Genomic DNA, 72,089 nt, shown 5'->3' with positions numbered 1-72,089 from the left:
CAATCCATGAGCATGGCAGATCTTTCCATCTTCTGAGGTCTTCTTCAATTTCTTTCCTCAGTGTCTTGAAGTTCTTATTGTACAGATCTTTTACTTGCTTGGTTAAAGTCACACCGAGGTACTTTATATTATTTGGGTCTATTATGAAGGGTGTCATTTCCCTAATTTCTTTCTCGGCTTGTTTCTCTTTTGTATAGAGGAAGGCAACTGATTTATTTGAGTTAATTTTATACCCAGCCACTTTGCTGAAGTTGTTTATCAGCTTTAGTAGTTCTCTGGTGGAACTTTTGGGATCACTTAAATATACTATCATATCATCTGCAAATAGTGATATTTTGACCTCTTCTTTTCCGATCTGTATCCCCTTGATCTCCTTTTGTTGTCTGATTGCTCTGGCTAGAACTTCAAGAACTATATTGAATAAGTAGGGAGAGAGTGGGCAGCCTTGTCTAGTCCCTGATTTTAGTGGGATTGCTTCAAGTTTCTCTCCATTTAGTTTAATGTTAGCAACTGGTTTGCTGTATATGGCTTTTACTATGTTTAGGTATGGGCCTTGAATTCCTATTCTTTCCAGGACTTTTATCATGAAGGGGTGTTGAATTTTGTCAAATGCTTTCTCAGCATCTAATGAAATGATCATGTGGTTTTGTTCTTTCAGTTTGTTTATATAATGGATCACGTTGATGGTTTTCCGTATATTAAACCATCCCTGCATGCCTGGGATGAAGCCTACTTGATCATGGTGGATGATTGTTTTGATGTGCTCTTGAATTCGGTTTGCCAGAATTTTATTGAGTATTTTTGCGTCGATATTCATAAGGGAAATTGGTCTGAAGTTCTCTTTCTTTGTTGTGTCTTTGTGTGGTTTAGGTATAAGAGTAATTGTGGCTTTGTAGAAGGTATTCGGTAGTGATCCATCTGTTTCAATTTTGTGGAATAGTTTGGATAATATTGGTATGAGGTCTTCTATGAAGGTTTGATAGAATTCTGCACTAAACCCATCTGGACCTGGGCTCTTTTTGGTTGGGAGACCTTTTTGACCCTAGTGGCCATCACAGTCTTGACTAAGACAGTTGCATGTTCTTTATAATAGTCTCCTGGAGTCAACATAAGTCTGGTATGATTTATAAATCTTTACGTTTTCATTCAGTATTTTCAAAGTAGTTCAAATGTTCTTCTCCAGAGTTAATTAGATTCAAGCTGAATCCTAAGAGACTTCATGAACTAAGATGCTATGATCTCAGAGCCCAGAGTGGGCAATCCCATAACTTCCCTGAGTCTAGTGCATAGCCAAAATATGGAACACATCAAGAAAAACTGTAGAAAGAAACTATATCACCTGGTTCTGATTTTGCATCATCCATTCCTCCTGTACTAGACTTTCATGGGAATCAGTGATTGGTTGCTATATTGACTTCCTGGGTTTGCTGAAATAAGTCTCCAGTAAATAGGTAGTGTGAAAGAATAGAAGCTTATTTTATTGCAATTTAAGAGTCAAAAAGTTAAAAATTCAGTTGTTGGCAAGGCCATGCTCCCTAAAGGAAGATTTCCCCCACTTCCTCCTAGCTGCTGGTGAGCTCTGGTGATTCTAGCTTGTGGGAGCATAAGTCTAGCTCCTTCCTCCATTTTCCTTCCCATGGTGCTCTTCTCTGTGTGCCTCTAAATCTAAATTATTTTTTCCAAAGGACAGCAGCCTACTTTCAGCTCAATATGACTTCATTTTTAACTTGATTATAAATGAAAGGCATCGTTTACATAGAAATTTCTGAGAGGAAATAAATTTGGAAAGAAATATTCATCCTAATATAATTGGAGTATAGACTGGGAAACTATATATTATTTGGTCTTGGTGGGAAGAATAAAGGCTCAGGGATGTACAAATAGAATCAGAGATCATTTAGGAATGATGGTGTTCATGGTCCAGGATAAGAAGAATTCAGAGGCTTTCCATAGCCTAAGCTTGCTTGATGTGAGGTGGTCAGCAGAGCCGCTGATTTAGAGGAACTAAGTCCACCCAGGATATAGAGATCCTTTGATCCTGTCCAGCAAGTCCTGGTCCTCCCCTGTAGGATGTCTATTACATCAGCCACTTAAGAAGTAAGATTAACTATGACTTTCTACAGATAGCCAAGAAGGAAATACTCCCAAATAAATGAAAAGATGAGTAAACAGGAAAGCAGACAGCTCTTAAGAATGGGCCTTGACTAAACCTCAGTGAAGCCCCTAACCAATGTTGGAAAACCTTTCACTGAAAAGGAGATGTTGTCTAGAAGCCAACAGTGACATTGAGGAACAACTTTTGGTAACATTAGGGTGGTGTTGCTCCCTCTCACTCCAAGGGTTATGAGCAAGTCCCTCTAACTTTTCAAATGAGAGTTTAACTTAGCTATTTCACAGAATGTTGCCCAGTATTCTGTGACTTGAAACTGCATATTCTTAAGGGTAGGGATAAGATCTTTCTCAGTTGTCTGGGGTAGGGGGTCTCCTGGTACTAGAATGGCATGCAATCCATGGGAAATATTTAGCAATTATTTATTGACTGCTTATAATATTCATCCTTAAACCAGAAGTTGAAACCCAGGAGCTGTATGTTCCAAAGTAAGGAAAAGGATGTAAATGATAGAACATCTACCACTCACTGATATTCTGTCGGCACCTACTGTGTGGAACATGGTGTGGAGAACATTGAGAGGTAGAATAATATGTGTCTTGTGGCCTAAGCTTTAGGTTAACCTACAATGATATAAATACATCAAATACTACCATTTACTATAATTACTATGTATAGGAATATAGTATATAACATGTATATAATATTTATATGTAAAAATAAACCAACTCTATGCTATAGATTGGATTCTGAATATCTCCCAAAGATCAATGTATTAAATGTTTGCAATAAGCCTGAAGGTCCTGGGAGGTGATGAAACCTTTAAGAGTTGATCTGCCCACCCCCACCATGGTGGCCTGTGCCACCCCATACCAGAACAAGATATTAAGAATTAAAACTCTGAAACCACAAGCCAGAAATAGGCCTTTTTTCTCCCATGGTTAGCTCAAGTACCCGCTTACAGTGATGTGAAGCTCACTCTCACATCCTATTGCCCTCCAAAGATTTGCATATCCTTGTGGCATATACAAGGGATAAAAATGTTACTGTAGAGGCCAGTGTAATGGCTCAATAGATAAAGACATTTGCCACCAAGGGTGATTACCTGCTATTCCAAAGTTTAATCTTTGGAACCCACACAGTAGAAGGAGAGTACTGACTCCCAAAGGTTGTCTTCTGAACTCCACATGAACACACACAGACACAAACAACTGCTAGATGATTGATAGATGATAGAGATAGATAGATAGATGATAGATAGATGATAGATAGATAGATAGATAGATAGATAGATAGATAGATAGATAGTGTTGATGAGGGTGTTATTATTGACTTGGTGATTAGAGAAGACTTTGGTGAGATGGATTCATTATATTGGAGAGCTAATGACCTTTTATATCCCAGGACAGCTTAGAATTCACTCAGACTTAGGAGTGAACTCTGGAACATGGCCAATCCTTTGAATTTTAGGACCTCTTAAACTGTTCTCATTTAGAGTCCAAGGTAACTTGCTTTAGGGACTGTTTACTCCAATAGGTTGAAAAAGTTACATAAAGTTAAAATATGTATCATACCCTCCCTTCCAAAAAAAAGAAAACCTGACAAGGCCACCCATTTATCCCAACCCAGGACTCATTGGTCACAGTGTAAACTTAGTCTCTAAGTAATAAAAAACTGTTTTGGTATGAATCGCTTCCATCCAATGTCTTCAGTAGCATCCAGAAAAAAAAATGGTGGCCTTCTCTAATTCAATTGCCTGTTTGGCTGTACATTCTGAAACCAATTCTCAAAGGGGATTCCCACAGAGAACTTCCAGGGACCACCCACCCTCCTTTAAACCCACAGGAGATCATGTAATATCTGGAACTCTCCCTGAAATGTTACAATTAAATCAGGATTTATACGGATCTGAATTCCACTTCCTAGACTGCTGGCAGAGTAAAGTCAGTGGAACCAGTAATATTGTGGTCCAGCTATTAACCACTGGACCTTCTATTCTTGAACATTTGCCCTTATACGTATCCTCTCTGTGGAGCGCTAACCATCTTCTCAATCCTAATAAGAGAAATAACACCAGCCGGGGAGAGGGAGAGACTACTTCTGGGACTGTTTCTGGATGATAGACTACCTCTGGCACTGAATGTGAACATAGTTTATAATGAATAAGGAGCAACCTGAACTTAATAATGAATTACAAGGTTCACTAGGTGTCAGGAAGATTCAGGAAGAGGTGGAGTTAGGTACAGGAATGGCATCATCAAGAATCACTTGCCTCTTCATCATTAAAACCCAAACTATCTGAATAATTTTCTTATCCTTATCATTAAGTAAATTAGAATAGACACAAACATGGGATTGGCTGCTTGGCCAGATCTGGATTATGTGATATCATCTGGCCCTTCTATGTTCCAAGACCAAGAAAAGAACAGTTTCATTAAGGGAAATGTGGATGTTAGTGCAGAAAAAATAAGGAAATGGCTTGCAGAAGGCAAGGAACACAGATGTCCACTGTGGTAAGTTCTGGAGCTCTGAACAGAGTCACTCTCCCATCTCCTTGAGGACTCCGTTATGGCTGTAACTGAAGCTCCCACAGCTCCATCTTGTTCAGTGTCATTGTGACCAAATTGAATATCGCACCTCAGTTCTGAGTTTCCATTAAGAAAAGCCAGTTTCACCAGTAAGGTTCTGGAAATGCTGACCCACCTCTAGGAAGCAAGGTAAGCACTGTTCTAGAAGGGGCTTCCACCATCACCACAAAAACCTTGAGTCCAGCATGAAGATGCCAGTCAAATCAGGCCTTTGATATACCATATTATAGGTCTTTGCTGGACCTGGCCTTACAACTTTCCTTGTCCAGTAAGCACACACTAAACCACCCTAATATCCTACTACCCCTTGCATGAGATGCTAAAATGATTATCTGCTCTCGGGCCTTTATTCTGGCTTCTCCAACAGAAGCAGGTTCTTCGTAGTTCCTCTTGGTACAATCCTAGTTTCCATCCAGAGCATGAAGTGGTTTGTTGTCATTGCTCTTGCTTTTTCCCAGGCAGTTAATTCAGCTGCAATTTGATGTCATCAAGTATGAAGGATGAGAAAGACATATATTATTAGAAATGCAAGTGATGGTTACAAAGGCCTTATTACCAAGGTTTTCTGGATGATTGTTCAAGTCAGAAAAACAGCATGCTCTGAAGACGGAAACGATCCCACGCATTGGAAAACAGAGACAAGGAACTGAAATCATAGAGCAGGGCAAAGCCAACTCAAACAGCAGGATGCAGTGTCTTGCTCACATGAGACTGACAGGCACTCTGGTGGGACAAGAGCCAGGGATGGCAATGCTGGAAATCCTCACCTATCTGTAACCTCTACTTCTCCAAGACAGTCTTTAACAAACAAAGCTGGCCCATAGGCTACATGAAGCCTGTGCATTCAGCAACAGTTAAGAATTTCTGGGGTTTGCTTCTCCTATTCCTATCTTCAGACCCCACACATCTTAGGAAAGATTTTGAAGATGCATCATGGAATTCTTTGAGCATCCTGAGCCTGCATGGAAAATTTCCTCAATTTGGCTGGCTTTTCAATTAATTATAGAAAAATAAGGTTTTTTTGGTTTTTTTTGTTTTTTGTTTTTTGTTTTTTTTGCAAAAGGTGCATTTCACAAGGTTTCCTAGCTCAATATTTAAGTCATACTGTCCCTAGATCTTTCCTCCCACAGGAAGGAACAGAGCAAAATGCATAACATAAGCAAATCTGCCCACGGACTAGTGACCAAGCAGGCTCAGACCTCAGAGTGACCTCGGAGATGCTCTTCTTAAAGGTCACTGTGTTCCAAAAGGTTGTCTCTACATGACCCCAATATAGGCAGTTTAAATACTGGAAACTCAGCCAGACCTCCTGGTTGTTTTATCTCAAGAAGCGTGGCCCTAAAGATAGGCTCCAGTCACTTGGTTCAGGAAAATTCCATTTGATTCAACAAGGACTGCATGTGAGGGGCGCCGTACTAGGCTGTTCTGTGAGAAGTGCAGAGGCATTTGTGTTCTGACCCCTACAAATGGCTCCTCATGTAATCATTTAGATCAAGAGAGGATGTGGGAGATGCAGGGAATAGCCAGTGAGACAGAGCTACAGAACCATGCACACCCACAAAAATCTAGCATGAATCTAGTGGATGAAGGGAGCAATCTGAACAGGGAGTGGGTTCTATTTTAACCAGAAAGTACATTGAATTGTTACTGAGGAAGGAACTGAGGAAAGAACTGTGAGTTGAAACTAGCTTTAGGCCCTGACTAACTTATGAAGCAGAAACCATGTTTTACAGAGCACGAATACTTCTATCCCACGGTAGCATAGGATAGGGTAGGGAAATGTAGGCAGGTTGGGAAGACCCTGAAAGAAAACAGCATCCATTCTAGAATGAATTGTATGCCCAAGCAAGATGTAGGGAGTACGGGGAGGGAGCTGTAGGGGTGGTATGGAGGAGGTGAAAGGAAATTAAAAAGAGGTTTGGGAAGATTCATGGAAAAACCCAAAAGAAAGCCAAGTGTTTGAATCCTGTGGGGGAAATGCAGCTGGATAGAAGAGGCAAGACTAATCCCAGGTAGGAGAATAGCTAATAAAGAAGTAGAGTAAGAAGCATAGATCTTCATGTTCCCATCACCATGTTGGCTCTGGTGGTCTGAATGAGAATGGCTCTTACAAGCTCATATATTGAATGCCTAGTCACCAGGTAATGGCAATGTTTGAGAAGGATTAGAAGGATTGGGGGGGGGGTGTTCTTGCTGGATTAGATATGGCCTTGTTGGAGGAAGTGTGCCACTAGGGTAAGCTTTGAGATTTCAAAAGGCAGTGCCAGGCTCAGGCTTTCTCTGTCTCTCTTCTTTCTTACAGGCCAAGATGTATCTCTCAGCTCCTTCTCTATGCCTGCCTACCACCATGGTCCTTCTCATGATGATAAACACAAAGCTCTGAAACTGTAGGCAAGCCCCCAGTTAAATACTTTCTTGTATAAGAGTTGCTTTGGTCATGGTGTCTCTCCAAAGCCAAAGAACAGCTATTAAAACAACATCCATTCTTCCCAATGTTGTTCTGACTCTGTGTCCCTTTTCTCATCCCACCCTGAGCAAGGAAAATGGCAACAAAGACTTAGAAACCAAGCCTCAAGTTCATCCTAAAGTCCAGATGAAGGGAGGAAATCGTGAAACCTGATCGCCTCTCTGAACAGTGTTTGTAGGATTTTCCCATGAGGTATCAGAGAAAATTGAATGCAATTGGTCACAGGGTCTTTGAGTTTTAAGTCCAGCCTAGCTCTAGGTTCCCACATTACTCTACTCCTGGCAAGTAAAATTGTCTGACCTCAACCAGTAGTCTCAGCCACATGCCAAACCCAGACACCAGCCTTGGTTTCTGGCATAGGGGAGCTTTGGGTCAGTTCTTGCTCTCTTGCTACCGGATGAAGATCTCCTGGTCCTCAGTAACCATTCTCTTTCCTGTTTCTTCATTAAGCCAGTCTGAAGGCCATGTTTCTTCAAGTCTTGTCTCTTCGTTTCCCCAAGAAACCTTCTTTAGAGCAGCAGCGGGTAGTCTCTTTCCTTGACTCCCTGAACCAGTATCTATCATATCATCTGAACGCCAGATTTCTGCTATTTTGACTTACTGATTTTTCCCCTAGTTTTGAAGGTGTCATTCTTGCCTGAAGTGATACTCTAGATCTTGGTGTCACTGTCCTTCCCTGACAGGGGTAAACCGGCCATTTGGTCTTTATGATAACCTCATGTCTTTGAAGTCCTATTTCTGACATATCTTCCCTTACTTCCTATTCATAAATGTGTGTGGTGTGTGTGTGTGTGTGTGTGTGTACGTGTACATACAAATACATACACACACCTGGGGTTCAACATATCATTTAGTTTTGCCCATTACACTGGCAAATCCCATTGTGATGGCACCAAGATTGTTCATCATCCGTTTTGACCACCATAGATCCAAGTCCCCTGACCTGGGTAGCAGACATAAATGCTGCATGTTCCATTGAGTCAAAATCTATTGTTACGACTGAGGAATATAATCTTTCTTGTGCATCCTCCAAAACCTTCCAGAACTTTCACTCAAAAAGTTGACTCTAGTTTGATTTCTTTCATATTGAAATGAGGTGAATTTGCCTTTGTTTCATGTTCTGGTTTTGATTTGATTTGGTTTGGTTTTCTCAAGACAAGTTTTCTCTGTAACAGCCCTTGCTGACCGGGAACTTAATTCGTACACCAGGCTGACTTTGAACTCACAGAGATCCACCTGTCTCTGCCTCTTCATTGCTAAGATTGAAAACAAGCATCATGCCTGGCTCTAAATTTCTTTAATCTTTGTAATTTGTGTAATGTCTTAAGAAGAAACAAGAACTCTTAGGGCCTCATAACTGTTTTTTGTCAGAAAGGAAATCTGAGAAGCATATAGGGAAGCAGGCTCAAGCCAAAAGCCAATGGCTCCATCATCATAAACATCAGCGCGTAGCTTATGCAACTCCCTCTCCTTGACTGTGAGATGGACCCAGACAGTTTCTTGAGATAACTAGAATATGAAACAGTGATGAGACATGAATTCTGAAGTTAGTTCACAAAAAGGCTATGGCCATAATTCATGCTGTTGCTTTCCCCATCGTTCACTGAAGATCATAAAAGCCAGATTCTACCATGGGAGATGCCCTGTAGACATGTCTACAGGGCAAAGAACTGAAGGTGGCCTGTGGCCACCAGTCATTGAAGGAAGGCAGCCCTGGCTGAACATACCATGAAGAACTGGGTGCTGCAAACAGCTTGGGGAAGCAGTTTGGAGTGGATCCTTGGGTGAGTCTTCAGCTCTGCCCAGCATCTAATTTGCACCTTATGGGAGATTTTAAGAGGCACCAAGTAATACAAACCCACAGATGAATAAGACAATCAAAATGTATGCTGTTTTAGGCACATTGCTTTCAAAATGATGGGTTAAATATCAATATATGTCAAATGCAAGCCTCAGGAAATTAGAGACAAAGAACTTAGCTGTAATTTAGATCAGTTTCTAATTCAATTCTAGAAGTTGCAGTTCTCTACTTAGAGTGAAAGAAAAGACACACTGATTTTATCAACATAAATCTAGTGTGAGCCCTTCTCTGTGCCCAGTATGACAGATGCCATGGGAGGAACCCAGAACAACTGAGGAACTTTGAAGAATTAACGAACAACCATAAGCAGAAAAATAGAAAGTATCTTAGCCTCACCCTCCTACCACTACTTTCCTGAACCCATGAAAATCTCTTATATGCTATAACAAAAAATAAATTTAAAATAAATATAAATAAAATAATTTGTATAGTTACTGGATTATTATAGGCATCAAGACAAAGGCCAAAAACAAACAAACAAATGATCAGGAAGGATCCTGTCTGGAAGTACATTTTTCTCAACTTCATTAACTCTTTATTTAGTCCTCAATATATAAAATCAAGAAAGTTCACATAAATATTAACTTTCTGGCTTGCCCATAAATATAGGAAGATATGGCCATTCTGAGCCCATATTCCCAAGTGTTCCCATCCTGACGGCTGCTTGGCATACAATAAGTTCCTTCTCCACTTCTTGCTCAGACACGAGCTGCTCAATCTGCTTGGTTCCCAGCCAATACCTTTCATAATTTTAACCCCAGAGCACAGAATCTCATTCTTGAGTCCAGACTCTGACCTTCTGCTAAATTGGCTTTTCTTGTTTACTTTTATCTTCAGAGGTGATTCTGTGGCCTCTCTTATCTTGGGCACTGGGCTCATTTAGGGATGCAACAGAGAGCAAGAGAAACTAAGCCAGATCCCCACCCCCACCCCAGGGTTCAAAGTAACCTGATAAGCTCATAAAGACCCGCTTGAGAAAATGTAGAAAACTGGTCAGTGTGATATTTTTAGTTCTTTCTAGAAACAGGAGTGTATAATGTTACCCCACACCAAGAAACCCCTCTTCTTTTTCTTTATACACTCTTCTTGTCCTTGCTCTTGGTTAAGTCACACATAAGGAATGACCGGTGAGTGCTGGGCTCACCAGTGGTCTGGCAGTGGTCCACTGTTTCAGGGATGGCTTGTCTCCTTTGCTTCTCTGAGATTCCCTGCAATTTTCCCCAGAAGAATTTAACACCCAAACTCTCAGGAGTCATGAGAAGTAGGAGAGAGAGGGTGGGGGGCTCAGTTTCTCCAAGAAGAGTCTGGATGGTGCAAGCTGAGCTCTCAGAGGATAACACATGCAGTCCTCATGCATGTATGACTAGCTCATGGTCTGGCTTTGGCCACTGAAAAATGGCTCTCGACCAATAGACTCTAGAGGAAACAGAGCTTGCAGCCTGGGAGGGTCTTGGCTAGGACCTCAGCCGTGACCTCAGGCCCTTTAGCTGCACCTGAGTACACATTTCTAAGGGAAAATGTGTTCTCCATGGAAGAATGGTTGCTCTGCCCCTGGGGGACGGGGGGGGGGTCTTATGAGATCACCCCAGCTGTTCTAAATTAGACAGGGAAGAGAGAGGGAGGGAGGGAGGGAAGGAGGGAGGGAGGGAGGGAGAGAGAGAGAGAGAGAGAGAGAGAGAGAGAGAGAGAGAGAGAGAGAGAATCCAACATAGGATTCCTTTTTTTTTTTTTTCATTGAGTCTATCCTTTGACCTTCTGCCTAATGGACTTTGCCTATACAATGTTTCCCTTCTACTCACCTAAAATGTTGCCACACTGAATTTGCTAAGCTGCCGACACATTTGTGAAAACACACAACCAAGCTAAGCTCACCCCTGCTAAACCAACTTCATACTGGAGCACAAAGGGAGCACCATTGGAAGTTTCCAAACCAATTCCTTGCCAGAGAAAGGAAGAAGAGTCCCCTGTTACCAAGGGAGGACCTGCCACGCCCCTACCCTCTGTCTCCCTCTTTACCCTCTTTGTCCTCCTATCTCTGACTATGAAACTTCAGTGAAGTCAGATCTCAAAATCCAAAATGAAGTAGAAAAGAGGCTTCTTGGCTTTCTTTGCATAACAATTCCACTTCAGCAGAGCTCAGAGTTCATGCACCAGGCGTCTCTATGGGGCTTGCTGGATAGTAAGATCAAAGTCTCCCTCCCCTTCCCTCTCCTTTCCCTCTTTTCTGCCCTCTCCTTCTCCCTCTCCTTGTCTCTCTCCCCATCTCCTGTACATTTTGTTCCTTTAGTTCACCACTGGAGGTAAAAATGAAGTAGTTTGACTCCAACTCTGATTGTACAATAAAATTCAATGATTTTAACGAGAAGAGAGAAAACAGGAAGATACCCAATCAACTTTGTTTATTTTTTTGGTCTTAAATTTTGTTTTCATTTTTAAAAGCCCTTTACTTATAAAGAAGTTTTTTTTTTGACATTTTGCTTAATGAAACCCCAGTGTGTGTGTGTGGTGGGGGGGAGACTAAAAATCCCACATGTATGTAACCATGTGACCCTCTGCTGAGGCCTGCCTGCTTATCTTGCCCTGTCACTTCATGATTAATGAAAAACAAAAACTTGGCCAGAGAAAATGCTCATCCAGCTTTAGATCTGAACACAAATCTCTGTGTGCCAATCGATGTCTGACTGAATAGGATGAAAGCTGTACTTGAGCGTCTAAAGCAGGATTTCGGTGCAGGGAATTAGTTTCCCAGGCAATGGAGTTGCTAAGAAGCGGAACAGTAGACAATGAGGCAAATCAGAGGCGACCAACAGCAGGACACAGCTGCAGGGACAAAGGCAAGATGAAGATATCAGAACCCAGTGGGTGGGTGGGGTCATCAGGCGGGAGCTGAAGCACAGACACCTGTCTAGAAGGCTCTTAAAGCCAGAAAGCAGCAGCTGCTACTGGAGACCATGTGAGGCCGGGAAAGTGAAGGAGAAATAACGTGACCGTGGCTGAACTTTGCTGGGGGCCATCGATCCAGGAGCCTGGGAAATGTTTGAAAGTGGTCAGTCCAGAAGATCACAGCAAAGAAGTGCAAGATACTGAGGAAGATCGAGTCCAACTCACACATGCTCGTCTTCCCTCTGTCTCCACAGTGTTCGGTCTGCCAGCGCTCTCATCCAGCCGTGGAAACAACAGGACGCGAGTTCTACAGGGATCAGCGGTCAGAGCTTCAAAGAAAGGTGTCATAGATTCCCCGGTCAAAGTCTCAGCCAAATTCATTTCTATCGCTAGGGCTGCCACTAGTTCTTGACCAATCGGAGAAGTCAGAAAATTCACTTAGCCCCAGGCAGAGCATCAGGCAGAGTAACCGAAAGTCAGGCAGTGCATAAACTGAAGCCTGGGGGAAACAAGAAGGTTGGCAGATGGGGTGCTGAGTCCCCTTTAGTATCATGGAAGAGGATGGGGATAAAGAGGGGTTGTGTGATATTCCTGTATCAACCTGAAGGCTCTTTTCAAAGTATTCTTCCTAAACAGACGCTCCTTGTGTCTACTTTACATTCCTCCGAGTTGGTACTTAACTTCTGTAGAGACAGCAGCCACTGAGGATTGCTCTGTTTGGGGAGGCCCAGGAAAGGGTCACACATTTGTTCTATTAAGAACCCACTCATGATGAAATCCAACACATCACAGTTAAATCCTCCATTTGGTAACGTTTCCATTGCAATTATAACTGTGTTACTGCTGGTGTTACCGAACACGTCTTTTGCTTCCCTTAAAGATCAGAAAGGGGGAGCACGTGAGGAAGAGGCAAAAGTATAATACAAACAGAAGAATGGAAAATTACCACTGGGAAGCATAATGGTTAAACAATGACTAAGGAGGCTGTGATATGCATCAACACAGATCTGCAAGTGTAAACAGTTTGGTGGAAAGGGGAATGATTGGGATGACCTTGACAAAGAGGGCGGCGAACTAAGCAAAAGCTGTTTCCCCTCCCTGGGAAAGGAGGAAGGCAGAAATCTGGATCTTTCTATGTTGGTCTGGGAAGCCTAGCTGGAGCAGGCAAGCTAAAGTACATGTCCAAATGGCCGGAGAATTCTGAGACAGAAAGCCAGGCAGGACTTAAGGTTTGTCACCTAAAATCCATGATTTGCTGTCTTAGGCTCAGTTTCCTCACTCGTAAAAGGAAATACCACAACAAATATTTGTGGAATATGTGCTATGGGCCAGACATTGTTTTGGATGCTAGGGATATTGTAGGGAAGAAGTGCCAACCTTCCAAAGGAGTTTGTATCCTGGTGAAATAGCACACAAGACACAGGTTAACAAATGAATACCATGATCTAGTGACCAGAAGGGCCAGAATGTAAAAGAAAGCTGTTATGAGAGTGTTAGTGTTTCACTGTGCAACGCGTTCCCCTCTCCCCATACCGTAGGCTTGTGTCTTGGAGCACTTGTTCCACATCTGGTGACACTGTTTTGGAAGATTGTAGAACATTTAGGTTAAGTGATTCTCAACCTTTCTAATGCTGCAGCCCTTTAAAACAATCCCTCACATTGTGGTTTCCCCTAACTATAAATGTATCTTTCTTCAAGAACTGTAGGTTTGCTACTGTTATGAAATAAAATGTGAATATTTTGGGAGATAGAGATTTGCCAAAGGGGTTGTATCCCACAGGTTGAGAACAGTCACTGCTTCCACCTTGGTAGGAGGAGTACAAGTTACTAGGGGCAGTCTGCCGAGCTTCGATAGTCAGCTTAACTTCCTGTCTAATCTCCATTTGCAAGCAGTCAAGGTAACATGACCAGCTGCCTCACACTCCTGCCACCATGCCTTCCTTTCAAGGATGGACCATATCCCCTTCAACCATGAGCCAAAATAACTCCTTCTTCAGCTAAGTTTCGTTGTGTCAGAGATGAAGTCACATCAGTGAGAAAAGCAACCAATACCAACAATGATGATGGAGGATGAATTGCTTCACAGGGAGGAAGGAAAGAACTTATAAAATGTATGTCTGGGGAGGTATTCCAGGAGAGTACCTGACAAGGACAAATGCCCTGAAACTCCCAAACTGGTTTTGTAGGCATAAAGCAGGGGCATAGCTTCTGGGATGTGGTAAGCAGTTCATTGGTGCCTGATCTCATTTTTTAAAAATATAAAGAAAGTATTTACACAGCATTTTTGGCTAAGAGTTCACCAGCAACAGACCTTTGTTGTTCAACCACCTTGAGATCACCTTTTGTTGGTAGAGCTAGGGCTTTTAGCTCTCACTTAGACATCAAATACAAGAGCACACAAAATAACCCAAGCCAGTAGCTCACCCAAGATGTCCGGCTGTATTTTAATCAGAGGATATTTTACACAAATGTTTACAAATGCCCTTATTTCAGTCTTGACAGGATGATAATGTACCATGGAAGTTGGCATTAGATACCATACCTTTACACCCCAAATTCGTAGGGTTGCTGGGAGGATCCCATGAAAGGCTGACTTTGGACACCTTCTGTGAACCATCACAGCACACTGAATCATTGCTGTTCGAAGAACATGAAATGAGTCTTCTGAGCTCACAGCCGTGGCTCTGGTGGGACTAGGCCCACCCACGTTTTGGATGACTAGGAAATCCAAGCCGGAGACCAATGCTTGCCCCAAGGAAGACACAAAACCAGTCAGAATCCCAGGGGGACTCTTCTGTTTTCAATATTCTTTGAGATGCAAGTTGATGGTATTTGTTTAGGTTGGCATTGAAAAGGAATCATTCTGTTGTGAATTCAAGTTGCTTAGAAAAAGTTGATGATGTCTACAAGAGGATGATTAAACTAGGCACTCATCATAGGAGGGAGAACAAGAGAGATTTCTCTGTCTTCTAAAGACTGTGCAATTAAAGCTATAGGCATGGTGTAACTTTAGTGTCAAGATTAGTGGAGCTTTGGGGTGCCTCAACTCAGATTCTCAGGGTCTAGATTCAATTGATGAATTTTGGACCAGAAAGAAATAAAGAGTTCTCTACAAGTGATTGAAAAGACCACATAAAGTTACAGAAAGGACCATACCCGTGTAGCCCAGTCACACTTCAGGCTATCACTGACCATAAAGGCAGAGAGGCACTGACCCTGAAATGCAATTTCTCATTACTATCATTACTGATTAGTGGCAGAAAGAAGATAGAAAGGGACTAATAAGGCTCATTTGAAATTCCTAGGTCACATTGAATCAGCTTGGCCACCCACATGCTTGTTATTGTGAGTTCAAAGACTAGTTCCATTGGTGCTGACAGCATAACAAGGGAGCACCCCTCCCATGTATAATTGTTTGCCTATAGGTCCCAGAGGGACATTGGAGCTATGAAGATATTTTTAAGTCTTCCAAGAGAAAATAAGCCTTGAAGTTACACTGTCTCTAAAGATGCATGTTCTTAGATTAAATGCCATGTCCCCTTTAAATAGGTCATGTCAAGAGGTTTCCGATAGCACAATCCTAAATTTTATCCTAACTTTAACTAAACATTGGTCACTGTTCATAAAATAAGAAGTCTCTAAAGCCCTTGACTATGCTAGCATGATCTCTGAAGATCAAATACAATTGAGGCGAGGTGTACTGGACAGAACACATGGTTATAATGTACCTGCCATGATTACATACCTTTGAAGGAAGTCACTGTCATTTAGCTCCTTCCTATGTCCCACTCTTCTATCATCCAACGGATGGGCAAGTGGCAGTTTTAGTAAATGTGAGATCTCTAAATAATTTTCTAATTAATGAAAAAGAATCATGATAAGAAGGAGGACCGAAGAGAAATAAGAGGGAGGTTGTGGAGAGAGAAAGGTTAGGTTAAAAGAAATGAGAAAGATACTTCATGATCTGTGTAAAATAGGAACCTAGAGATCTGAATGAGCTGTTATTTCTATTTTAACTTTCCTAGACATTTTCTTTTCTTTTTCTCCAGGTATGAATAGGAAAGAATAGAAGGGGAAAAGATGAAGGGAGGTGAAAAGAAGAGAAGAGAGGAAAAGAACTCTCCATAGTGGAACAAACAATTAAAAATGAGTGACTTCTTAATTCCTTGTCACCCTTCTGGGGACTGTCACTTTCTTTGCCTCTGTTATTGTCTACTGATCTTGTTCCAGTTATATTCTCAAGTACAAGAGGAACTTGTTATCCATCTCTTGGATTTTCAGCTATAGGACCCTTTGAAGCTCAAGACTGACAGCTTTTAACCGTTGGGTAGATGAACCGCAAGCTCCATAAACAGCCTCCTTTGGCTGCTAGTATTTAAGATGCTTGTACTATAACACAACTGTTGGCTTTGAGGACTGGACTGTGCTGGAGTCATTGTTTAGCAGGAAGAAGATAAGATTTTGGACAAGCATGGCTTCCTGAGATATCTAATCTCAATTGTCAACTTGGTTGGATTTAATCTTTATGGCATTAGCGAAGCAAAATGTTGGATATGTCTGTGAGAGCATTTCCATAGAAGCATAACTGAAGAACCACCCTGAATGTAGGTGGCATTACACCATGAACAAAGATAGAAAAAGGACAAAGTGAGCTGAGCTGAGATAAGCACCAACATTCACTTCTCTGCTTCTTGGTTTCAATAACAGTGTGACCATCTACTTCATGTTTAGGTCATGATGAATGTCATTCTCAAACTGTGAGCCCAAATAAACCCTTCCTTCTTTACATTGTGTTTGGTGTGTGTGTGTGTGTGTGTGTGTGTGTGTGTGTGTGTGTGTGTGTGTTTGGTTTTTTTGTTTTTTGTATTTTGGTTTGTTTTTTTTTTGTCACAGCAAAGAGAAACTAATATATGTATTCAAATTACCCTTCTTCTTGTGCCCTATCCTGAGATCATAGGGTCTTCCTTCTTTGATTGGGTTTACATATCAACATTATGCAAGGGCCCTCATCAAGTGTCTTCTAGCAAACCAGAGGCATCATTTCAAGAAGCACACATAACAAGACTGGGTCCTTAGTTAACTAACACAGATAATAAAGAATTTTTGAAAGGGTGGGTCACAGAAAGAAAGCTGTTCATTGAGTTAATATTGTCGGCTAATATCCTAGCTTAATTGTACAAAACATTTGCCTGTTATTTAAGAGTAAATCTAATGGTGCTCACTGCTTAATCAAAATTATTTCATTTTTAAAGTAATTATTTACCTTGGAAACTAAAGTATAAGTGTGGACAAAATATCCTGTAATTTGCGATTCAACTCTGGACTATGGTTTTGCAAAAAAGGAAAGATCACAATGAGTTGATGGATAATTGTCACACAAATAGACTTTGGGGTTCATGGACCTGTGGAGCCCTTCCTACTACTGGAGTGAAGCCTCACAAAATCAGTTTTACTTGGATGACTGAATGAGGATATAACTTCAAGACAAGTGCCTGTGTTGCACTGCTGAGAGCCACTCAGCTTGCATCAGGAATTGGGTGAAGTACTTAATCTTGTCATACCATGAGTGAATGATAGTACTTACTTCACAGATGTGCTGTGTTGTTTAAATAAAGTAACCAATGCAATGTGTTGGGATGAATGTCTAGCACATGGAACACGCTGAATCAAACTTAGACATCTATTTGATATTAAGGACTTAACTTTTAGCCAGGCTGTGGCTAAGAGAATGAATCTGGAGTTTTATAACATGGTCTATTTTCATCTAAAGTTTCTTGGAGGTGGTATATGGTCAAATTGATTTTATGACTCAAAGAGATTACCTGTGTCTTAGAATGAGTTAAGGAAACAATAGTACAATAAGAAACCATGGTATTGATCATGCTGGGTACTTATGGTCTGGTCATCTGGCAGTGTGATCTGATTACTTGACATGGTATTAAGATTCTTTCATTTTTATAAGAGGGTGAAGGCATCCAAGTTCCCAGTTACTGGGGAATGATGAGAGAACCAGGTGAAGGTTTTGGCTCACAGCTGGCACACATTTCTGGAATTGGTTTTATTGGGAAGAGTCTGGTAACTGGCATCAGTGGAATTCCAGGAAGGAAGTGGCCAGGAAGAAATGCCAGTGAATGGAAAGAACACCAGCTCTCTCCACTGTGTGCACAGGAGGTGAGCTGGCAATGAGAATGAATTGAGTGTTGGGTATATATCCTGTACTTGCTGGTTAAGCTGTATTGACTACCTACGCCTCTTCAGAGAAATCCTACTAGATACATCTATCGACCAAAAAATACACAAAAAAACCATTAGCCTCTATCCCACAGGGAGATTGCCTTGTGTGATGAAGGAAATTCAATTCTGCCATGGAAATCCTTGATCTCGACCACCCACTTCCCCTTCTCCTTTTTAATTTTCTGGTTCAGCAACCATCCATGTATCCATTACAATATGACAGTGAATGTCATATGCTCCTCACTTCTTAGACAGGGGAACAAAATCTCCTAGAGACTGAGAAATGAGCCCCAAATGTCAAAACTGCTGAGCATGAGCATTTTGGTGGGAAGTGATTGATATCTTCGATGCAGCATTCTGGTTTCTTCCACTAACCTTAACAGCCTCCGGTTCTTCCATTCAGTAACCAACAGTGAGATTGTGTCCAGAAATGTATAGGACTTTTTCTGCTTTCCCAAAGTCATTCCAAAAAGAGTTGAAATAGGGAAAATGGAGGGCTGCTGAATTCTGAAAGTTAAACTTTATTTGAAGCATAAGAGTTCTCACAAAAGAAAACTCTAGAAGTTTGCTCTGAAGGGACTTAGCCCCTTTGTTGGTATTTTTTCTGGGAAGCTGGTAATGAACCCATAAATGCTAATGAGGAATGCGCTGTGGCTCCCCAGCAGAGCTGAGTCAAACCAGCCTTGTTAGAGGACAGAATTACAGGGCTTGGGATGATCACACTCACTCCGCCACACTGGGCTGGGCACTGTATCAGGAAGGGTACTGTCTGCTTTGTCAGCGTAGCTTGCACCCTTTCCACCCCAGCCTTTCTGACCTAGATTATCTTCCCAGGAGGTTAGTTTAAAAGGCTTCTTTTCAAAGTCAAGCTAGAGCTATTAGCTCTCCATAGGCTTGGTCACTTGCTATGGTGCTGAGTATCAAGACCGTATTGTGCCAAGACTACCGTATTGTACCAGAGCTGTGAGAAGTGACTCCCCATAGGCTCCTTCCTGGTCCATACCCTAGTAGACGTCATCCTATGGATCTAAAGCATCTACATGAGCCACAGCCTGTGAATAGTGAGTCCATAACTTAGAACCCTGCTCAAGTACAAAGAAGGGGCTCTTGACAATTCGAGATGGGAATAAAGAATGTCAAAGACTCCTGTTCTCTGGAAACCCATAAGAAGTCATCATCAATCTTAGCTCAGAGAGGCAAAAGAAGGGAGGGCAGCAAGCACCTGAATGTAAGAGTAGCCATTGAAGCTACAAGGAGGGAACTTATGGAAGACATCCCCTACAGTTATTCTCCTTGATGGAAGCCCATCAGTAGAGCCCAGAGGTGCCCACTGGGACACCAAGTCAGACAAAAAGAGGTGAGTGGCTTGAGAAGTTGTACAAACTTGTTTCATAAGACATGGTATGAGAACCTTAGGAGTTAGGCCAGTACGATATACCGTTTCCTCAGCCAGATAGTTTCCACAGCCTTCTGCCTCCTCAGACATACCTATCCACACTGCTAATCGCATGCTGCCCTTCCGCACTTTTTGGTGGTCTCCATACCTGCCACTGGACAAAAGTGATTATTTATACCCTCTGTGTTGTAACTCAGCGACTTCCTCCATGGCCAGCAGGTCGATGCTGATTGACATCTTTGTTTGCTGGTGAAGATGAAGGGCCACTGGAAGCTTACTGGTACAGCACTTCTCTGTGCATGACCTGGGTTAAAACAACAACAACAACAACAACAACAACAACAACAACAACAACAACAACAGGGACTTCCTGTGTTTTGCACAGAATGGTTCTCTGTGCGATATGTTTGACAAGGGTGGTTCAGGTCATCTACTGATCTTGAGGCCCTTGGAAATCTATCTATGTAATTATCAGACAGTAACACCGATGATTCAAGCAAGCACTAAGGTGGATTCGTGATGCATTTATGGCTGAACTTAATATCTCCCACTGTTTTCTTGGTGTACGGTGAAATGGGGGAATATGAAGGCTTGGAGCACAAGACTGGATCTAAATCCCTAGAGATCTAGAACCACTTGCTTTGTTCATTGGCCAGTGTGAATTTTTCACACAGTATTCATAGTTGAATGTTCATCATAGAACACTATTCAGAAGCCTTTAATAGAATTGATCTACTACACTCCTCTCCCTGTAGCCACTCCAACAGCTGTTCATCAAGGAAAGGGTGGGGAGATGCAGGTAGTTAAAGAATCTTATACACTACTGGTCCTCCTATAAAAAAATATACATCTTGTTTAGATGTAATGCTCACAATCCTATGTTAGAGTTGACAACTTAGAGGTGAAGACATTGAGATGCAAGAAAGGTTGGTGGGGAAAAGAGTGGAAGGGAAAGAGGAAGTGAATGGAACAAAGATACATTTTAGACATGTATGAAAATAAATGAAACCCATTATGATATAAAATGATTATATGGTAATACAAATTTTAATGTAAGAAATTACTTCTCAAGATCAGCCATGCACAGTGAATCTCTCAAGGATCTCAGTCTTTTGGAAAAGTTTCTGTTCTCTAAATCTGCAATATGAGTCTCCAATACTTTCCTGACAGTCACCACATGATGGTCCTCTGAGTTCCTGCAGATTGGAGCAGGAATGATTCTGACGACCACCCAGAGTTAGATGATGAGGAACAGGTAGAAGCAGCCTTGGAGTCCAGGGTGTGTGCTATCACCAGCATCTTAGTCCACTCACCCTTGAGGTGCCCTGAGTGTATAGGCAGCAGGATGCCCAGATACAAGCATTAGCTACATCAGGAACAGAGCATGGAGTTTTGGGAGCTGTGCCTGCTGGGAGGGCTGGAAACTACCCAGAACTGCTTCTAAGAAACTCCCACACTGTTACCTTGTTCCCTCAAGCACCCTCATTCCTAGCAAAGTCACACTCTGTGGAAGTCTGGCAGTCAAAACAGGTTGGCAAAGAAGAGTCATTTTAACTATAGGCAAATGAAGTGCTCCACATATGTCTATCACACTGGATGGCAGATCTAGGCAGAGCATACGTAAAAGGTTTTCCCCACTGGAATTTGATCCCTTTGTCTCGCTCAACCCCTGGGAAATTGACTTTGGAATGACGTACCACTGAGTTAGTTTGCCAGTACAAAGATCAAAGTCAAAAACGTTAAAAGGATGAAGGAGTTAAAAGTGATGTAACTAACCTATCTTGTAGAGATGAGTTAGTAATATAAACAAACAAACAAACAAAGCTAAGCATATAGAAGAAGCCAGTTGAAGCTCTTCTGGTAGAAGAGAATACGTGTGAGCTAGTGTCTGAAGTGTGTATTTCCCATTGGGGTGTGTGTGTGTGTGTGTGTGTGTGTGTGTGTGTGTGTACATACATATGTGTTCTATGCATATATGTATGTGTGCATCCTAGCAAGAGGATGCTAGGGAAGGTTGCATTTGCCCAGTAAAAAGTTCTGACAAATGCAAGTGCAAGACCATTGACGTCAAGGGAGGGGTGTCCTCTAAAGGCCCCCTGGCCTCCTTCCACAGAGCTTTCTCCTAAGTTGTCTTCATTTCAGGCTTAGGTTCCATAAACACTGCAGTTATTTATTTTATCTGCGTTCGAAATGTTAAACAAATCCCAAAAGCAAAAGCTATGAGGGCGATGTGTAGCCACTCCAGAGAGGAGCTGTACCACAAGAATCTTCTGCATGGGCTTGGCCAGGCTGTTTCTCCCCAACATATGTGACTTCTGGGTCTCTGTGCAAGACCCCCAGCACGCCTGCCCTGCCTACAGAGCCCTGACAACCTCAGGCTCCCTAATCTCGTTCACTGTTGTCCAGAGTCTCCTCTGGCCCATTATGAGAAGAGCTTCCTCTTGCGATCTTCTCTCTTCCGGCAGAGAAATGGTTCACAGAGCAAACAACAGCAGCAGTACCAAGAGTGATGGATGACGTTCACTCAGTGTTCACTGGGACGGGGAGCCGCTGCACCCAGAGAGAAGACATTAACATGTGGCAGTCTTAGCGCCTGCGTGGTAGATGCTTCCGTCTTGTCCTTCTTACAAAGGAGAAGCCCGAGTCATGGAAAATTAAAGTACATGATTATAAGAGACAAAGCAGACTCTAGGAAAAAGGATCATTAATGGGCTTATAGGAAAAACTATGTAATCAGGAGGGAAAATATTTCAACACAGCATTTGTTTTAAAACTAAAAAAAAAATGGGGGGGGTGGGGACTAGAGAGGGTGTCAGAGTTTTTGCTGCTCTGGCAGAGAACCTGGGTTTAGTACCAAGCAGCCACATCATGACACTTACAACCACCTAGAATTCCAGGTTATAGGTTTGAATGCCATCTCCTGGCAGTCACAAGTACACACACACACACACACACACACACCTGGGCACACACACATGCATATACATTAATGTAAATAAATAAATATTTAAATATTTAAAAATTAACAAAATTGTAAAAAGTAAAAAAACAAAACAACAACAACAAAAACAAAACAAAACATGCTGAGATATTAAATGAAGGCAGCTCAGTGGATTTAGCTCTAATCCGTGTGGCGACAAGTCTCTCAGCTCAGGCCACACCGCCTCCCTGAGCAATCACTGGCGCCTGTGGTGTGCAATGTAGGGCTGCTGCCCTCTGTTCGCGTGATCTCTGTCATTCTTGGAGCCTGACATGGTGGGTGTTGTAACACTCATTGACATGAGAAACTAACCCAGGCAAATTTCTTCTGCTCGGCCATTGTTTATGTCTGCTTCTGTCTCCAGCAGACAACCCAAATTGAATCTGAAGCAGGACTTGAGCCCCAGTTCTCTGAGTCCTGTGCTTTCTCCATAAACTCAAAGCTATCCTAGTCACCTTGCATCCAGGCTCTCTCTCCAGCTGGGAGAGTAATTTAACTATGAGGAAAGCAGTAAAGACTCTGCCCCAGTGTGGTATAGAGGCCATAGAGATGCTGTACATGCAGGCAAATCTGTTCTGGAGAAGTATTCATCACAGCCTCAGCCAAACGTAACCTTGAGACATTCATGGCTCATCTGTCTACAAATCCCAACTCTTCCTCAGAGTCTCTGTAGATGCATAATAGACCCTTGGCTTTCAAAGTTGTCACCAGACTGCCCCAGAGCCACTTTATTCTTTAAGCCTCTCCATCCTACTCATTCCTAACACAGCACAGGGCACAGATGTGTGCAGTCACAAATAGACACAGCTCGCTCCCCAATCCCTGCCTCAGCTCTTCAAAAGAAAATGATGGCATTGGAAATGGGAGGCAATGAGGAGAGGGGTGGAGACTTTAGAATCAGGATCCAGGCCACGAGGAAGGGCAAGGGAGCTGCTGATGCTGACATTCCGAAATTCACATTTGGTTGTGTAACATTCCAGGGTGGCTGCGGGGAAGCTAGTCCAGGCAGCTACGTGAGCGTGCCGTGCTAATTTAAAGTGATCGCATCTGGACACATCTGGAGGGGATCCTAAGTCAAGGAAGTGGAGCCAGCCAGACTTGGTCTCTATCCATCCTGATTCTAAGAGTCTCAGCCACACATGTCTAGACAATATGGCTTCTTTGCCACTCCTCAGACTCAGTTCTTATGGACGTTCCCATTTCTCAAGAACATGGGTTTAGGGGTCAAACAGTGGTGGTTTCAAATCCATTTACTCAGTGTTTATTTATTGTTATTTATTCATGGACATATCTTCTCTCTCTCTCTCTAATTGAAATAGTCTTTTTTTTTCAGCAAATATATTCAGATTATGGTTTTTCCCAAGATCCTCCCCACCACCACTACCACCACCACCTCCTCCTCCTCCCCCTCCTCCTCCTCCTCCTCCTGTTCTTCTTCTTCTTCTTCTTCTTCTTCTTCTTCTTCTTCTTCTTCTTCTTCTTCTTCTTCTTCTTCTTCTTCTTCTTCTTCTTTTTGAATCTATACCCCTTCACCCAAACTCACACCCTTTCTTTTTCCTCTCTCATTAGAAAACAAACAGACATCTGGGAAATGATAATATAAAATAAAAATTACCTTAGTTTCAAATGTGATGATGGTGACTACATGAAAGGTCCGGTACCATCCTCACAAAATTGATGTCTTTTGCCCTCCTCCCTGGCTTTGTGTCCTTCCCTATGACCTCATCAGAAACCTGGGGGGAAGAGGGGACCTGGTATTACTAGTTAGACTTCGGAAATAGTTTCTGAGATTTCCTGGATGTGAGTCTAACAATGGGTTCTAGAGAGAGTCTAATGGCCAAGGTGACTGTGAGATGCCATGAAATAGTGATTTGGCAAAGAACTGGGAACCAGGAGGGTCTAGTCTAGTTGGGATGAGGGATCCTAGTTTCAAAGGCAGCCATAGAAAGGAAGCTCACTCATTGGTATCTATACCTCAGCACACTGAAGGTTCTGGTGCCATCCTCACCCATTGGGAAAGCAAAGGACGGGCTGAATTTGGAAAATATTTCAGATGGGACAGTGAACTGTAAACACCCTTTGAGACACTTTTCCTCACGACAGGGTTCCCCGGTCTACACAACACATTGTCCAGAGCTGACTTCCAGCACTAGCACCTCCCTGCCTCTGCGCATCCCATAATGGACACTCCTGCTTCCCAACTGGCTTGCCCATTAGACAGTTTCCCTCCAGCTTTATGTTTTCCTCAGCTCTTCTCCAATGTCACCCTTGTGAGACGCAATAACCATCTAGCCCTGCCTCTAGAGTCAAGACCTTGCCTTGTGCCAGTGATTTTCTACCAGGCCACAACTTCAGGTGTTGTCAGGAGAGGGCTTCCACCTCTCCTCCCAAGCCAGTCCCTACAGCCTAAGCACATAGTATGTCTTCTATTGACTTTCTTCCATTTCTCGGCACATTCCCTGTTTTAATCTGAGTCTTGCTTCACTCTCCTGGAGACATGTGAGCATTCTCTTAGTCTGTGTGCAATGTCTCTTCCTCCTGTAGCAGAAAGTGTGGCAAAGGGTGGTGAAAGTTGCAGTCCCATCAGCAGCAAGTACCTCATGTTACCTTCAGGAATCAGTGGTGTGTGATCCCTTTGAAGACCCTGGATCCCATGGAGGACAGACATTGAACATCTGGTGCTGAAATGTAGCTAAAAGTTGAAGGCTCGAAGTCATTTTTTCATTCTAACTATTGCCTGGAAGATGTGTTTGCAAGTGCCTTTGACTCTTCTTAGAGTCATTACCAACACCCCTACCCTTTTCAGTTGTAAAATCGAATTTCTTTCATCAAGAACTGGGCTCAGATCATCAATGCTTTTCATGTAGCTGGGAGAACTAGAAGCAACCTGAACTTTGCATCTGTTCTAGGGGTGACAGGACAGTAAATATAAAACCTTATTTGCATTGACATATTCCACATTTTGGCTACTTCGTGATCACCACATTTGCTCAAGAGCAATGAAATTCTTTCTCTCCATCAGCAAAGAACTCAAAAGGGAAAACATAAACAATCAAAACCTTGAGATTTAACAATAAGCAATGCTCTAGAAAACTACTATAGTTTGGATCTCGACTATGTCCCAAAGGCCAGGTCTTCATCCCCTTGTGTTACTGGGAGATGAACAAGATTCCTGTACTACCCACTCTGTATTCCTGCCACAAGGAACTGTGACGTCACAGATCCACAGACCCAAGTGAATGTGGACTGAGAACTGTTAACGAAAGCAAACCTTTCTTCCTTACAAGCTGATTCTCTCGAGTATTTTGTTACCGTAATGGAAACTTAATTAACACAATGACTTTTAGTGAGAATATCTTTTGCTAGACACATTCTTGAGAGATAACAAAAGTAGAGATACGGCTACACTGCTCACTGATGCGCTACTGGGCCTTTAATGCAAGGAACCTCGGCATCAACTCCTCCTCTCTTGGGCTCCATGTTCAAGCAGAGAGATGGCTACAGTGCTTCCCTTCTTTCTAGTCCTACCACCACCCTCTAGCTCAGAGCCCCTCCCACTGCCCCTCCCCTGGATTACTGGGATTCATCTTTTATTCATCTCCTTACTCCACCCATCTCAATCTACTCACAGTCTGAAGCCAAGGTTATCTGCTTGGCTTTAGTTCATAAATAATTTAGTAATATGTAGTTCATAAATAATTTTCATTTTGATTTATTCTCTCAACAAACAGACTCTAGTTGGGATACAGAGATCCCATTTTTCCTTGAAGTGCAATGTATTTCTGCTCCTTTCTATAAACATGAAGACATTTTGGCTACATAGACAGTTCTGTAATCAACACACTATTGGTCAAATCCCATCTCCCTGTGATCTATCTCTCTTTCCATAGAGACCTCCTTATTCTTCACCCTGTATTCTTTCTATCTTTTCTTCATTAATAGCCATCCTAAGAAGTCTAGCTTACAATAAATGTCATTAGAACTGACTGAACCAGCACCTTTTTCTGATAGGACCTTAATTTTCCTACACTCCATTCACATGGTAGACACCTGCTCCAGCAAGACCAGTAAGAACATTCCTTCTCCAAAACAAGAGGATTTCCCCAATATCTGTGCTGGAGCCATGCCAGAGCAAGCAGTGTCTTCTCAGAGATCTGCTAGGGAGAGCTGGAGAAAGAGGCCATGAGCTAGGCACCTGACCTCCAAAGTCCCTTGGACTTCTAGCTCCATTCCAGGCAATAACACACACACTCTCTCTCTCTCTCTCTCTCTCTCTCTCTCTCTCTCTCTCTCTCTCTCTCTTTTTCACATGTGCTCACGCTCTATGTATGTGTGTGTGTGGGTGTATGTGTGTCTGTGTCTGAGTGTATCCAAAGCCACTGAATTTACTAGCTGTGTGAAGAATTAATCCCCCAATTACTTTAATAAATAATTCCTTTTACTTTAACAAATATTTCCTATTTTGCTTATGTTAGAACTGAGCTTTTGCCTCTGATAAGGTAAAAGAAACTTTATGTGGACACACACCACACTGTGAAATGTGGACAGGGACACGCATGTGCTCCACCCTGCCTGATTTATGAGTGTGTAAATATTGCTCTTATGTACTTCCCTGTAAATCAATTGAGGGAACTTTATCTGAAGTACATTTGTATCTTTCCTGCTATCTCACATGTTATATGGCTTAAAATACTACTTACATGGCAGAGTGAATGAAAAGGTAAATATTAGAAAGAATAAGCTTCTCACCAGTATTATGAATCTTACTGGCCATCTCTATCCATATACTCCAGAAATAGAGGCAAATGTTCATTATACTTCCGTGGTCATTTCAGTCAGTAAAAGTAAAATAGGCTTGTGTTTCTGGATTCCACAGTTATCCAGTAGAAATGTTAGAAGTCTTCCATATGAATCAAGGCTCTCCAACCTCACAGGGACCGAGCTGAGTCTACTGGGGGGATGCTGTCGCTTGCCCTGTTGAGACTCAGTCTCCACTGGATTCTAGAATATAAATAACTGCTAAAGAGGCTTTAGAGATGAGGAGGCAGAGGATGGATTTCTTAAGGCTCTACTACAGTTAAATGACCATGAAGCTTCAGCCAAATGACCCACAGCAAACAGTCAGGTACTGAGAGTCGAGAGTCTTCCTGCCTGTTTGTCAGAAACTGGGGCAATATTGGAATAGCTTTCAGTCTTGTCCTGAAGACAATCTGTTTATCTAAGAGATGATTATGTATGGAATGCTTCTGTCATAGTTGTGCTTTTTAATTCCCTGTTTCTTCTCCCCTTATTTAGTATGAGTGTCAAGGCTTCCAAACAAGGGTTCTTTAGTACTTAAAGCTATTGGACCATGAGGCTTAAATTTGTGTCTGATTTGCTTGCCCAATCAACCAGCCCCTAGCCCCACCTACCTCAAACCACTGTTCTTCATTGTTCTTCGGAAAGAACTCAGCAGCCCAGTGAACAGCTGTTTCCAGTGGACTGGCCAAGTGGAAACTGGGAGAGAGCCCAGACTGCTCTCTTGTACGCACTCAGATGGTGGGCCTCTGGCAAATCCAACTGTTACTCGCTAGTTCATCGTCAGCTGGAGCACCCTCAGCTAGACCACTCTCACCTGGAGCACCTCAAGGGTCGCCCTATAAAACCATCCTCCACATCCATCCATGCTGTTCTGTTAGGCAATCAAGAAGCTTGTGCTACACCTAACCAGATCTACTCTCTCATTTAACGGCAGGGAAAAGGTATCTCTTGTTCTAGGCACGTACTATTCACACACACACACACACACACACACACACACACACACACACACACACACACACACACACCTTTCTCCTTTTCCTATAGGAATGTTTTTCCTATCTTTCAGCAAAGTTTGCAATCCCTGAAGTGATTTGAGAATGAACCTCCCCCACAAATGTGGAGTAAGAACTTGAATATATGAGCAGGATCCGGGCACACAGGGGCACTTGTTTGCACACTGCCTGTGCAAAACCATGGATGGAGAAACGAAGCAGAAGAAAACATTGTCTTAAATTTTTTTTCCTTTTACTTTGCCTTCCATTGCTATTTTTGACTTCTTCCCTCTGAATAGAAATATTCTTAAGTATTATTCTCCAAAGAAGGTAGAAAAAGAAGTGAGAGAAGACAAAAAGAACAAAGAAAGAAAAGGGAGGAAGTGGAGAGGTGGAGGGAAGGAAGGAAAAAGGGAGGAACAGCTCCAGGCAGACTCTACTTCTGCACATATAGTCATGCCCTGAACATCACTGAAATGACATAAGATTGAATGTATGCCAAATTCCAAGCTCACCACTGTCATTTCCAGTGTGCTCTTTCTTTTATGGCTGTACCCACCAGAGATTTTCAACCAGTGGGTCACAACTTCTTTAGAGGTCACATATCAGACATTTACATTACGATTCATAAGAGTAGCAAAATTACAGGTATAAAGAAGCACCACCATCCACTACTGTCCATGACTGTTGTACACCACTATCCACCACTGTCCACTACTATCCACTACTCTTGTACACCACTGTTGTCCAACACTGTCCACCACTGTCCACTACTGTCCACCACTGTTGTCCAACACTGTCCACCACTGTCGTCCACTACTGTCCACTATCATTGTCCACCATTGTCCATTACTGTTGTCCACTACTGTTGTCCACTATGGTCCACTACTGTCCATCACCATCCACCACTGTCCATTACTTTTGTCCACCACTGTCCACCACTGTTGTCCACCACTGTCCATCACTGTTGTCCAACACTGTCCATCACTGTTGTCCAACACTGTCCATCACTGTTGTCCACCACTGTCCACTTCTGTTGTCCACTACTGTTCACTCTCATTGTCCACCACTCTCCACTACTACACATATAGTCATGCCCTGAACATCACCACTAAGTGACATAAGGTTGAATGTATGCCAAATTCCAAGCTCACACTGCCATTTCCAGTGCGCCCTCTTCTTTTATGGCTGTACCCACCAGAGATTTTCAACCAGTGGGTCACAACTTCTTTGGGGGTTACATATCAGACATTTACATTATGATTCATAACAGTAGCAAAATTACAGGTATAAAGAAGCAACAAAATAATTTTATGGTTGGGGGTCACAGCATGAGGAAGGTTGAGAACCACTGCTACATACAGTGTACATGTACCCCAAAGGAAAACTTGTCCTCCCTTAAACCCTTAATGCCCCAATGTAATCAGTAACTAAATCTCTTCTCACCTGCCTCTTAGATGTCTCATGTAATTTTCTCAAGGGTAGGAGGTGAGGTGGGGGAGATCAAGTCCAAGACCTTGATCTCACTCAGTAACCACTCCACCACTGAATTATATCTTTAGCCCCTTTTCCTTTATTATCTTGAGGCAGGGTCCCATTAAGTCTCCCACTTAACCTTGAACCGTCAAGCCTCCTGCTCCAACTGCAGGACAGCTGAGATGACAGATCTATACCGCCAGATTTGGATCACCCTTTTTGTTACTCTGCAGATACTCATGTCTTCTTATGGGAATAAAGTCTCTAGATTCTGTTCTCCCAAAGTGAATGCTTTGAAAGCATAAATCTAGTGCTACCTATAGGCTGCTTAAGCTCATCACTACTCTTCAGGCCCTCTGGAATAAACTTTAACAACAACCTAACAGTCAGACCACTATGGGAATGGGTCCCTGTATGCATCAGAAACTCATTTTTTCTCTTCCAGACTCTTCCAAATGCTTCAACCTGCTGTGCTGTTTTGTCCTAGATATCTTAGGGCTTCACATAGGAAGTTTGTCTCCCCTGAGTATCCCATCTTCACTGTCTCCAAAACATCTCAGCTATAAGCATGACTTTGTCTGTACAGATCTGCCCAACCTCTGTGCGCCAGACTTGAGGGATGCTATTTTGTGGCATGTAACACTTCACACCTTCTTCATGAATATGAGATTTTGTTACATTATAAAATTTGTGTGTGTGCATGTGTGTGTGTGTGTGTGTGTGTGTGTGTGTGTGTCCTCCAAATTCAATACCATCTTTTATCTTTCCTTTTGTGTCTATTCATGGCTAGCCCGAAGTTTGCTACCCAGTAGGTTTGAAACTCAAAATAAATATTTGTTAAGAAAAGAGACAACCAGAGAGGCAGAAACTGAAAAGAAAAGGGCCACAAAAGAGAGTATGTGACATGCTATGCCTCGGGTATAAATAAATCAGAAAACATAAAAATCACCAGGTTATAGAGTTTCAATAATTAGCATAGAATTCCTATGCAATTCTGTGAAGAAAGGGCAATAGACTAGAGGAGATATTTAGTGCAGACCTACACTTGTGATCGAATACTGGCAGCCTGCAGTACAGCTGAAATGGGGGATAGCTAACTGCTTAGTTAACTGTAGGCACTTGAACTCAGTCATTGATTTTTCAAGTAGGAAGAGGCTTTGTCTTTGTGGCTTGGTGAAAGTGGAATTAATACTAAATGGAAACTGAAAGGACATAAAGTTAAGTATACCGTGAAGATCTTTCTAACAATAAATCTACCTCGATATGGACTGTGTCAAGACATAGGAGTCTGTTCTGCAGATTCCTACTCTCATGACCTTGAAGAAGTTACTTAACCTGTCTGAGCTTCAGTTCCATTGTTGCAAAATGGCTGTGAGAGTGGCACATCTGAATATAAATAGCCTGATGAAATGTGCTCAGTGTACAATAGGCACTAGATCCACACTGGCTTCTGTTAGTGACTGTTAGTGTTTTATTATTGAACCATTGGGAGCAAAGATAGAATATTGTGCACATAGTTCCCTTTCCGTCTTCTCTCTACTGTGATAGCTTTTTGTGTATCCAATTGCCATGTGGACTATTCCTTTTTTGAGGAAATGGTCCAAATCTATTCTACCTGATTATTTTGAGTTACTTATTTTTATTTTGTGTGTATGTGTGCCTGCGTGTATGTATGTCTATTACATGTGCGTCTAGTGCTGTGAAGGCCAGAGGGGGGCATTGAATCATCTGCAATCTGGATTGTAGTTAGTCTGAGCCACTATGTAGCTGCTGGGAACCGAATCTAGGTCCAGTGCAAGGTCTACCATAGTGTGGCTTTGTGTTTTACTTTAATAAACTCCTGAGACCTTGTACCTAAGGAAGTAATTTTTGGTCTATGTTGGATTAGAAGATGTGGTCTCTTTAAGCATCAGAAACTTGATTGGACAGCACATCTCAAAATTTGTGGTCCAGTGATTCAATGGTCCTGGTGTATTTAGATGATGCAGTCTGATTCACCATCCTTTCTTCCAGCTACAAAATCAACTGGAATGACTTCTATGTGAATTATTTATTTCCTCATAGTGATAGAATACCTAACTAATAAAGTCGTGAGAGCAGATGACACCATGATGGCAGATTTGTTCAGCTGAGATATCTCACCCCCTCACATTGGGCATAGAACCAAGCAGAGAACAGACAGGAAGTCCAGCTGTGCTATAAAACCTTAATCCCATCCTCAGTGACCCAGTTCTTCTAACCAAGCTCTGCCTCCTAAAGGTTCTATGATGTTCCGCTGAGGAACAAAGTGTTCAAATACATGAGCCTATGAAGTTGCTGGGAACCTATGAAGGATAGGTTCAAACCACAATCAAACCACAACAGGCAGTATAGCTAGTTGTTTGAGATGGAAAATAAAGGCCCATTGGTCTTTGATCACATGGAACTTGTGGTCCAGTAGTCCTATGACCCTGGTGCATTAAGGAGCTGTGTGCAATCCAAGCTACCTTGATAGACTTCAGAAGTCGATCTTTGTGTTGCTCCCATTTGCTGACCTTTAGCTTATTCTGTCCAGGAAAAAATGAATATGTAGGTTAAAAAGTACACCTGAGCCCTTCCTTTTCTTGCTTAACACGAATAACCTGTGTGTGTGTGTGTGTGTGTGTGTGTGTGTGTGTGTGTGTGTGTGTGTGTGTTCTTTAATCCCACAGGTTTATGCCTGCTTCTCAGAGCTGTGTCGGTGCGGGCATCGACAACTGGAGGTTCCACTGAGATTGGAGAAGAGAAGATTTCTGACGGGACATCCCGGAAGGCCTGCCGGCGAATGAGAAGGGACATATTGGGTGAGTAAATAGCGAAAAGGAAAATTTTCGTGCCATGGGACTGGGAGTTCTACTTCACAACTAGCAGATCAGTGAAATAGAATTGAAGACCCAGAAATGAACCCACACACCTATGGGCACTTGATTTTTGACAAAGGAGCCAAAACCATCCAATGGAAAAAAGATACCATTTTCAGCAAATGGTGCTGGTTCAACTGGAGGTCAACATGTAGAAGAATGCAGATCGATCCATGCTTATCACCCTGTACAAAGCTTAAGTCCAAGTGGATCAAGGACCTCCACATCAAACCAGATACACTCAAACTAATAGAAGAAAAAGTGGGGAAGCATCTCGAATACATGGGCACTGGAGAAAATTTCCTGAACAAAACACCAATGGCTTATGCTCTAAGATCAAGAATCAACAAATGGGATCTCATAAAACTGCGAAGCTTCTATAAGGCAAAAGACACTATCATTAGGACAAAACGGCAACCAACAGATTGGGAAAAGATCTTTACCAATCCTACAACTGATAGAGGACTTATTTCCAAAATATACAAAGAACTCGAGAAGTTAGACCACAGGGAGACAAATAACCCTATTAAAAAATGGGGTTCAGAGCTAAACAAGGAATTCACAGCTGAGGAATGCTGAATGGCTGAGAAACACCTAAAGAAATGTTCAACATCTTTAGTCATAAGGGAAATGCAAATCAAAACGACCTTGAGATTTCACCTCACACCAGTCAGAATGGCTAAGATCAAAAACTCAGGTGACAGCAGATGCTGGCAAGGATGTGGAGAAAGAAGAACACTCCTCCATTGTTGGTGGGATTGCAGACTGGTACAACCATTCTGGAAATCAGTCTGGAGGTTCCTCAGAAAATTGGACATTGAACTGCCTGAGGACCCAGCTATACTTCTCTTGGGCATATACCCAAAAGATGCCCCAACATATAACAAAGACACGTGCTCCACTATGTTCATCGCAGCCTTATTTATAATAGCCAGAAGCTGGAAAGAACCCAGATGCCCTTCAACAGAGGAATGGATACAGAAAATGTGGTACATCTACACAATGGACTACTACTCAGCTATCAAAAACAATGACTTTATGAAATTCATAGGCAAATGGATGGAACTGGAAAATATCATCCTGAGTGAGGTAACTCAATCACAGAAAAACACACATGGTATGCACTCATTGATAAGTGGATATTAGGCCAAATGCTTGAATTACCCTAGATGCACAGAACACATGAAACTCAAGAAGGATGACCAAAATGCAAATGCTTCATTCCTTCTTTAAAAGGGGAACAAGAATACCCTTGGGAGGAAATCGGGAGGCAAAGTGTAGAACAGAGGGGTTGGGGATTTAGCTCAGTGGTAGAGCGCTTGCCTAGCAAGCTCAAGGCCCTGGGTTCGGTCCTCAGCTCCGGGAGAAAAAAAAAGTGTAGAACAGAGGCAGAAGGAACACCCATTCAGAGCCTGCCCCACATGTGGCCCATACATATACAGCCACCAAACTAGATAAGATGAATGAAGCAAAGAAGTGCAAGCTGACAGGAACTGGATGTAGATCTCTCCTGAGAGACACAGCCAGAATACAGCAAATACATAGGCAAATGCCAGCAGCAAACCACTGAACTGAGAACGGGACCCCCATTGAAAGAATCAGAGAAAGGGCTGAAAGAGCTTGAAGGAGTTTGGGACCCCATACTACAACCAACCAGAGCTTCCAGGGACTAAGCCACTACCCAAAGACTATACATGGACTGACCCTGGGCTCCAACCACATAGGTAGCAATGAATAGCCTAGTAAGAGCACCAGTGGAAGGGGAAGCCCTTGGTCCTGCCAAGACTGAACCCCCAGTGAACGGGATTGTTGGGGGGAGGGCGGTAATGGGGGAAGGATGGGGAGGGGAACACCCATATCGAAGGGGAGGGGGAAGGATTAGGGGGATGTTGGCCCAGAAACTGGGAAAGGGAATAACAATTGAAATGTAAGTAAGAAATACCCAAGTAAATAAAGATGGAGAACAAAAAAAGTACACCTGATAGTCTTTGTTTGATGCTTTAAGTTCTACAACTTGAGGAGCCTCCCACACTAACTTTTTACCTTTTTCTTTTCCTTTTCTCTTTTATTTTGCTTTGTATGGATTACTTTTGAGTTTCACATTTTGTTTTTTACCCATCACTTTTCTTACCATTCATTTCTTTAAATTAGCACAATAAGATAAAGCAGGTTCATCTTGTATGGTGTGCTGTCCACTGCCACCAGCATGGTTCCTCTTCCAGGGTAGTAATACTCAGAGACGAAGGTCTTAGACTTGATAAGCTCATACTCACTGGAGTGTTACTGTTTTCAGTCTCTTCTGTGAACACAGCTCTACGTTAAGATAGATGGACATACATTTCAGAGCAAGTTAGTCATTGTTTCATAGTATTGTTTTTCTCTTCCACTCTCTTTGGAAAAGCAGATATATTCATTGAAAATTTAACCAAGAGGTTTATAGTGATAGATCTGTGGATAAAGTACTGGCTGGGCAGTCATGACTAAGTTTGGGACCGCAGTACCCACTCGCAAAGGCTTGGTGTGGTGGCATGCTCCTGTAACCCCTCTACTGGAAGGTGGAGACAATTGGGTCCCAGAGGCTCTCTAGAAAGCCATTTGAGTTCCAGGTTCAGTGAGAGACCCTGTCACCAAAAATGAGCTAGACAATGACAGAGGAAGATAACCAACATTAACCTCTGATCTCCAGAGGTACACACACAGGCAAGCATACCAACATGCTCATGTACACATACATGTGAATGCCCTCCCTACACATATAAGGTCAAACCAAGAGGTCACCTAGATGGAAGCACTCTTGACCCTGGGTTTTATGTCTATGAATATAAAGAAAAGCATTGGACAACATCAACATTATCCTTCAAATCTCCTAAACAACCATGTTTAATAAACGCACCCAATGAAGACATTTATCTTTCTCACTTATTTTGAGACTAGTACTCAGATGATTGATAGATTCCTTCTGAAAGGTAATTGTTGCCCTGAATGTTTCCTCATTCATCAATTAATATCTCTCCTCCCTTCCATCTTCTCTTGTCTTCTCTTTCCTTCTACTATTGCTTTTTCTTCTCCTCCTCCTTCTCTTCTTCCTCTTTTTCCTTTGAAGAGGATGGTGTTATTTGAAAATATCTAACCCAGAATTTCTATATTGGCATATTTTACTTGATTCACTGAGATCATTTTCAAATAAGCCTTCCAGGGGAATTCTTATTGCTCGGAACCCATGATGGCTCAGTTCACCTGGTGCTCTGGTACCACAGGGAGCGTGACTGTCCCCAACAAGAGCTATTTGTGTTTGGGGGCGGGGGAGGTTGTGCTTGAAGGATGAGTCAAGAACTTCACAGTCCTGTGGTGGATGTGTTTCTCTTCACTCACCTCAGTAACTCACAGAAATATACAGGAATCATGGGAAAAGAGCGAGTCGAAAAATATGAATACTTTTCCCCTGTTGTGAGAGCAATGGCCTGAGTTTTGTTTTGTATTACAGTGCAAGAAACTATGAGTAGCAGCACGGGCAAAATGGGACATGACTCTTTTCATCCCCTTCATTCCTGAAACCATTCAGAAGCAAAGGATTATTGTCATTAGCTTAGGTTCCAGAGCCAGTCAGCAGCTTTCTTCATTCTTTTTTCTGAAGACACCGAGCCTCTAATAACTCTCTTTAAAACTCTTGTCTTCACAGTAGACAAGAAACACAATTTGGAAAATCGTACTCACGATCTTAATGATGTTCCACCTCCCTCAATTCACGCTCTGGTAAAACCAGAACACTCTAGTGGCGCAGACAAGTGACGTCAGACATGTGACTCTCCTGGCCAATGGAAAGAGGATGCGCCGATTCCAAGACTAGTCGTTGTCAAGAGCCTCAGGTGCTAGGATGGCTTTCTTAGGATTCCCCCACTGCTCTGAGGACCTACTTGGTCCAATCCTAGGAAGAGTCTGAGAAACATGTGGAGCTACAAAGCTTCAGCCAAGCCCAGCATATTCAGCTAAACTTCAGAACCCTTCACATGTGCAAGCAAGGGCAGCTTGCAATAGCTCAGCTCTACAGATGTGTGGGAATCAATGCTTATTGTTATATGACACAGTGTGTGTGGTTGCTTACTCCACATCAAAAGGTAAATGATCACAGAGCTAAAACATAAAGCTCCTTAGACTCTCCTAAGAATACAATGCCTTTTATTTATAGAGCTTTCTAGAACTTTCTATATACTTTGCACAGCATGCACTGTTGAGCTTTCTTGGTAGATCTATGAAAAACCGGGGGTTGGGGGAGGGATATTATTGCTCTTTTACAACTGACAGCACTGAAGGTACAAAAGAGAGAGACCAGTTTGCCCATAGCAACAAAGCTAAAGGGAAATGGGAGATACATTGCCCTTATTGCTGGCTCAATAATACCTTCTTCAAACTAGAGGTGGTAGGTATGGGAACAGTGAACAGGAGATGTAAGTCATAAATCATAAGTTTGATAAATCTTCAGGTGACTGAAAATCACTGGCTATTTATTAGATGGACCAGATTTCTCTAAAAAAGAATTTGGGGCCAAGGGGCCATAAGTAACATTTGAAAAAAGAAGAATGCTATAAAGACAAGCCTCTGAGCTGTGTATTGTTACAAGGACAATACATGTGTCACATACTGGTGTTTGCAATATGTGTGCAAATCTGTTAGCAATCTCATAGGCATTATCTCATTCACCTTCATATAACACTATAAATAACATCATATGATAATACCGTATAATGTAACACAGCAAAACAGTGTTGCATGTGATGTGAAATAATTTAAGCCCTAGAAATGAAGCAATAACCCATAAAACTTCACGTAGAAAGGATGTGACGCTGCACTGAGGTCTAAATCTATTTGGTTCTTCCATTGGCATCTTCATCTTGGGTTGCAAATAAAAATCCATGGAGATGGAAGCCATCCCAAAAAAGCTGAGAGGCAGAAGCAAGTAACAGAGCAAAGACTGGCTGGAAACTGCCCAGTGTTCTAAAGACAATGAACTTCAGAGGGAACTAATTTTCTACCCAAGTATTGATGTTCAGTGAGACTATCAGAAAGTCTGTGGCCCACATACTGACCCTGCATTATGAGTCCTCAGAGAAAAACAAAAAGACAATCATTTACCTACTACCTCTTTCTTGCTATTCTTTGTATAACTCTCAGCATAAAACATCATCCAGAAGTGCTTTTTCCCCCTGTAGCAAAGCCACCGTTTGAACCATGCAATATGATAGAAAGAGCCCATGCCTCAAAGTTAACAACCCTGGCAGCGAAATCCAGCCTGGATTAAGAGATGCATTTCTTGAAACTCAGAGGACAATGGCATCTATCTTACAGGATCCTAGAGGAACTAAAAGAGATCTGAGGTACAAAGCTTGGTAAGTGTCTGGGCCATTGAAGTTGTCAATAATCGTGTTTCACTTCCTAAGCTACTTGCACAAGAAGCCAGCCTTCCTGGTAGGAAACTGTTGTAATTTGAATATGCAGTGTCCTCCATAGGCTCATAGGTTTAAACTGTTTGGGGCCCCATTGTAGAGTGTTTACTAAGAAGAGCTTTGCTAGAGGAAGTGGGGGCCACTGAGGGTGGGCCTTGAGACTTTTTAGCCTACCCCCACTTCCTATTTTCTCTCAGCTTCCTGAGGTGGATATAGTGAGACCAGGAAGCCTCTTGCTCCTGCCACCACCACACATTCTCTGTGTGCTACAGTGGCTTGCCTGCAGCCACAGACTGTATCTCTCTATAAGCCAAAATCTTTTCTCTCCTACTTGCCTTTGTCAGGGTTTTCTGTCAGAATGGTAAGACAGTAACTAGGACACAGTGGGAAAATAGGAAAGAGCAAGGCAGAGGTATGTGGGTTATAGGAAAGAGACTGCCATGAGTCAGTCTATCAGGACTATTAACCCTAGATCCTCACTACCACTCTGCGTCCTGACCACTGTGCATCCTACTGTGGCAATTACAGAGATGGGAACACCCCAGACACACAACAGGGATATACATTTATTTTCTCATGTAGACCTCAGTACTATGTACCTGTAGGCCTTGTCTGCGTACAAATGAGCTCCCTTGCTTCCCTGCTTCTTCTTCCAAATGAAAGTGAACTTCATGTGCCTTCCTCTTATGCAAGGAGAGTTGGGGTCTGTAGGTATGTGCTTAGTACAAGAATCAAAGGCCTTGTTGCTTAGGTATGACTTAAAGTCCCTCTGAGTCCCTGCAGCTTCTGATGCCCAGGGAGGGTTGGGGATAGAGGTGCTGTTCTGGTCACCAGACAACATCTGCAAAACTAGCAGACTGTCAATAGTTAATGAGAAAACCATCTACTTCCTTTGACCACTCATGTCTAAAGGACCCTTTCCGGCAGCTTCTTCCTACCAAGTGGATAATATGAATGAGATGTCTTCTATTTCCCCTCAGACAGCCAAAGAACCTGACAACCCCTCCTGCACTTAATGGTTTTCACATTTCTGCTACCTCTGGAGTAAGAAGGAGGGGAGTCAGGTAGGCATTGTAAGAAGATGTAGCAGCAGACAAGAACTTGCTCTCCTGTCTAACTCAGGGTCGTCTGTCCTTTGAGGCTGTGGGAAGAAAATAAAGACATGGAGACTCCAGGAATGAGAAGTGGTAGGAAACCCCTGGAGGCAGATGCAGGCCCTGGAACCATCAGAACCTGCATGGAGCTGTTACTCAAGTCCACACATGATTCTTGTTCTCGGCAGGATCTCCACATGCCCTGTGCTAGAGGAAGCCAGAAGGATGTCTCTCCTTGCTGTGTATGGGGAAGGCTATGGCATTTCTTGAAAAAGTATGGCAAATAGCTTTGCTCTTTCTTCCATGGAAGAGTGTGCTTCAGCCCATACACAGGAGCTAAAGTAGACTTCACAACAGTTCTAAAGCTGAGAATGGAGTTCAGTTAGTGGAGTGCTTGCCTAGGAAGCACGAAGCCCAGGCTGTGGGGCACATGCCTTAACCCCATCTCCAGGGCTGTATAGCCTCCAGGCTAGCCAGGGATACCATGAGATCCTGTATTCTCCTTAAAAATTGTTAAATAAAGACAATATGGTGTTGTAATGGCTGCTATTACTTGAGTATGTCCCCTGCATAACCCATATTAAGCAGTTCTTTCATATCCTTTATTTCATATCATCTCTCCCTCAACCCTTTGGTATGGTTCTCCATAATCTGACCTCAACTTTGCCTCCCAGGGTCATCTCCTACCATCCAGCGAGCTCATTCATGAATATGCTATAGGCCTTGGTCCATGCTGTTCACTCCACTACATTGTCTTCCAAACTAGCCACTCTCTTCTCCTTAAGACCTAGTGCAGCATGCAAAGGTATAGACATGCTGGGGACAGAGATGCTTGGCTACTACTTTAAGGGACTATCTTAAAGGTTCATCCATAATTTCTATGGCACGTTAATTAATTAATTAATCATTGCATTCTCTTTTTCTAGACTGTAACTCTTTGGTTGCATGAGATTCTTATGCATCACAAGTACCAGGCCTATGATGAGTGAATATTTATGAAAAAATAAGTGGAATTATACTGGCTACTCTTCTCGGGGACCTTGACCAAATCGGTTTAGAGAAATGGAAACACAGCACACTATTGAGTAGCTATAGGAAGACGCATAGAGGGAATGAGACTGGAATACACAGAGAATTCCAGACAACAACATCAAAAAAAAAAAAAAGCAAAAATAAAAGCACACACTGTTCAGATTCCCCGCTATAAAGTTCATCTTTTGTTTCCCATTTCCAAACTGTAGAGTAAATCGGTGTGCAGCTCATCCTTGCAAGATAGGGAAGGGTGAGTGCATACATTATTCTGACTTCATAAGCATGAAGTCTGCTTTCTCATTCATTCATTCAAGCTGTTAATTATGTCAACAGGAACTCCTGGGTCAGTTGATACCTTATGCTTCACTAGTAAGACTACTATTGCGCATGTTTTATCACTCAAGTTGTCTCAGCTTCGGCCATGTGGAGCTCTTTCAGTTGTTCCTGGCATTCTTTCAATACACTTCGAACACTTTATTAATTGAGCATTGGCTCATTTCCTGGCAGTATGAGATGCTCCCAGCTCCTCTTGTATATTACCCGAGAGAATCTGAGAATTGGCCTTCTCTTTAAGGGATTTCTCTAGCTCTTATTAGAAAATGTCCTTAAACAGTGAGATCTGGGGAGCAGCTGTGCTAAGTGATATTTAGAAGATGTGGCTTATAGACCCTTTCAGCACACTGAGTTAGAGAAGGTACATGTATAAGGTGTGGTAACCTGGTTCATCTGCCTAGCTATCTGGCCAAACACGAATCCATGCTGTTGGTACCAACTTTGATCTGAACCTCGTGGTTCATTCTAATCTTCCCTCTTGCTCTGTGTGCTAATCCTCTCTAGCAGTGTGGTCCTCAGAATTCATATCCATTACTGATTTGTTTCAGCTTGTTATACCAGTGCAGTGGCTTGAACATTTTACCACCCAGACTGTGGTACCACTCATGTACTTAGTGCTCCTTGCCTAGTCTTCCACAGTAGTTCCAAAGTTGCCTATGTCAGCTCTATGTCTTCCTCCTACCCTGTTCAGTGGGGTTACGTCACACATTTGTAATGCCCTTAGATTCCTTTCATTACTGTCTGCATTTCATCCCGGAATCTCTTGGTCTCCTAATTGGATTTCTTTAATTTGGGTGCATTAAGATTTCACTCTCAGGGCTCTAAAATTCCATGTGGTTTGGTAAATACATAGTGTCTTGAATCCACGAGTGACGTAGCTCAGAGAATGGCTTTACTGCCCTAAAATGTAACTCCCTGCACCTCATCTAGTCAACCTCTACTCCAACCCTTGGCAACCACTGATCTACTTTTTATCTCTAGGGTTTTATCTTTCCGGAATGTCATAGAAATGGAATCCCATGAGGCAACCGTGTAGCAGTAGCATGTTTCTCTTACTTAGCAATATGCATTTTTAGATTCACAGGCTAACTATGAATGATAACTCACTCTTTTCTGCAAATAGATAGTCTTCCATTATACAGAGGTTCTTAGCTGGTTTACCCAGTAGTTTGTTAAAAGACAGCTCTAGTAGTATTATAGATAAGGCTGCTAAAAGAAATGCTCATATTGGTTTCTGTGAGCATGTTTTCAGATCACTTGGATGAATACATACCAATACAAATACTGGTGTGTGTGTGTATGTGTGTGTGTGTGTATGTGTGTGTGTGTGTGTGTCTGTTGTATGTGTTTTTAATTTTTTGATAGAGTCTTACTATATAACAATGGCTAGCTTAGAACTTGCTCTGCAGAAAAAGCTGACCTCAAACTTACAGAATTCTTACTGCCTCTGCCTCTAAAGTTCTGAGATTTAAGGCAGTATCATACCACACATATATATATATATATATATATATATATATATATATATATATATATATATATATATGGCATATGAACTTAAAAACTCCATTCTGGAGTTACCTTTAGTATTCTGTCTTCCTACAGCCAGTGAATAAGAATTAGCATTGTACACTGTCCCCATTGATGACACCATGCTTCGGTCATTTTAAGTGCTGGTATCTTATTTACATTTGACATCTCCTTGATGGCAAATGATGTTGTCTTTTCATATACATGTTTTCCCTCTTCAGTTTTCCCCATAAATTGTTTGCTCAGGCCTTTTGATCCTGTTAAAAGTCGATTGCTTTCTTATTACTGACTCAAGATTTTATTCTAAACTGGGGTAAGGTGCATCAGCATATAAATCTTGTCTTCCAGTCTGTGGCTTATTTCTATTTTTCTCATTATTTTTCAAAAGATCATTTGATCTTAATTTAATTATTTATTGTCCTTAAATTTTGTGTCTTTTTTCATCCTAAGGTTAAATTTTGCCCTGTCTTTCCTTATAGAAGCACTATAGTTCTTTTTTTTTTTTTTGTTTCTTTTTTTTCGGAGCTGGGGACCGAACCCAGGGCCTTGTGCTTCCTAGGTAAGCGCTCTACCACTGAGCTAAATCCCCAGCCCAGCACTATAGTTCTTAACTTACTTAAACCCATGTCTACATTCAGACGTGGCTGGGATCCCAACAGTGTCCAGGGAGTTACAGCCTCACAGATCCACTCACTGCCAATCTATTGTGTGATGCTTATATCACCATGACAAAGACCAGTCACCAGACACCTGGGCCAAAGATATCCCCAAAGAAAGGTCCTCTGACCCCTACTGGGGCTTACCCACCCCTTTGTTTTCTTCCTTTTTCATCTATCAGCCCCTAAGCCCCTCCCCTCACATGCTCATCTCCCTTTCTCCACTGCTGCTTTGTCCTTCCTTTCCCCCTTCTGTTATTTATGCTACTTCCTGTTCTAATTTCCAAAGATGTCCGCTCTCTCTCATCCCTCCCTTTCCTAGCTTGTGGACCATCACCCATCATCCTTGCTCCTCTTTCCACAGTTGGTTGCTTTCTGTTTTACTGCCACACCCAAAGCAGTACCAATATTTACTGTCATGACCAACTCTGTTGTTCTCTCTCAACCCTCTCGGCAGCCTTTCAGCTGCTGGGCACTTAGGAGAAAATGTTCTTCCCACTCCATGTCAAGTCCCCCACTCCCACCCTGTGAACTTAAGTCTCATTAACATGGGTCTGATGTCCTCATCCAGTCTTCTTTAAGCCCCATTGCTCTAATCACCCAAGGAAGTGATTCTCAAGTTTTAAGGACCACGAAGGATCCATTATGTCATTGAATAGAGCCCAGGAATCTACTTACTTAAGGATTATCCTCCATCTGTTGGATAATGGATATAAACCAATTGCTGAGAAACACAGACCTGGGAACCATTGGAGGGAGAGCTGATGGAGTGTTCTTTTCACCTGACATGAAATAAGTTCGAGAGCCTAGATTTTAGTCTCAAGTCCATTCAACCAGGTAAAAGAACCAGATTATTTAATTAGACCTCTGATCCTCATATGGGAAACAAGGCTTATAATATCTACTTTGTACATTTCAAAGTTTCTAAGAAGTTATTCTGAAAGGATTTTGAAAAATATAAATCACTTGACATATGTAATGCTAACACAAAATTCTTAACTCACAACAGTTCTAAACATGCTTTGCTACATAGAAAATGCCTCTAAACCACTATGAATTCTAAGGAAAGGAAGGGAAGGGAAGGGAAGGGAAGGGAAGGGAAGGGAAGGGAAGGGAAGGGAAGGGAAGGGAAGGGAAGGGAAGGGAAGGGAAGGGAAAGGAACATGTCAGAACTGTGAATGTTGTCTAGCACCTACAGGAATCCTTCTCAACCCTTCATACATAGGATTCACTGGGGGAATTTTGGGAGAAAATATATTTGGCTCAGCAGACGTACAGACTGCACTTGAAACTGCGTTCCCATATCTCCAGGGGATGCTGATGTTGTAAGGAATGCACCATACTTGGAGTTTAGAAGAGGCTGATGGGCTTAAGGTGAGAAGTCAATAGAGGATAGAACAGGTTGACAGTAAAACAATAAGATTGTGGCTCAACTTACCTCTTAAGAGCAGGGAACAAGGCTCTCTCTAGAATCCCACTCTGGAAGGGATCACAGCACAGTTGTCCTAAGGCAGGATTTCCAGGAAACACAGAGCTAGAGACAGAGGTAAAGCACTTAAAGCTTTCCCACCATTTCCCACCAGGAAGCAACATTGACAGACAAGATTAGGTTTAGAACTTATGGGGCTCTATTTCATCTTTATGAACTTTTTCTCTCTTTTATGTGAAAAAAAAACTGATAATTATGTGATTTATCTTGAATGGTTACTGTGAAAATACATTATTTTAATCCATGCGCAATACTAGGTGAATAAAGGGCAACTAGAAAATATACAGTAGACATCAGCTAGCATCTGTGTTATGTCAGTGTCATCAAGGTCAGCATCATTTCCAGATGTTGATGATGGTGAGGATGAAGGCAGACCAGGTTCTTAAAGAACCCTCCCAGATAGCACAACCCCATTTATTCATTCTGTCAAAATTAGAAATATCTTTGCTCTGTTCATCTCTGGCCATGACTACAGAAAGGAACAGAAAAGAATCTTACATTTCTTAGAAGAAAACTATGAAGTCAGTATCAGAAGAAGTAACCAATGGATATGAAAGATAGAGGTCGGGAAAGCATTTTACATGGTAATAAGCACTTACTCTTCTTTCAAGAGCAGACCCATGCATTTTCTCTTGTTTACATCTTCCATGTTCACTCCCTGGCTTTGTGAGTTGAACCCAGACCTCAGACTTTTCAAGTTACATTCTCCACCCTTATGTCAAAGCAAGTAAGTGCAAGGAAATTTGTTTCAGAGACTGGCTCTGGGATGAGAATTCTTCCAATGCACTGAGCCAGCTGACCTGCTCAGGCCTGAGCTCATTCTTCTGGCTGTACATTCGCACATCTGTATCTCTGGGAAACACAGAAAAAGCTAAAGTGGAACAAGATACCAGGAGACTCCACAAGGATTGGGTCTTCTAGGAAGCTTTTCCTGCAATCTAATGGGAATAGTTCCTTTGGACAGAAGACAAGAAAGCTCTGAGGATTCTCCCTGAAGAACAATCTCTGACATGGTTCCAGTATTTAAGGAGAAGAATTAACTTTGAACAATACTTCACACTTGATGGAACTGCCAAGAGAATTAATAAGTACAATCCAGTTGGAAAATGCATTACATAGCATGCACTTGGGACTCCATTACACATGCCAGCCGAAAGCTGAACCTCTGTGAAATAAAGTGACAAATGCAAGTGGCAGACCTGTGATCTTAATGTTTTGGCTTTTCCTCATTTTAAATCCGACTATGCTCCCTCTGCCTTGTGGACCAAAAGTTCCTAGCATAACTGCCCCTATACATGGTAGGAGATTATTATTTTTGTGTGCATCTCCCAAGTGCTCATGGAGCACATGGTCTAAAGGTCTCACTTATCCTTGTAAGTTGCGCTTCTTTTTTAAAATCTCTTCATCTAGCTAAGAAGTCCCAGGGCAAAGATATTTTGCCTATATTCCTTTCCTTCCCTGGCAGAGATGGATGCTTATCTGTGGTTGATTGAAACTTTGATCCACTCATTCAGGCATACCAACACATGTCTTTCTGTGACATCTACGAAGGACATCCTGACAACTCAGAATGACTTGGCAGCTGTGGACCTTGGTCAGTGTCAACAGGGACAGAAGTCAGGTCATGAGCAAAGTTCTCTACACCCTATCATTAGATTCTTTTCCTTTCTTTTCTTTCTTTCTCTCCATTTTCTTTCCTTCCTTCCTTCTTTTCTTTTTTTGCTTATGTGTCCTTTGACTGGATATTGCAGCCACTTAATTTCTTTTCCATCAAATATACCCCTCTGTGTCTCCTACATCACCAGTAGAAGGGAAGAGAAGCGAGGCAGTGTAGGGCAACAGACATCCAAGCTGGGAGTGACTGGGATGCTGGGTGTTTACAGAGTGGATTGGGAGTGGTCTAAGTTCAGAGAGGTTCCTACTGAGGTTGTGTTGTAAGGGCCACAAAGCACAACATACCTGAGAACTCAGGGCCCAGGAACCTCAGGATAGAAACAGACCTAGTTTGGAGGGAGCTCCTGAGCTGAGAATTGGCAGCGTTAACTGAAGAGAAAGAAAACGAGATCCGAGAGAATGGCTTTTGGAAACAGCTAAGGATTGTTGGCATTGCTGTGGAAAATTAGGGAAAGGCCCAAAGAATGAAAAATTAGAGCACCAATTTCTCCAATTTTAACTTGGTTCCAGAAATCAAAATGTGTGAGCTTAACAGTAATAACTCATGCCTTGAATTTCTTTTCTAGACACTAAATGTGTGATTAGTTGATTTTAGTGGTAATTGTCAAAGTGTATTCATTGAGAAAAATTAAGTCATGCCAATGTTTGGGTTTTCAATTTATTTATTTTATTTCACATGTATTGGGGTTTTGCCTGCATGTATGTCTGTATCAGGGTGCCAGACCCCCTAGAACTGGAGTTACAAAAAGCTGTAAGCTGACATGTTGGTGCTGGGAATTGAACCCAGGTCTTCTGGAAGAGCAGCCAGTACTCTTAATCACTCTTATTCTCTCCAGCTCTCCAGTGTCTATATTTTAATAACTTACATGTTGATTGCAAGGATTTCATCAAAATGGAATAAGATGATGTTATCACAATTTAATATAGGCTTTTTGCTTTGCATTCCTATGTAAGTTCATATGCTACAGAGATGTCTGTTCACCCATTCTCACTCAGGATAGCAAATGCCCAAGATACTCGACATATAAAGACAAAGCGCTTATATTTGTTTCATAGTTTCAGAGGCTTCAGGTCTGTCACTTGGCACCCATGGCATGATGGGATATCATAGCAGAAATGATCGGCCAAGGAAATTATTCACCCAACAAGCAGGACACTAAAGATAAAAACATCATATAATAGGACCTCAAAATCTCTTTTAAAGGCAAACTCCCAATGACCTAATGAATTCCCAAAAGGCCCTACATCTTAAAGCATCTCCAACAGCACTGCTTTGGGGACAAGGCATTTAACATGTGGGCCTCCAAGGAGTACTCATAGTCCAGACAGCAACTATTATTTTGTGTATTTCATATATGTATATATATATATATACACACACACACACACACACACACACACATGTTTCTGTGTCTGAGTATATGTGTATACTTATTTTATCATATTATAATACACGGAATGGAGAAAATGAGCTAAAATTAAATATCTCATTATATATGTAATGAACCTTAATATTTGACCTGTTGTGCAAGTATATGTGTGTGCATGTATGTGCCTGTGTATGTGTTCAAGGACAGGTATGTGCAATTATTTACACATGCATGTGGAAACCATAGCACAAAGTCAAGTACCTTCCCCAATTGCTCTTTTTCTTATTTTCTTAGACAGCATCTCTCACTGGAGCTCATCAATTTAGCGCTACTGGCTGACCAGCAAGCAACAGGGATACCCCTGTCTCCACCTCCCAGAACTGGGATTATAGGTGTGTACTGCTAAGCCAAGCTTTTGGTGTGAATGCTGGAGATTCAAACTCAGGTTCTCATGCTTGAACAGAGAGCAATTTATTCATTAGCCCCAGCACAATTTTTAATGGAATGATAGGAGTTCATTTTGTCCATTAACATAGTCACAAGGATAAAGTATTTGGTATGACCCTACTAAATAAGGAGTATTGTGACACTGGTGAAAAAAAAACCAGAGAGTCATCTATAGAAAATATTTCCAAATAAAGCTCATTGGCACACTTTGGGGACTGATAGGAAGCTTACATTGTTCGATGGTAGTTTTAATTTCCCACAAAAGCAATAACAAAGGAAAGATACCGTGAAATCTTATGGATAGACCTAAGCTAAGTTTTGAAAACTATTGAATTGAAATAATTATCTCCCCAGTGCCACCGGATGAAAGTCTGACCGATGCTGGTTAATGAGTCCTAAATCCTTCAAGCCAACACAGACTGACAGATCCCAGCTTCACAACCTGGTTCAGCTCAATGCTCAGGGTCTCTCTGCTCTTGCTCAAATTCTTTCTAAAATACAAATAAATAAAATGTGGTCTATGCAACTGGCACTAAATGCCTAGAGTGGGGATTTTTCACATTCTATGCTTGAAGGTGACATTGAACAGGTAGTACAGAGGACTCTAGGGTCCTAGCTTGAGTTCTAAAAGTAGTTCTCAATAATTTCTGTAAAAACAACTCAGAACTTTTTGAGCTACTTGCTAAATAATAGCCCCAAACCTGACCTGCTTCTAGGAAGGAATTAGAGTCCTAAGCAACACTGAGGAAGTAAAATTACAAATTTGAAAAAAGTGACATTTTTTTTGTGCCAATGAAATCTCTGGGGTGTTGTTGGAGATGGGCCATTTCAATAGGGTGTTAACAAATCTGACATATTCACATAGAATTATTGGTGTAGTAATGAAAATAGAAAGAAACTAAAGCTCCCAGAGTCCTTAAGAAAGGGCCTGATCTGGGCTGGAGAGATGGCTCAGCCGTTAAAGGCTAGGCTCACAACCAAAAATATAAGAAAGGGCCTGATCACAGTGATAGTTAGTGGAGAATTCCTAATTGGCCAAAGTGTTGAGAAGTGTGAATGTTTTAAAGGCTGAGACCCAAAAATGGTGTAAATCACATCACCCTCTTCAAGGCTCGGGGAACATCTCAAAAGGAGCAGGAAAAATTTAGAGCCAAAGGCTGGAGAGGAATGGTCTGAAACTATCTTCTATTTTCTAGACGTGGTCTGGCCATTGCACCCATGAACTCAGAGCAATTGTGGTTGCCTTCACAAGACTTACACAAAATGGGACATGTCAACATCCAAGAGTGAATGAGGGAAGGAACTCATGAAGCCCCATCTCTCCCTAAGGAGCTCTTGGCACTTAATGATGACTAGGTAAGGGAATGATGTTGAATCTTCCTGAAACTGGAGCCAACACAGAATGCTAAAACCTAATCATCTGAGCCCAATACCAACTATACTCCTAGAATCACACCAAAGTCAAGGGCCACTAAATATCCCTGTGGCAGTTTGAATAGGATTGGCCCCCATAGACCCATGTGCTTGAATGTGTGGCTCATAAGGAGTAGCACTATTAGGAGATGTGGCCTTGTCAGAGAAGGTCATCACTGTGGAGGAGGGGCTTTGACATCGCATATATGCTCAACCTATACTCAGTGTGGATACAGTCTCTTTCTGCTGACTTTGAATCAAGATATAGAAACCTCAGCACTTTCTCAAACACCAAGTATCTCTGTATTGTTTCCTACCATGATGATGATGGACTAAAGCTCTAAGACTGTTAGACTGTAAGCTCAGGTTAAATGTTTTCCTTTATAAGAATTGCTGTGGTGATGGTGTCTCTTCACAGCAATAGACATAAGACAGTCCCATTTTGCTTAAATTAAGTTTGTGTCCTATGAATCTTCATGGTTCCATCTTTCTACTATTAAATCCTGAAGGCTAGGAGTCAATCAGAGATGAAGGCCTCCTCAGAATAGCCTTAGATTCCCTCAGTGCTCCCTATCCATTGCTCCAGATCATCCATCGTCATCAGGACATGACAATGTCTTCTGAATCATTCTCCTGCCTCTCTGAACATTGCTAACTAAACTATCTCAAAAAGATGAAGCTGCTCACTGTTTCCTATGTGCTTTGAATAGATGAATAGTTAAGATCAACCATGCTGGGTACTCTGATGTGTGTTACATGTTAACTCTGTAGCTAAGGAGATTGTACAGAGAAAAACCATAGAAATTTAAGATACTATGCAAAATAAATACAGGTCCTGTAGATTTTCACATATAATCTTGAGTCAGGAAGGGCATGTACATAAGGGCCAATTTTTTTTAAAATCTTAATGTTGACCATTCTTTTGATGTTAACTGGGTAAGAGTTTTGAATGGAAAGGAGCACTGTGACCAATGAGGATTAGAGCAAGAAAGCATGCTAAACAGAATGTGGCACGTTTTCACAAGCAAAGGCTCTGTAATCAAGGGGCTTTTCCTTGATCAAACCCAAGTCTTATTAATTCAAAGTTTCCTACATCTCTTGGCATAGAAAAAAATACTGTGTACACTGGAGTCCAAATGGATGGCAACACACTTAAGGATGCTGAGGACATGATTAGCTGTCTCCAAAACGGAGCTAGCGTGCTCCAGGAAAAAAGAGTTGGAGAGGTCAACTGACACCAACCACATCATCCCCAAAGCCTCTGCAGACTGCTCTGAGAGCATTGGGGGGTGGGGGGTATAGTTTGGAACCTCCTGGAACATGTGCTGGATCAGTAGGGTGTGTTGTGTTTTATTTCCCCAATTAAAGCAAATTCTAACCTTGAAAGAACACAGGGTACAGCCTCTGTGGTTCAGAAATAATGAACTTGGAGGATTGGGGAGTTTTTCTGTAGCCCAGATGTTCTATGAGGCCTACTTCCCTGAGCTGGATGAATCTGTAGGACCCATCATTTCTTTGTTGTTTATAAGCACTTTGGCTTTGATCAGAGAAGCAGCTGGCATCCTTCCCTGTAAAGAGGATAACTGACCCAAGAGACCAGCAGAGTGGCTGTCCCTCTTTTGTGACTTTGTGTTCCCACTAAAACTACTTGGTCATAAAACTACGGGAATGAATATGACCTGGTACAACTTTTAGTAGATGATGATGATGGTGATGATGATGATGATGATGATGACGACGACGACGACGACGACGACAGCAATGTTTTAAAATTAAGTGTACCTATGGGTATGGCTCAATGGTAGAATATGTATCTTGTCTGGTCAATTCCCTGGGTCAATCCTAGTAAATCTATGTGCCCCCCCATCTACATCAGGAAGAGATAATCCAAACCATATTGAGATTTTTCAGGCCATTTGTCTACACAATGATAAAGTTTTTTGATCAGCCTTGAAACTCTCCTTGATTCCAGAGAGGATTTCTTGTTTGCTCACTATGTGTACTACTCAATGTAGCATCAAATAAAGTTTATGAAATATCTCATTATTTAACCAAATTCCCCAATATATATTCAAACTTCCCATAATATGCATATAAATTATAATTTGCTTACGTTCGCCCCTTTTCTTCACGCTTTCCTCTCATCCCAACAGCCATACTAAGTTGGCTAAGTATGATTGTGCCATTCTTAAGAAAAAGTTTTTCCCATGGTGTCAATGATAGGCTAGATAAAGTGAATAGAGAAGGTAATACAGGATAGGAGAATTGATTTAATAAATGTTGTAGTAGATCAGCGACTATCCAGAGAAAATATGGTCATTTTCTTATTTTATATCATAGGTCATAAAGAGAAAAATGCACAGCTATTAATACATGAAATTATTTGATGGAGAGTAGAGAAAGGGCTTAACAATAAATTGTCTGACAAAAATATAATTTAAAATGTTAATAGAGAGTGAAGAATATGTTCAAAGTATACTAAATAAGTGCATGAAATGTGCATGTCCTTATGTGGCCACATAAAATAAAATACAATACAATAAAATAAAAGTCCTATATCTGGGGATATGAGTTTTTGCCTAGAATGCAAGTTCAATTCTCAGTATAAAAAAATTTTAAAAAAAACACATGAATCAATTGTTATAAAATACTAAATTATGCACAAAAATATGAAGTGAGTCATACACTGGGGGGGGGAACGTACTTTAAAAATTACAAGATACTGAAAAACTAGCCAAGTTGGTAAAGTACTGGCCTCATAAGTACATGGACCCAAGTTCAACCTCCGGAATGCATGTAAAATAATAATGTAGAAGCATAATCCCAAGGTTGAGGAAGCGGCAGACAGGCAGATTCCTGGGCCGTTGCCGGCCGAGTTGCCTAGTCCACCCGGTAAGTACGAGGCTAGTGAGAGACCCTGTCTCAAATGAAAAGCAGACTGATCCTGAAGAACAATATTTGAGGTTAACCTCTGGCTTCCACATGTGTGTGCATGCGTGTGTGCATGTGTGCATGCACGTGTGCATGTGTGTACACACACTAAACAAATGGTAAGAAAGAATTAACAGTTTAAATGTAAAAAAAAATCTTCTAAGTTATTAAGACAACTGTAGAATAATACTCAGGTGAAAAACATACACTTTCAGCCAATAAGAAATGAACTTAGAGCTACTAATAAAAATGTGGTTAAGCTCAGGATGATTATCTTGCGTGGTTGTCAGTGGATATTAGTATACACTCATTTGAAAAATGTTTCAATAAAGTATAAGTTCACTTGACCCAGCCAAGCTATGTGTGGTGGAACCACAGATACCAATAAGGAGGAGGTCCCTGGCCAGGAGCAAGGTTAAGCAGAGTCCCAAAGCCTGCTGGCTATCCAAGTGCTTCACCACACACCCTGCATGACATGGTTGCTAGCCTGTAATATTAGCATTTGCAAACCCAGGGGGCTGACCTGGTATTTTTGCAGCTGGAGATCAGGATTAGACTGATTGAAATTTGGCTTGTAGGAGCAGGGAGGAACCCAAGAGACCTCCTGCTCTGACCTTCTCCTTTGATAGATGATCAGAGGGGTGGGGTGTGAGGGATGACCTATCCAATGACATAACCCAATCAGAGCAGAGTGAGGGTTTCAAGTCTTACCTCCTACCCCAGGCTCCTGCCATCTTTCAACCCTGTGTGTTCCATTCCAGCTAATCAACCTTCCGGATGACGTGTTTTGTGGTCCATCATCTGGCTTTCATTAATAACTTGCTAGTCTGGAGCTTTGTAATGGTTTGTCATAATGTCCACGACTGTCTGTGGCCCGAGTCACTTTGAGTGCAGCGTAATAGGAAGAACACTGACCTGCAGTGGCCTGGGGGTACCACTGCAGAGCAGTTTAAACTTGAACGATCTAAAGATCACCTGTTTATCTGTAGAAAAGAAGTTTACAGTAAAAAGTCTGACTATCTCCCTTGAAACCTCTCCATGTATTTTTCTGAATGTCCTGCTATTTCCCTGTGTTGCAGAATTAACAAATGAGACGCAGCAGTACACGCTGGAGGCTGAGGCAGGAAGGTTGTTCCAACCTTTCTTGAACAACCAAGATAGACCAAAATCACAAAACCACAGAAATCATATGTGTAAATTCAAAGAACTGAAAGACTTGCAAGGAAACGCCTAGGTACCAAGATGGCTGCTGTACACAGGTAGAGGTGGAGGCGAACTTGACGAATGATACTGTTAATTTCTATAGTAACCCCTAACATGCTGTGGCGTTAGATGATATATTTGACTATATCCCAGAGCAGTCATGAAATAAGGAAATGACATAGCTCAGACCAACCTTGCTCAATAGAACATAATAGGAACCACATTCGCAGTTCTCTGTGTTCCAGTAGCCACATAAAGAAGTAAGAGAAACAGTTGAAATTAATTTTAATAATACATTTTATTTCATCCAGTGGAAATGAGATATTATTTTAGTGTGGAACCAATATTTTAAAATTAACAAGATATTTTATATTCTTCCTTCCTTATACCCCTGTAAGCCTGGTGTGTATTTTATTAAATGAGCACAATTCAGTTTAAACGCTGAAATCTTTAGCAAGGCTTGATTTTCCAGCTCATAAAACTTACAGTTGAAACACTCTCGAGTTATTTCATACCTACTTCATCCAGAAACTGAAGTGCGTGTATGTCAGTTTTTAAACTGAATTAAAAATTCAGCTCTCAGTTGCATAGCTCATATTTCAAGTGCCCAACAACCACATGTGGCTACCATATTGGACAGCATTGGTCAGATAATTTGGCCACCCACTTCTACCCTTACAAGCATGTTTGGCTCATCAGACAAAACAAGAGAATATCATACTGTTTAGAGAAAGGCCATCAGAACATGAGAAATAATAATCAAATATGACTTATTTTTATAAAGAGTTTTCATGCAGATGGCATGGCAGCAACTAGAAAGGAGTAAGAGTCACACCGTTTTGGAAAGACTAAAGAGAAACAAACACTGACCATCTCCCTGTTCCAAGCGAAAGCTGTTGTCATATCTTCAGAATAATGTGGACATAAACATAGTTGACAAATAAAACATTTCTGAAGCCCAAAACCTCATATTGAAGAAGGGTTCCTTTCTCACAACATCCTTCTGCTTCAAATTTTCCTACATCGGTGGCTGTTCCAAGACCATACCCCCTGATGACATCACCCCTACCCAAAAGAAAAAAAAAAACTATGAAAACATTAACTATGCCCACCTTTCACCTATCTCAAAAAATGAATAAATAAAAGTCAAGGACGGTTGCCAGGGTTATGATAGTCTGTAAAGTTCATCTATTTTGGTTAAATGATAATTTCTGAAATGATGTAATTTGCATTTCCACATGTTTTCCCACATTCTTGTCTTCCCAGCTCTGTTGGCCTCTAAGAAAGGACAGCCAGGAGAGATGTCTACCACCTAACATTCTTTAGCTGACCACTTCCTGCTTGGCCCAGCACTCAACTAACACTTGCAGAAAGAAAAAAGAAAAGCTTTTCCACCACCACCCCCTTTTGCCCATATCAGGGAGCTCAGAACTGCCTGTAACTCTAAATCCAGGGGTCCTGAGGCCTTCTTTTAATCTCTTCAGGCACCCACACACATGTGGTACATGCAAACACACAGAGAGAGACATAAAGATACACACACACACACACACACACACACACACACACACACACACACACACACACACAAAGGATCATAAAATAAATCTCTAAAAACAACAAAACTTCAAATGCTAAAAATGTAGTTGGATGGTGAAAAAAGGTGCACATCTAAATCCTTAAAGGGATGAGACAAACTAGAGAGATAAGAAGTAAAATGTAAATACAATACAAGGAAAGAGTGGGTTTTCAGAACATATGCCCCAGTGGTAGTTTGAATATGCCTAGCCCATGGGAAGTGGCACTATTAGGGGTCTGGCTTTGTTAAAATAGGTGTGGCCTTGCGGGACGTGTATCACTGTGTCGGTGGGCTTTGGGGTCTCCTAGTGCACAAGCTCTACCCAGTGTAGAAGACTGTCTCCTTCTAGCTGCCTTTAGATTAAGATGTAGAAATCTGAGGCTCCTCCAGCACCATGTCTGCCTGCACGCTGCCATACTTCCCACCATGATGATAACGGACTAAACCTCTGAAACTGTAAGCCAGCCCCAATTAAATGTTTGCCTTTATAAGAGTTGCCTTGGTCATGGTGTCTCTTCCCAGCAATGGAAGCCCTAACAAGATAACCCTACCAAGGAAGGCAGAGGGCTTGGCATCTGTTCTCTTAAGAGCCCAAGGTCAAAGAAAGATGACCCTTTTGTCCCTTTAGATCCCTGGAGGCAGGGGAAGGAATCTTGCATGTCTATGCTTAGCCCTCAGGACAGCAGAGCTAGAGTCAAACAATACTCAGTAAATCAAAATCAGTCATCAACCTCTGGGTCCAAAATATTTCATCCTGTGATGCCTGCATTTAGAGCTGAGTTACTAGGGTGTTATTTACAAGCACGGAGTCATTTGCATGTCAGAAGGCCTCATGATAGATTTGCAACAACTCCTGTTTAACCTCCATTCTTGGCATCTGACTATAGCTCTGTCACATACTCCACAGAAGAGCTACCTCTGGCTGCCTGTAGTCTTTACCTCTAAAATCCCATCGTCATATCCAGTGCCCCAAGAACTCTGCCTGACATAGGGAAAGGGTTGTTGGTGAACATCTGCCAGAAGAGAACACCACCTCCTTCCTTTCTTCCTTCCTTCCTTCCTTCCTTCCTTCCTTCCTTCCTTCCTTCCTCCCTCCCTCCCTTCCTTCCTTCCTTCCTTCCCTTCTTCCTTCCTGTGAACAAATACACTCCACAACGTGCTTATGATGGTCAAAGGACGACTTGCAAGAGTCAGCAGAGGCTTTCAACCAGGTAGGTCCTGGGATTGAACTTGAGTCATCAAATGTATCAACAAGTGCTTTCACCTACTGAACCATCTCAATGACTCCTTGAAACATTTTAAGTTTGCAATTGGAATGTATGTTTATGAATATACAGTGATATACATATGTATAGTCAAATTACAACAAAGGATCAAATTAAGACAATTGTCAATATCATCTCAAACATTTGTCATTCATTTGTGTTAAAAGCATCCAAAATTCTGCTCATTTGGAATACATCATTTACTTACCATGTGTAGTTAGACTCTGTGAAGATTAGTGCTGTTTTTTTTTTTCATTCAATCGCATGGTTCTCTCCATCCCCCATGCCCAGCACACACAGTATTCCCAGCCTTTGGTAATCACTATTCTGGTATTTACTTTTACACAGAGGTGAGAACATGCAGTATGTCTCTTTCTATGCCTGACTTATTCCAGCTAACATAACATCCTCCTGCTCATCTGAGTATTGTTTTCGATGACCGAATGCCATTCTACTTTAAGGTGGCATGCTATTCCATTGTATATACACACGGCATGTCCCTCACTAATTCATCTGCGTTTGAATACCTAGTAGATTCCAAATCTCCGATTTTGTGAATTGTGCTGTAAAAAATATGGGAGGGATGCTATTTCTTTGACATACTAAGAAAGCAAACATTTTTTTAATTACATTTCAAAGACACCAAGGCGGGGTTGGGGGGGGGGGAACAGAGTCTTAATGATTTCTAAATTTTTCCTTAATGAGTTCTTAATATTTCTAAAATACATTTCTGAAAGAAGGAGTCCTTCACCCAGGCAGGAATGGCTGTTGCCAGGAAGCAGGAATCTGGGTTGAATGTCCTCCCTAAGCCCCTTGCTGCCCTGGGATGTCAACTCTCTGATTAATATTCCATAAGAGAGGTAACGGGGAGGGAACGACTGAGTAGTGTTCATGAGGAAGGGTGGTGGAGAGGGGAAAGGAAAAGAGGCCAGGAAACATTCCCTGATCCCACACGAAGCCTGTGTGCTGGGTGTGGCAGGGAAGGAGTGAACCTGTCACTGGGGTGTGGAGCAAAGGTTCAAGGTCATTCATGCATTCTTTCAAACAACCTCTCCTTTTTGGCACATGGCGGATGTGGGCCTTTGGGTTTTGGCAAAGTTGAGAAAATCGGGAATTCGGCATGAACATGTTCCAGCTTCTGAGGGAGAGAGAAGATGGAGGCTGAATTTCACAGGGAGCCTGCCAAGGGTGAGGCTGATGAGGAAAAGGCAGAAGAGAGGATCCAGGAGGAACTGCCCGTGAGACACAGGAGTTCACTGGAGCTGAGAAGGCATCCCGTGACTGGCCAACATGGGAACTGAACCTTTATGGGGTAAATGGACAATCTAAAGCACCATACATCAGCCCGGACTGAGATTCAGCACCTTTGATGAACCCAGGGGGACCGAGCTTTCAGATTCAGGCTGGAGGCTCTGCAGCCCCAAGGGAGTTGGAAGTCCCATGGAAAAGCACACTTGTTGTCCTGGTGCAAACCCTAGGCAGTTCTGAACTGGCTCAAAACTCTGTCAGGGTGTTCAGAAGCATCCTTCAGCAGACAGAAGAATGATGTCATTCGTGAACCTGTTACAACAGAGTGAGGGCGAGGTGGGGTAGGGGGTGCCTTTACATTGTTTTGCTTTGTTTCTGAATTTGTTTCTTTGGTTTTTTTGTTTTTTCTTCTTCTTCTTCTTCTTCCTCCCACCCCGGAGCTCTGATCTTCAAAGCATGAGAGGGGTTTTTAGTAGCAGGTAGAATGCTGAGGGTCAGGCCGCTGTCCTTCTTCCCCAAGCACATGTACTGTCCCGAGCTTCAACAGTAAGTATCCAAGGGTACTCCTGGAATAGTACACATGAAACCATGGAGGTAAGGGAAACTCTAAGAGCCATGGTAAACAGGGCTGGGCTTCAATGGCATCCTTCCCACTAACTACTATGTTCAATGCCCAACCTCTTCACACCTCAGTTTCCCCATTTGCAGAGCAGGGTGGAGAAGGCCAACTCACAGATTTCTATTAAAATTAAATATTTCCCTGCCACTTCTCTGCTGTGAGGTGGTATGGATGATGCTCCTCACCTTGTTCTTAGCCATCTGCAGAAAGCAGCCCCCAAGGGCTTGAAATCAAGAGAGGTAGCCCTGTCCCATCACTGGTTATAGTACTGGAAAGCAACCTTGCACCTCACCCGGGCAACCCAGTGTAGCTGGCCCTGAGAGCAAAGGCATGGTGAGCCAGCCTGGAGGCTCCTTTTGATGGTGGCCTTGAGTGGCCAAGTCAGAGAAGTGCTGAAGTGTTTGCCCTAGTGGTCTGGATAAGGGAGAGCCAGCAGGCTGACCAGCTCTCCTACCACTGAGGCCCAGATACGTGACTCTGAGATGGACCACCCCCAAATCACATTAGGGCACATGAAAAGGTCAGTCAGAACTCTATGACACAGGATAACTGAGAAGAGTTCCTATGAGGATCCAATAATGATAGTATCACAGAAGCCAGAGAACTTGAATCAGAACAGTGACTCATTGCAATGAACATTTGCAAATGAAGACGTGTGGACAGAGGGATACGCTTTGAGACATGCTGTGACATACTACAGTTTCCACAATGAGATACTTTCTATGCTTTTTTTGCTGCTATTTGTGTGTGTGTGTGTGTGTGTGTGTGTGTGTGTGTGTGTGTTATTTAGTTGGGGGGTGAGGTCACAGGACAAAGGTTGGATATGAAGGGATGGGGAGATGAACAGGGCTGGGGTGCATGATGTAAAACTCACCAAGAATCAATAAAACATTTAAACATTAAATATTTTACAAATGTAGCTTCTACGTTCTGAGTATAGATCATATTCAATGAGTTAGCAGTAAGTGACATTTTTCTTTGTGACAATAATCTGGTTAGCAATCAGATCCTGAGATTCCTGCGTCCAGATGCTTAATGTCAAATGCATATTCATGGCCTTTGAATAGGCATTAAATTTTTTTTCATTCTGAAAATTTCTCTCTAAAGCCCATTTCCAAAACACTTTCATACATTGTGCACAAAGCTGCCCAAAAAACAGAGAAATGAACAAGCTTTCAAGCAATCTGCCCATTGAATTCAATCTCAGTTAAAACTCAAATGAGCTTCCTCTGATCAGTTGATTTGAAGTTTCATAGGCGAGCATGGAGACTCCATCAAAGCCAACACAACTTAAACCAACTCAAGTCTCAGCATCCAGATCGAGATCCCGATCCAGGAGACCCAAAACCCTCTTCTGGACTTCGTGGACAACTATACTCATGGACTTGTACGCGCACTCACACACACACACACACACACACACACACACACACACACACACACAGAGAGAGAGAGAGAGACAGAGACAGAGACAGAGAGACAGAGAGACAGAGACAGAGACCCATAACTTTTAAAATTAAAAAAAAAGTTTTAGAAAACAAAGACACCATCTATGGAACTGTTCTGAAATAGATGATATTCCACCTAAATACAAGAAGCCAAAATATCCTAATCTGTGTGCATAGCTTAGGTTTAGAATGTGCTTGGGCTTTCTTTGTATTGGACAGCCAGCCATCTTTGGGAGTTAGAGAATATGATGACATCCTTCAAGGCATGAGCCCCAAACTGAAAAATCCTACCAGAGACTTGCGCTTGACCTCATGTGTGTTCCCACCATGCTCCAGATGTGTGTTTTGAACTGATCTTCTGGTCAAGGAGCTGGAGCTGAGCTGATTCATCCACACCTTGCTCTCCATCCCACAGACACTGCGACAGCATGCCATACGCATTACAGGATGTCTGGCTGAGACTTAAAGTAGGGCTGTGGTCACGGAACATAGCAAAGCTACATGACCACACACAGGGTCTGAGGCTCCAAAAGTGTCCCCTCCACTGTGTCTAAAAACGAGCTGAGCCAAAAGAAAGCGTCCTTGCTGCCCGTGCAGATCAAACATGCTCCAGAGAAAGGCTCTCTCCAGTCACTCCCCAGACAGTGCAGCGGAAACATTCCTTGTTTCTTGCGCAGGCCTTAGCTTAGAGAGGGCAGCCAAACAAAGCACAATCTGAGGTGTTGCTGATGGTGACGCCATGCTTTGGAGAGTCAGAAAACTCATCACAAAACAGGGCCAAGTAGAAGCCAAGTGACCTGGGAGAGAAAATGATTCGAACTGTCCGGCTAGGTCATCCAGCTGGTGGTATTCGATGGTACCACTCTATCTTGAATCCTGTGTCTCCTTAAGTTTTATTTAAAGGAGTGACAAATGATGACTGAGTGTTTTCTGACTTGCTGGTCACTGTTCTTTGCCATGTACCTAACTGGATGTTCTCTGTCTAGGGGTTATAGTTGCTATTGCCTGTTGCTATAATACCCTGACAAAATCAACTCGAGGGAAAGGGGCTTTATTTAGGTCACAAGTTACAGTCTATCACTGTGGGGAAGTCAAGGGATCAGGAGCTTGGAGCACACCACATCTACAGTCAGGAACAAGCAATGAATGAAAGCCTGGAGTTTAGTGCCCTTTTCTAACCATACAGCCCAAGATCCCAGTTAGGGAACAGTGCTACCCACAATGGCTACACCACTCCACAACACTTAACACCTCAGAATAACCAACTTCCTTCCCTGCAAGGCTTGCCCAAAGGCCTGTCGCTCTGGTGATCTTAAATTTTGTCAGGTTGACAATTGATTCTAACCATCTTACTAGGTATAAGGAGACACTTGCCTCTTAGAAGCTCCTATATCCTGATGGAGATTGACTGAAACAGTCTCTTCATAGTCTCAGATCCAGCCTTACTACTTTCTGAGCAACCCTAGGCCACTCAGTTAATGTTAGTTTCTTTCTCTGTGGTAGCACCTGCAACCAAGGTGATTGTGAAGGATAAGTGTGTGATGTATGTTAAACCTCATGTATAAGTATCTTTCTTACTATCATTTCACTCTAATGGTTTTAAAAAAATAGCTTCAGAATGTAGTTGTCAGTACAGGGGAGGCCTCAGAGAGACACTCCTGAACTCCTGCTAAGGAACCAGACTGGCTTGACTCCAAAACAAAATGGAAGCACTTAAGAACGTTGAAGCTCATTAAAGCCAGGGCGTCTGACCTAAAAACACTGTTGCATGCTGCATGTGCTTGTAAAGATGGGTACCAATTTCCAGAATGCTTCAGTGCAGACGCTTACGGCTGGGAGATGATGGACAATGATATAAAAGAGCACAGAAAGAGAAACAGAGGGCTGAGGCAGCAAGAAGCCCCCAGAACTGATATAGGGGAGAAACAGGAAGAGCTGAGGCTCTGAGTTTTCGGAGAGGTTGATGCAGAGTGTGATGGCTGAGGAGAGAGACAGCAGAAGGACAGTACGTAGCTAATAGACAGCCAGTACACCATGACAATAGCTTCTTAGAATGTTTGACCCAAGACCACAGAAAAAGTTCATAGATCCAAGATTTCTAGGATTGAAACCCAAAATACAGCAGGGTACCCCAGGTGATTCCTGAGAAGGGAACCAGTTCCATCAAAGCCAAAAGAAGCTCTGAGACAAATTGGGGCACCAGAGCTGTACCATGTATATCAGGTTACAGTGGAAAATATTAGAGAATTATTGCCATAGGAATAGCAAAGAAACAAAAACTTAGGGAAGTTGAACAAATGGTCCAGACAGTACTTTCTGTTCTAGTGTTCTACTTAAAGCTCAAGGGGCTCACTTTCACCAGAGGATCAATTGAACATTAAACATGGGTGGGAGGATATGTCACAACCACACATATACTATCTCCCAAATTTTCTATACCTCAAGGAATAACAGATTTACCAGGGAGAATGAGAAAGAATGGGGGGGGGGCATTGGGAGAATAAGTCAAGACTAGAAATATGAATACAACCAGAGAGGAAAGAAATGTGATCAGGGAGGAGCATTTCCCTTAGTTACACCCACAACTGTGTCTGAGAAGTGCTTTCTTGGATGTGTTATGAGATGAGAAAGGTTACCCCACTGAGCTGGGAGAGTCGATGTCTCTGTTGTGCCATAAACTATAGATTATTTGCCCCGACGACTTTCCAGAAATGTAATCATTTGTTGAAAAACAAATTAGCATCTTCTTTAGACACCCCAGCAGTGTGTGGTCTAGCCTCACATCTGCCCAGAACTTTCTGAGAAATGGAGAATGGGGAAATGACTTCATGGGGTCATTCTTAGCCCTCCCTTATGTCCATGTTTCCATTGGCCTTAGAGCCTCCTCAACTCTCGGGAAAATAAAAACTTTATTGGTACTGCAATTAAAAATGTTTAAGATAAATTTGTAGATTGTACAAAAGGAAATTTCAATCTAAATCCAAAAGGAAAGGTTTTTGAGTTACCCATGCACCACGCTCTCCTTCCTATACTGATCCTCACTAGCACTGATAGACAAGATTGGATAGTAAGTTATGGTTATACTGGTGTCTTAGAGACTCAAACACCCTTAGTGTTGCTGCATATTTGGGCACAAGACATTCTCCCGTAGCCTCCCATGTTCTCTGTGACATGTACAAGAGGACAAAATGTCCAACTTCGATCTCTTCTCTTCAATTACTTCCTGCATCATCAAGTTGCCAAACAAGTATGGCCTGGCAGCTGAGATTTGGCTAAGAGTGCAGAATTATTTGCTGCTATTCCATGATGATTTCAGCTCTTTCTCTAATATAGCACAAGGTCCTGAGAAGGGGAGTTCATTTTATCTGCTTTTGTGACTGTATTGTCTCACTGCGTACTAACTCCACCCACTCTCATATGAGTACCACACTCTAGTGAAAGACTCGAGGAATTAAACCTAGGGTCAGAACAGTCGCTGGAAGCCAGTCTAGAGATCCCTGTGCAGAAAACCGGCAGCTTCCTTCAGGCCTAACTGTACGGCGTGACTTTCATTCAGACTCGATTTATTTAAGTATCTCTTATAGATTGCTTGGGCTGAAATGTATGGACATTAACTAGTGGAGGAGGAAGTTGAACCTGGGCAAAGAGGGCTGAAGACACGGTTTGGTAAAGAAGACAATTCTAGAGCTCAGAAATGTAGGGAAGAGGGAAAGAGAAGAAAGAAGGAAAGGATTAGGGGAGTCAAAGCAAAAGAAAAGGATATGGGAACAAGAGAAAATAAGAGTCTCATGTAACTTATTCATGGAAAGCAACCAATCCATCTCTCTCTCTCTGGCCTTCATTCAACAAGTATGCTGGGTGCAGCTGTGGGCAAGGTTCTCTACTGGGCTTTTGATACTAAATTTCATTTAGCTCCCATCATAATCCTACGAGTATGATTCCTTATTGGCATTTGGTTCAACTATGACTTTTCAGACTCTAAGGAGCAAGGCTGGGCTCTGTAGCTCAAGGCAATAAAACAAGCATATGAGACTCAGCACTATCTGGATCCACTCTCCTCTCCCTTCTCCTCCTCCTCTTCCTCCTCCCCCTCCTCCCGTCTCACAGAACTTCTATGTAAAGGCTTCCTCCCCAATTCAGAATCCTCTTCTGTTTTTTCTCAAGCCATGTGTGAGCCCAATTCTGTCCCTCTGAACAGGTGAAACTAAAGACTACCTTGAAGCGCACCATTTTATCAAAGCCTCCAAACCAGCCATTGTCAAGACACCTACCATGTTCCGTGTACTCTCCACAGCATTTGGCATGGATCATCCCGTAACCCTCAAACAACAAGGCAGTTAACAGGAACCTCTTTATGCATGTGAGGAAGCAGAGAGATAGGATGTTATTTCCTAAGGATGTGTAGCTAGTAACTAGTACACTTGAGTCAGGACCCCAGGTCTGATTTTTAACTAGCTCCTTCACCTCTAAGCCAATTAATTTCCTCCAAAGCAAGAATGAAGACAATAATAGGGTGTGAAGACAGTCTAGGCTCAAGAAAGACTAGTTCTTTTGGTCAGAAGAAAGGTTAAGCAACCCCTGCAACCCCTGACCCAAGTAAACTCATCTGGGGTCAGTCCCTGTTTCCTCCACTTGTTCAGTGATAGCCCAGATACCACCCAGCCTTTGTGGAGACCTAGGGCCAATTTCCATCAAATGCTAAGGAGAAAAATCTGTGTAAAAAGAACAACTAGGATGACCTTTTAAAGAGTGGAAACTAGCAAGGGTGCAAGGAAGAACGCAAGAAGGAAAGGAAGAAAAGGGCGTGTGTGTGTTTTCCTTAAGGCTGGGAAGAGACCCAAGGAGCCTGGAGATGTAATGGGATATGGTTACAGATTACAAAAGTTTTGTTACAGCTATAATAGCCTTTCACAAAGGCACAGCCCTCCAGAGAGCCATATTTCATCTCTGCTTTCCCCACCACATAAGACAGAGGGCGAGGAGCTGAAAGGCAAGGAACTCATAAGGGAGCTGAGCAAGCTCTGACATCCCCGTGACACTCCCATCAAGCGGGAGTGAACTGCACCCAAGTGCTCTTGTCATAACAAGCTTTGGACCACATTCCCATCATCTGTTTATTTATTTTTTTTCACACTCTCCTTGTTGGAGAAGCATTGCCTAGCAACTGACTGTCTTTCTCCAAACAGGCACACACACACACACACACACACACACACACACACACCCAGACAGCGGTCCACAGGCAGGCATTTAGAGACACTGGGACAATATTTGAGTCCCTGATGAACGTGCTAGGACCAGCAGCACATCATTACTTGGAAGAGGTAGTTCCTAGAATTCATATTAGTCAGAGTCACATCACAGGCAGTACCTGTGACTGTCCCCTGTGAAGCAGAGGAAAGTTACAGCTCTGCTTAGTGACAGGCAGGTAGTGACAGCTCCTAAGGGACTCAAAAGGCAAGAGGCAGCCTTGCTTTGGTGGAAAATACTATGAACTCCCTTAAGCAGGCAAGGCTTTTGGATCAATTACAACCCCGCTTCCCCCAACACTATGGGCGGGGGTGGGAGGAACGGGTCTGAAGGTATGATTCAGTTCATGCAAAGCACAACAATGTCTACTGAGGTAATTCACCTGCTTGAAGGAATAAAACGCAGGCCATGTTTCCTCCAAGCTCCTTCATGCCACTTGTGGAACATAGTCAGGGGTTAGCCTTTAGATTTAGGATCCTATCCCTGCAGTTTAAATATGAAGTCTCTTCCAGCGTTTCTTATGCCTCAGCAAAGCTCTTTGCTGGTGATGCTGTTTTGTGAGGTTCTTGAAACCTTAGGAGATGGAACTTAGCTGGAGGTAGTAGCTTACTGGGGGTGAACCTTGGGATATCGTGCTTCTGATCCCATCCTGTCTCTCAGCTTCCTCTGTCATAAGATAAGTGAACTCCCTTTCTAATACTTCTGCCACCATGATGTTCTGCCCAAGCCCATGGAACCAGGGTGTCATAAACTGAACCCTCAGAAACCATAGACATAGAGCAACTCATCCCTAAACATTCCTCCATCAAACAGTTTGGTCACAGCTGACAAGCCCAGACGTGGTTCATCATCAGGAAAATAAGTGACCCACGGAGGAGCTGCATCCTAAAAGATCCAGCTGTTCCACCTCTGGAAAACTGACGCTCGGACACTTTTGTCATAAAAGTAAAACGTAAGTAAAGTAACCTAAAATAAACCCAGTTTGAGGAGAGACACAGAATAAGCACACGACTTAATAGATTATGTGGAGCACAGTCAATACCGGGGTGAAGATTCAGACCCTTCTATCTCCGTCTCCCGTCTCCCGTCTTTGCAACCTCTCAGAAGGCTGACCTCTTAGAGTCACAGCGCCTGCCTCTTTACACCTTTCTGTAGTTTTACTGAGAGGTGGGCATTTCTGAATACCATACTTTTGAGAACCTTCAGTGTGTCTTTTCAGTCTCTTTTGTTTGCTTTCGATTTATCTGCTGGGAGAATCTGGGGCATTTAAGCTCAAGCTTCTTCAACTCAGAGAAACTGAAAAAAGAAAGGACAAAGAAAAACGTGCCCAGACTCGTTTTCATCTTCTGACTTCCTTGGTTTGTTTTTCAAGAGTTATTGGGGCCTTCTATGAATGGGATTGACTATTACCAGGGCCAAGGGGCACTTTATATGTATGAGACAAAGCTGCCCTGATTACTGGGCTCTCCTCCCTGCACCTCTGCTATTAGGACTGTGCTAACAGGTGAGCTGAGCTGGAGGAGCAGCCAAGTCCCCTTTCCCCAGAAGACGGGGAACTGGGTTTTCACCTCAAGGTGAATAGGAGTCCTGCTGGAAGAGCCTAAAGAACCCTCTGAAGAACAAGGCTGGCAAGAGAAAGGGAGCCTGGTAGTCAGAGGCCAGTGGGGAGCACCAGCACCTGCCTGCCCTTCCGGCATCCATTATTGGTTCTTTCAGCCCGAAAGCCTTCCTTTGCTTCTCAGGGCCTCAGTTTCTCCTCCCAAGTCAGCCTGCAGATGTGAGCATCCATCTTATGGCCGGCAGCATGTGGTCACACGTGTTTGCAGAGCTCCGACTCCCCTAGGGAGAGAAGGCACCTGTGTAAACAGAGCAAGAGGCAAGATGTGCTTGTCAGATACACTCTGGGGAAGGCACTGTCCCAGGCTGCAGCTCTGGTGGTGAGGAACAATGGGGACTCTGTTTGCCCAGCTGCCTCTCACCTTCCCTTCCATGGCACCCAGTGTTGGCCCCACCCAGTTTTCTCTGTTGAGGAGGGGGTATTGTCCACTAACCAGGGGCTGTAAGAGAACACCGGTGCCTCGTTTGGGAAACCCAAGATTGAGAGAAATCCAGTTTGATGGTTAAATCATTAAACTCGGTGAGATTTTCTGTCTGCCTTGCTGTCCATCTGCTTGGGGCAGAGGTCGGCTCGTCTCAGCCCTCCCTGGTTTTGCAGGGGATGCTCAGGAGATGGTCCTACTCCTTCCTTCCTGCTGCACACTTGGTAAGACACTGGATAGACAGATGAGAGCCTGGCACTGTGTCTAACTCGCACACATCTTAACTGCGCCCCGCCTGCAATGTGACTGTGTGCTATAGATTGAAGTAGAGTGGACTTCTGCGTTTCTTTCAGTCTGGCTCAGACCCACTAGCCTTAACATCAGATTTGGCCATGTTATTGTTTGACTCCACGTGATCCCAAACTCAGACTGACAGAACATACTTCAATAAGCCCAGAGGACCAGCTTGTCTCTAAAATTGGAGCCAAATGCTATTTCTTTAGTCAAAACACTTAAAGTAACCGGTCTGCAGAATGTTTGTCTCTTTAGGAATCTTCAAGAATAATCCTGATGACACATTGTCAAGCCTGACTGGTTTGGCCTACATAGCTCTCTGTCACCACCTGTCCCTTGGCTAGCTAGATTCCCTAATCACTACAGATCCACTTATTTGGTGAAAACATAAATTATCTAGGAGTTCCCAAATTGAGGTCTCCTTCTCTGTCAACCACCTAGAGATGCAGACAACAGAAGCCAAGCCCTAGAAGGGTGGATTATCAGCTACCAAATGGTTTCTGCTTAGTGCGGCCAGAGGAAAGGGAGAGGGGGACCCCAAGTTTTATTGAAATGAAAGAGACCAGAGTATGGGGCTATGGAGCTGGGGACGGAAGAGAATGGAGTTCTGACGAGAGTATTGCAGCCTTCCAAGAACATGGCCTTCCAAGGTTTACTCTTATCGTTGCTGATTCAAGACTAGCTATGAATGACGGAGGGCCCTCCAACACGGGTAGGGACAGCACATGGACACCTGCCTCTTCCTGAGGGTTACACACACACACAAAGACAAGAAAGAGATCTTTGACCTGTTTCTCTTACACAAATTCGAAAGACAAAATGAATCCTTATTCCCTAGCCCAGGAACATGGAGCTAAGAAGCAAGGGATATGTAGACCAGGACGTGGGAGTGTTCTGGGACTTTCTCCAGGGCAGACATTCAGATATTAAACACTATACAGGGTCAGAAAAGTTTACAGTGTCAATTTCAGACCACAGAACTTACTACCAGCTATCTCTCCCCTCCATCCAGTTTCCTCCTCCCTGTCCCCTTGGCCGGGTCCCCGTGTGGATTTCTTTGCTCCCAATATCTCCAAATTGTTCTGCATTATATTCACTGCACGCCGATTCGATGCAGCCCCAAGCTGCCCACTGGGTTTTCTGTGGCCCTTCCAGGTTTCATCCCCAGGTTTTCATCTGTTGGTCTTGGCTGGGGTCAGTCACTTCCTCACTTTTTTTTTCTGATTTTTTCCCCTGCACTCCCGCCCTCTACACTTTTCAAATCTCCTCTTTCTCATCTCCATCTCTGTCAGTGTGAACAATGGAGACTGCAAAGCTTCACCTAGGGTGAGCATGTGAGTCAGCGTGCCCATGAGGGAAGCTGAATTCCTCTCCACTAGCAACTGAGCAGACTGGCCAGGAGGCATGACAGAAAGAACGGATTTATTTTTCTAATGGTTAGAAACTAAGTGTTAGGACAAGTGACCATCAGGCAAGAGAAACAACATGGACAAAGAGAGGGCAGACACAGACAAAGGATGAAGTCAGATTTATAGATGTGTAGATAAAGGAAGTCAGATGTCTCTTTAAAAACTAAGCAAAGTAAAGTAGCCCCAAGCCCAAGCCTTGAAGTTGATCTTCAAAGCTAAATTCAGACCAGATGTCCCGGACCCACTCAACTGACTCTGCTCAGTTCAGGCTTTGATATGACCAAGTCACATTCGAGATCTGAACCTTCTCCTGCCCACCTTAGACATGAGTTGTGGATCCCTCCTTGCAGCCTTCGGAAAAGTGCTGAGCGATCTCTACACCTCAGGAATACAGAGAAAGGGCTTAAGCTCTCGGACTTGCAAGAGGTCGGCCCATGGAGAGAGTTAAAGAGAAACCTCAAGGCCATCTGCCTTCCCATTTGCCACAGCCCCTCCTCAGAAGCTTCACAATGGCTATTATGAACTTAAGGAAGCAAAAACTTCGAGCCAGCAGAAATGCATGCACACATGCAATAAGAAGAATAAATAGCTTATTATTATTAAAAGTTATAAAGAGGCATTATTTCTCTTTCTTTCCTGGGGAAAGTATATTTAAGGACCACATTAGGTTAAATATGCTCCCTGTTCTGTTCCAAAGTGTATGTCCACTCAGAACTTAGGAAAGTGACTTCAGTGATAAACAGGGTCTCTGTAGATGTAACTAACTTAAGATTATGTCATACTGGATTAGGTTGGGCCCTAACGTCAACATAACTGATATCCTTATTTAAAAAAAAAAAAAAAGTAAGCTGGAGGGATTGAGAATCTTTCGGAGCAAGCAAATCTCTAGGCCAGAAGCCTTGTTTTCAATCCCCATCGCCACATAAATGGGAGTCAACGATAGAATGGATTGTAATTACAGCACTTGGGAGGTAGAGGAAGGAGGATCAAGAAGTCCAAGACTATCCTTGTCTACATAGCAAGTGTAGAGACAGCCTGGGCTACATGAAAGTGCCTCCCCCGCCACACACACACACATACATAAAAGGGAAAGGAGAGATGGGGAGGACGAGTCAAGGGGGAGGGTTTAGGCAAAAGCAGATGCACAAGAAGAAAGGTTGAGGGGAAAGGTCACAGTCGACAGAAATGATGTAGCTCTGATCCAGGGAACACCAAGGATGCCGGCCACCATGAAGAGCCTGGAGAACCAAGGAGGAGCCCCTAACTTCAGCCTTTAGAGGGAGCACCACCGCCTTGCTGACACCTCGACTTCAGACTTTGAGCCTCCAGGACCATGAGAAAGCTATGGAGCCTGTGTGAGCCACTGGATTTGTGAGGCTTTGCCATGGCAACGTTAGGGAACTCAGCTGGTGATGGGAATCTTCTCAGTTGGCCACACTGACACAGGGGTAATAAGACTTCTCCAGACTTTGTCCAAAGATAGATTTCAGGCTGGGCCAAGATCAGGGTCCCCGGAGCCACGAAGCCACCATTTTGTTCTGCTGACCTCCTGATGGCCTGTCCCGAGTCTTTTGCCTTTTGTTAGGCATGCTCTTGGGGATTGCCTGACTGTGTGTCTGTGCCTGTCTTTTAGCGCTGTGTTTTATTTCGGTTTCTCATAAATATAGAAGTGCATTGGAGAGGAGCCCGCCTTGGCAAGCAGGCCTTTGGCAGTCCTGACAGCTTTGCATATCTCTCAAGTGAATTATGAGTGGGGACTGGGGACTGGGTTTCAGCCACCACTCCCTTGAGCCCTGTGGTCCTCCCAAAGAAAGCGACCTTTCTTCAACAAAACAGTCACTTACTGGAGGACTAAGGAGAAAGAAGAGGCTAAAATACACCCCCTTACAAAATTCTTCTTAAATGATGAAGAGAGTTTGCACACACCCCCTAAGGTCCCCACTCCTCATAAAACTCTTCTTAAATGACTAAGACAGTTTGCATGTTTGTTTACAAGAATTTTTTTTCTAGAAAAGAAAAGTAAACCCTCAGCACAGCCTGGTCTGGGGCTACTTCTAGTTCATGACTAGAAGAAAGTAATCCTTACCAGAAGCTAGAGTGACTACCTAAGTGTCAGAGCCTGTGAACTCCAGATAGATCTTTGAGCCAGCAGAATGTGTCCGGCCCACTGAGAAGTACAACCGGCCTTGACTTGACAGAGCCGTATTTCCCTTCCCCTGAAGTGACCTTGATATTTTCACTTTCCCAAACAAAATACTTGCTGCTTCTGTGAACAGTGATCACCATTTCTCTGTTCTAGGCACCTAGAACAACATGGCTGGAAAGAACCTGGGGACCCCTGGGGCCAGTGTTCTCCAAACCAGGGTGTGTGTATCACAGGCATTGAGTAAAACAATCTACTGGGGTGTGGGAAGAAAATATTGAACCTTATCGCTGTGCTTATTTTGTTCTCGAAAAAAATTATAGTCAAGACACATAGGCAGCAGTAAATCTATATAGCTTGCCAGCGTGTATATATTTGGACGTGGGCCTTTTAAAATTATTTGTGGTTGTAAAGCTTAATTAGGAAAAAATGCAGCTTACCCATTCTCGAGGTTTTTAAAGTATGTGTTGGAGGGTGTGGAAGAGAAGGGTTTGAGCAAGTGGGAAGTCTATGTATCTCCCTCTGAGCCTTATCAGGGAACTCCATCCTGTTTCTGTATCTCCGATCTCTGAGCTTAGGCACTTTTGTGATAAAGCACAAGTATGCCTCCCCCACTTTCTGTCTTATACACACACACACACACACACACACACACACACACACACACACACACACACACTAAACAAAATGACTAAGCTATTTCAGTTAGGAAAACTAAGAACCAGAAGAAAAGTGATTGCCCGGAGCCATGCAAGTCATTAGGGCCAGCGCCAAGGCTGCGACTCCCTCTCTGAGTCCAAGTCCACTGTGTTTAAGATGGGACCATGTGTGCAGCAAAGCACGTTCTCTGTCTGGGTGACCTTACATAACCGGGCAGAACGAAAGACGAAGAGGGCTGGGTAAGATGGAGTCTCTTTCTCCAGTAGCGATCAGCAACACCAGAACAGACGCAGACTGAACCTCCCTCGCTCCCTGCCCAGGATGCCTGTGTGAGCCGAGGCAGGGCTGGAACTTTTGCTCCTGACTGGATGCTCAACATCACATGCTAACTTGCCTGTCCTCTCAGGTCTCCCAAGGACACCCTCCCCAGAGAGATCCTGAGAGGCCTTCCACACTGATTTGAAATGGAGTTTGCTCCCGTCTGGGTCTTCAGAGGTCGCACGGAGCGGTGTGCTTCACGAGCAGAACGTATCGTTGGTGGAACTGCCCGTTCATTCTCTGCCCATCTCACTTGTTGCTACCAGCACACAAGGCTCAGGTGCTTCCTTGTCTTTTTTATTTTAACTAGTGTGATAAAAAATGCTCTCCATGAGCCTGAGAGAATGAGGGCAAGGGATTGGGGACCATCTTTAATGAACGTGTTTTGCATATTTAAAGAAACAATATGAAGAAGACTCAGGAGCGTAGCTAACAGTCAGTACCTCTGCTGTTCACCAAAAGGGTCCTGTGAGAATCAAGAGTCAACAGAGGTGTCCTCATGACCGAACTCCTTCAGGGTCCAGAATGTGTCTTA

At 42.7% G+C, this 72,089-nt stretch overlaps 3 long non-coding RNA genes across 5 annotated transcripts; 1 reads left to right on the top strand and 2 right to left on the bottom strand.

Moving 5' to 3' along the window:
• Window positions 1-23,963: 23,963 nt before the first annotated feature.
• On the bottom strand, window positions 23,964-36,455 carry LOC120094705 (uncharacterized). The gene is made up of 3 exons (XR_005489202.2): window positions 36,384-36,455; window positions 34,801-34,982; window positions 23,964-24,252 (listed from the first exon to the last, which is right to left on the bottom strand). It is a non-coding gene; the product is annotated as an uncharacterized LOC120094705 (long non-coding RNA).
• A 24-nt stretch (window positions 36,456-36,479) lies between these two features.
• On the top strand, window positions 36,480-54,433 carry LOC102548321 (uncharacterized). Of its 3 annotated transcripts, XR_010055027.1 has the most exons (5): window positions 36,498-36,784; window positions 37,877-38,053; window positions 47,583-47,680; window positions 48,932-49,091; window positions 53,159-54,433. It is a non-coding gene; the product is annotated as an uncharacterized LOC102548321 (long non-coding RNA). The 3 variants fall into 3 exon arrangements; XR_005489200.2 differs by lacking the exons at window positions 48,932-49,091; window positions 53,159-54,433 and adding an exon at window positions 48,090-48,260; XR_357124.5 differs by lacking the exons at window positions 47,583-47,680; window positions 48,932-49,091; window positions 53,159-54,433 and adding an exon at window positions 39,233-39,744 and having other exon boundaries at window positions 36,480-36,784.
• A 351-nt stretch (window positions 54,434-54,784) lies between these two features.
• On the bottom strand, window positions 54,785-66,345 carry LOC102548232 (uncharacterized). Its single transcript, XR_005489201.2, has 2 exons — window positions 63,713-66,345; window positions 54,785-57,940 (listed from the first exon to the last, which is right to left on the bottom strand). It is a non-coding gene; the product is annotated as an uncharacterized LOC102548232 (long non-coding RNA).
• Between the last annotated feature and the right edge of the window lie 5,744 nt (window positions 66,346-72,089).

This window comes from Rattus norvegicus, chromosome 9, assembly GCF_036323735.1.
Source record: "Rattus norvegicus strain BN/NHsdMcwi chromosome 9, GRCr8, whole genome shotgun sequence".
Lineage (NCBI taxonomy): Eukaryota > Metazoa > Chordata > Mammalia > Rodentia > Muridae > Rattus > Rattus norvegicus.
The sequence above is the reverse complement of the archived record's forward strand: the minus strand, read 5'-3'. Positions and strand labels throughout refer to the sequence as shown.